The 59979-nt window shown below is 35.7% G+C and overlaps 3 protein-coding genes, 1 long non-coding RNA gene, 1 other non-coding gene and 1 pseudogene across 5 annotated transcripts; 4 read left to right on the top strand and 2 right to left on the bottom strand.

Moving 5' to 3' along the window:
• Nucleotides 1-13628: 13628 nt before the first annotated feature.
• Nucleotides 13629-14045, bottom strand: LOC130981056 (uncharacterized). Its single transcript, XM_057904695.1, has one exon. The coding sequence runs from the start codon at nt 14043-14045 to the stop codon at nt 13629-13631; it is 417 nt and encodes a 138-aa protein (XP_057760678.1).
• A 7376-nt stretch (nt 14046-21421) lies between these two features.
• On the top strand, nt 21422-21529 carry LOC130984345 (small nucleolar RNA R71). Its single transcript, XR_009088286.1, has one exon. It is a non-coding gene; the product is annotated as a small nucleolar RNA R71 (small nucleolar RNA).
• A 24796-nt stretch (nt 21530-46325) lies between these two features.
• Nucleotides 46326-48941, top strand: LOC130979421 (soyasapogenol B glucuronide galactosyltransferase-like). The gene is made up of 2 exons (XM_057902865.1): nt 46326-47898; nt 48751-48941. The coding sequence occupies exon 1, from the start codon at nt 46368-46370 to the stop codon at nt 47868-47870; it is 1503 nt and encodes a 500-aa protein (XP_057758848.1). The 5' UTR covers nt 46326-46367; the 3' UTR covers nt 47871-47898; nt 48751-48941.
• A 198-nt stretch (nt 48942-49139) lies between these two features.
• On the top strand, nt 49140-52063 carry LOC130979420 (soyasapogenol B glucuronide galactosyltransferase-like). The gene is made up of 2 exons (XM_057902863.1): nt 49140-49918; nt 50631-52063. Exons 1-2 carry the CDS (start codon nt 49439-49441, stop codon nt 51654-51656), a joined length of 1506 nt encoding a protein of 501 aa, XP_057758846.1. The 5' UTR covers nt 49140-49438; the 3' UTR covers nt 51657-52063.
• Nucleotides 52064-53751: 1688 nt separating this feature from the next.
• Nucleotides 53752-55885, top strand: LOC130979080 (soyasapogenol B glucuronide galactosyltransferase-like; annotated as a pseudogene).
• On the bottom strand, nt 53983-57081 carry LOC130979081 (uncharacterized). Its single transcript, XR_009086518.1, has 3 exons — nt 56474-57081; nt 56232-56382; nt 53983-54221 (listed from the first exon to the last, which is right to left on the bottom strand). It is a non-coding gene; the product is annotated as an uncharacterized LOC130979081 (long non-coding RNA).
• Nucleotides 57082-59979: the final 2898 nt, after the last annotated feature.

Here is a 59979-nt window from a genome sequence, read left to right as displayed (position 1 = left end):
ATTAAAACATGCTAAATCTACATGAAATTACCCCCAAAAAGCGTATAAAATATCCGCTCATCACAACACCAAACTTAAACTGTTGCTTGTCCCCAAGCAACTAGATAAATAAAATAGGATGAAAGAATTTAAGAAGTAATAATATCTAAGAGTTTTAAATGGAGCTCAATTCTTATTCAGATGAGCGGGGCTTGTAGCTTTTTGTTTCTGACAGTTTTGGCATCTCCCTTTATCCTTTGAAATTCAGAATGATTGGCATCCATAGGAACTCAAATTCAGATAGTATTATGATTCTCCTAGTTTAGTATGTTGATTCTTGAACACAGTTATTTTATGAGTCTTGGCCGTGGCCCTAAGCACTTGTTTTCCAGTATTACCACCGATCATAAATGCCACAGACACATACTGGGTGAACCTTTTCTGATTGTGACTCAGCTTTGCTAGAGTCCCCAGTTAGTGGTGTCCAGAGCTCTTAAGCACACTCTTTTGCTTTGGATCACGACTTTAACCACTCAGTCTCAAGCTTTTCACCTGGACCTTCATGACACAAGCACATGGTTAGGACAGCTTGATTTAGCCGCTTAGGCCTGGATTTAATTTCCTTGGCCCTCCTATCCATTGATGCTCAAAGCCTTGGATCCTTTTTACCTTTGCCTTTTGGTTTTAAGGGCTATTGGCTTTTCTACTGCTCCTTCTCTTTTTTTTTTTGACTTGCTTTTCTTGCTTCAAGAATCATTTCATGATTTTCAGATCATCAATAATATTTTTCGTGTTCCTCATTCTTTCAGAGCCAATATTCATAAAATTCAAGATAAAAATTATGCACTGTTCAGCATTCATTCAGAAAATAAAAAGTATTGCCACCACATGTAATTAATTATAATTTTTATTATTAAGACTCGAAAAATATAGATTACTTCTTTATTCTAAAAAAAAATCTACTACTTTATTCATGCCTGATGATGATGAGAAAATAATTATAGCTTAATTGGAAATAAAATCGAAATAGATATACTATTACTACTACATATATCTCCTAAGGTAAATTTCTATAATAACACTATCACTAAGTTAAAGCAGAAAAATTGGAACTCAACAACCTGTTGTTTTGAGGAGTAGATGTTCCTCTAATCTGTAGGGTGTGTTTCAAGGATTAATTTTTGGCGCTTCAGCTCCCTTAGATCACGCCCTTGCTCTTCCTGTTCCTTAAGCAATTTGCAAAGCATGCTACTTTGATTGTTCTGTTCTTCCTTTAATTGGTCCATAGCTTCTTGCAATTTGGAAATAGAAGCCTCAAGATGTCCCCAATATTCGAATTGAGGCAGTTCTGGGAGAGCTTCCTGTGCTCTCCTCTTGGCTGAATCATCTTGTTGCTATTGTCTGACCATTGATATTCCAGTGATTGGCCTCTCAACTGGATATACTCTGTTATTCCCTTTCACTTCGGCATCTTTGCAGAGCATAGAAATTAAGCTTGGATAGGCCAATCTGGCGTCCTTGGAATTCCTGTTTGCTATTTGTATAGCTCACATAGATCAGTTGATGGACTTCTACTTTTTTTCCCACATGATGCAGTGAATCATTACTGCTCTTTTAATAGTAACTTCAGAACGGTTTGGGGGCAATATAGAACGCCCAATGAAATCCAGCCAGCCTCTGGCTACTGGTTTTAGATCTTCTCTTTTGAGTTGAATTGGGGTGCCAGTGGTGCTGGTGTCCCCTGGCTCAGGGATGCATATATCCTCTAGAATTTGTCTAGACCTTTATTTACCCTCATCATTCTCCTATTAAAGGAGTCTGGGTCATCTTTCAGTTGAGGAAGCTTAAATATCTCCCTGATCCTTGTCAGGATGGGTATGAACAATCTTTCCTCTGACTAAGGTCCGATGGTCATAGAGCAGCTCCAATTATTCTTTGCCTGTCTGTCTGCCATAGATTAGCATAGAACTCCTGAACCATGTTCCTTCCCACTTTCGTTTCAGGATTGGCCAGAATTTCCCAGTTCCTGTTTCGAATTTGCTCTTGGATCTCCGGATATTCATCTTCTTTCAGATCAAATTGACTTCCGGGATCACTGATCTGTGACTCATTTTTGTATAATGGTCTGAATGTTCTTTAGTTAAGAACTTCCCTTGATTCCAAGTGGCTTTGGAGTATTCTCTTTCTGCCTCTTGGGGTGGTTTTTTCCTTTAGGAGCCATGATCTTAATGAGTTCTTTAGTTAAGAACTTTCCTTGATTCCAAAGTGGCTTTGGAGTATTCTCTTTCTTGCCTCTTGGGGTGGGTTGTTTTCCTTTAGGAGCCATGATCTAATGAGTATGTTTTTGTGATCACGGATAAACACACCAAACTTAGAGTTTTGCTTGTCCTCAAGCAAAGAGAAGAAAGAAGAGGGATAGGAGAGAGCAAGTGTGGCATGGTGAAGATGAGAGGGCCCGAATTTAATATATGGGAGGGGGTGGGAAATTTTCGAAATAAGAAAAAAGATAAGATAGAAGATATGATTTATAAAAGATAGATATGATAAGAAAAGATATAGTTTAAAAAGAGAAAGATATGAATAATAATAGAAGATAGATTTGAATTTTTAATTTTGAAAAAGATTTTAAAAAGATAATTGAGTTTGAAAACAAACTTTAAAAGAGTTGGATTGGATTGAAAAATAATTTGTCTTTATTAAGATATATTGAAATTTTTGAAAAAGGGATTTTAGAATTAGGGTTCTTAGAAAACTAATTTGATTTGAAAGATGACATTTTGAAACATGTTGATGCAAGAAATTATAATTGAAACATAAAAATGTAGAAAATTTGTAAAGAAAAATGTTTTAACCTCCCCCACCATCCTAGCGTTAAACGCCCAACTGCTGCATGGTTTGGGCGTTTGACGCCCAAATGTGCTTCTCCTGGGCGTTCAACGCCCAGCTGATGCATCTTTCTGGCGTTGAACGCCAGGAGTCCTTTGTCACTGGGCGTTTTCTGAACGCCCAGGATGCTGTCAATCTGGCGTTAAACGCCCAAAATGCTTCTTTCTGGCGTTTAACGCCCAGAAGATGCTCCTTTCTGGCGTTTAACGCCCAGATGGCTACCCTTACTGGCGTTGAACGCCCAGTGGGTGCTTCTTTTGGGCGTTCAACGCCCAAAATGTTTCTTACTGGCCTTTTTTTTCGCCAGTGAACTTCCAAATTCCCCTGTAACTCTGTGAATTCAATCAATTGCTTTTTTACCTGAAGATATTTGACCTATACCTGTAAAAATCAACAGAAACAAATAAAATTAAATTTGTGATTGGCTGGGTTGCCTCCCAGCAAGCGCTTCTTTAATGTCATTAGCTGGACTATTACTGAGTTTTAATTAAGTCTCAGTCTTGAGCATTCTTTCTCAAAATTGCCTTCAAGATAATTTTTAACTCTTTGTCCATGACAATGAACTTTTGTTAGAGTTATTATCCTGAAGCTCTATGTATCCATATGGTGATACGTTTGTAATGACATATGGACCTCTCCACCGGGATTTTAATTTCCCGGGGAATAATTTGAGCCTAGAATTAAATAGCAGAACTTTCTGCCCCGGCTCAAAGACTCTGGATGACAATTTCTTATCATGCCATCTTTTTGCTTTCTCTTTGTAAATCTTTCCATTCTCGAAAGCATTGAGTCTAAATTCCTCTAGCTCATTTAACTGGAGCAATCGTTTTTCTCCATAACTTGGCATCAAGGTTTAGGAATCTGGTTGCCCAATAGGCCTTGTGTTCCAGTTCCCTGGCAAGTGACATGCCTTTCCATACAAGCTGGTATGGAGAGGTCCCTATAGGAGTCTTGAATGCTGTTCTGTATGCCCATAGAGCATCATCCAAGCTTCTTGCCCAATCCCTTCTACGGTTAATTACAGTCCGTTCCAGGATTCTTTTGAGTTCTCTATTTGAGACTTCAGCTTGCCCGTTAGTCTGTGGGTGATATGGAGTAGCTACCCTGTGACTAACTCCATAACGGACCAAAGCAGAGTAAAGCTATTTATTGCAGAAATGAGTGCCCCCATCACTGATTAATACTCTAGGGGTACCAAATCTGCTGAAGATGTGTTTCTGGAGATATTTTAACACTGTTTTAGTGTCATTAGTGGGTGTTGCAATAGCCTCCACCCATTTGGATACATAATCCACTGCCACCAGAATGTAAGTGTTTGAGTATGATGGTGGGAAAGGTCCCATAAAGTCAATACCCCATACATCAAACAACTCAATCTCCAAGATCCCTTGTTGAGGCATGGCATAACCGTGAGGCAGATTGCCAGATCTTTGGCAACTGTCACAATTAAGTACAAATGCTCAGGAATCTTTATAGAGAGTAGGCCAGTAGAAGCCACATTGGAGGACTCTTGTGGCTGTTCGCTCACTTCCAAAATGTCCTCCATACTGTGATCCATGGCAGTGCCATAGAATCTTCTGCGCTTCTTCCTTAGGCACACATCTACGGATTACTCCGTCTGCACATCTCTTGAAGAGATATGGTTCATCCCAAAGATAGTACTTTGCATTTGTGATCAATTTCTTTGATTGCAGCCTGCTGTACGCTTTGGGTATGAACCTCACTGCCTTGTAGTTTGCAATATCTGCAAACCATGGCACTTCCTGGATGGCAAAGAGTTACTCATCCGGAAAGGTTTCAGAGATCTCAGTGAGAGGGAGGGACGCCCCTTCTACTGGTTCTATTCGGGACAGGTGATCTGCTACTTGGTTTTCTGTCCCTTTTCTGTCTCTTATTTCTATATCAAACTCTTGCAGAAGCAACACCCATCTTATAAGTCTGGGTTTTGAATCCTGCTTTGTGAGTAGATATTTAAGAGCAGCATGATCAGTATACACAATCACTTTTGATCCTACTAAATAGGATCTGAATTTGTCAATGGCGTAAACCACTGCAAGTAGCTCTTTTTCTGTGGTTGTGTAATTCTGTGCGTCATTTAAAACACGGCTGGCATAGTAAATGACGTGCAGAAGCTTGTCATGCCTTTGTCCCAACACTGCACCAATGGCATGGTCACTGGCATCACACATTAATTCAAATGGTAATGTCCAGTCTGGTGCAGAGATGATTGGTGCTGTAACCAATTTAGCTTTCAGAGTCTCAAATGCTTGCAGACACTCTTTATCAAAGATAAATGGCGTGTCAGCAGCTAGCAGGTTGCTCAGAGGTTTGGCGATTTTTGAAAAATCCTTTATAAACCTCCTGTAGAATCCTGCATACCCCAGAAAGCTTCTGATTGCCTTAACATTGGCAGGTGGTGGTAGTTTTTCAATTACCTCTACCTTAGCTTGATCCACCTCTATCCCCTTGTTCGAGATTTTGTGCCCAAGGACAATTCCTTCAGTCACCATAAAGTGACACTTCTCCCAGTTTAAAACCAGGTTAGTCTCTTGGCATCTCTTTAGAACAAGTGCTAAATGGTTAAGGCAGGAGCTGAATGAGTCTCCAACACTGAAAAGTCATCCATGAAGACTTCCAGAAATTTTTTCCACCATATCAGAGAAAATGGAGAGCATGCATCTCTGAAAGGTTGCAGGTGCATTGCACAGGCCAAATGGCATCCTTCTGTATGCAAACACTCCAGATGGGCATGTGAATGCCGTTTTCTCCTGATCCTGGGGATCTACTGCAATTTGATTATAACCTGAATATCCATCCAGGAAGCAGTAGTATTCATGACCTGCTAGTCTTTCTAGCATCTGGTCTATGAATGGTAAAGGAAAATGATCCTTTCTGGTAGCTGTATTGAGCCTTCTGTAATCAATACACATACGCCACCCAGTAACTGTTCTTGTAGGAACCAGTTCATTTTTTTCATTATGAACCACTGTCATGCCACCTTTCTTAGGGACGACTTGGACAGGGCTCACCCAGGGGCTGTCAGAAATAGGATAAATAATCCCAGCCTCTAGTAATTTAGTGACCTCTTTCTGCACTACTTCCTTCATGGCTGGGTTCAGCCGCCTTTGTGGTTGAACCCTGGCTTGGCGTCACCCTCCAGTAAGATCTTGTGCATGCATCTAGCTGGGCTAATGCCCTTAAGATCACTGATGGACCATCCAAGAGCTGTCTTGTGTGTCCTTAGCACTTGAATTAGTGCTTCCTCTTCCTGTGGCTCTAAGGTAGAGCTTATGATTACAGGAAAGGTATCACCTTCTCCCAAGAATGCATATTTTAGGGAAGGTGGTAATGGTTTGAGCTCGGGTTTAGGAGGTTTCTTCTCTTCCTGAGGGATTTTCAGAGGTTCTACTATTCTCTCTGACTCCTCCAGATCAGGCTGAACGTCTTTAAAGATGTCCTCTAGCTCTGATTCGAGACTCTCAGCCATATTGACCTCTCTTACCAGAGAATCAAAAATATCAACACTCATGCAGTCATTTGGGGTGTCTGGATGTTGCACGGCTTTGACAACATTCAGCTTGAACTCCTCCTCATTGACTCTCAAGGTTACTTCCCCTTTTTGGACGTCAATGAGGGTTCGGCCAGTTGCTAGGAAAGGTCTTCCTAGAATGAGAGTTGCACTCTTGTGCTCCTCCATTTCCAGCACCACAAAGTCAGTAGGAAAGGCAAATGGCCCAACCTTTACAATCATGTCCTCAATCACGCCTGATGGGTATTTAATGGAGCCATCAGCAAGTTGAAGACATATCCTGGTTGGTTTGATTTCTTCAGTTAAACCAAGCTTTCTGATAGTAGATGCAGGTATTAGGTTGATACTTGCCCCAAGATCACATAAAGCTTGCTTGGTGCAAGTGCCCTCTAATGTGCATGGTATCATAAAGCTCCCAGGATCTTTAAGCTTCTCAGGTAAGCTTTTCAGAATGACTGCACTGCATTCTTCAGTGAGGTAAACTTTTTCAGTTTCCCTCCAATCCTTCTTATGACTTAAGATCTCTTTCATGAACTTAGCATAAGATGGTATTTGCTCAAGTGCTTCTGCAAACGGAATCTTTATTTCAAGAGTCCTGAGATAGTCTGCAAAGCGGACAAATTGCTTATCCTGTTCCGCTTGGCGGAGTTTTTGAGGATAAGGCATTTTGACTTTGTATTCCTCAACCTTAGTTGCTGCAGGTTTATTACCTACAGAAGTGGGTTGGGAAGCCTTTTTAGAAGGGTTGTCATCAGCACTTGTATGTGACTGATCCCCCACTGGCATTTGAATGCCAGGGGTGGAAGCTGGAGTGGCGTTAGACGCCACCTCCTTGTTTGTTGCTGGCGTTTGAACGCCAGAACCATGCTCTCTTTGGGCGTTCAACGCCGGATTCATGCTTGTTTCTGGCGTTGAACGCCAGAAATGAGCATGGTCTGGGCGTTCAGCGCCAGCTTTATTCCTCTCTGGGCTCTGACTGTCCTCAGAGGGATTTTGAGTAGCCATTTGTTCATTTCTTGGTTTCCTGCTGCTTTGAAGTGAGGTATTTAATGTTTTCCCACTTCTTAATTGACCTGCTTGGCATTCTTCTGCTATTTGTTTTGACAGTTGCTTTTCTGTCTACTTTAATTGTACTTCCATATTCCTGTTAGCCATTCTTGTTTCCTGTAATATTTCCTTGAATTCGGCTAGCTGCTGAGTTAGAAAGTCTAATTGCTGATTGAATTCATTAGCCTGATCCACCGGACTGAGTTCAGCAGTTACTATTTTAGCTTCTTCTTTCATGGAAGATTCACTGCTTAGGTACAGATGTTGATTTCTGGCAACTGTATCAATAAGCTCTTGAGCTTCTTCAATTGTTTTTCTCATATGTATAGATCCACCAGCTGAGTGGTCTAGAGAAATCTGAGCTTTTTCTGTAAGCCCATAGTAGAAGATGTCTAATTGCACCATTCTGAAAACATTTCAGAGGGGCATTTTCTTAGCATCTCTCTGTATCTCTCCCAGGCATCATAAAGAGATTCATTATCTCCTTGTTTGAAGCCTTGGATGCTTAGCCTTAGCTGTGTCATCCGTTTTGGAGGGAAATAGTGATTCAGGAATTTTTCTGACAGCTGCTTCCATATTTTTATGTTGTTCTTAGGCTGGTTATTTAACCATCTCTTAGCTTGATCTTTTACAGCAAATGAAAACAGTAATAATCTGTAGACATCCTGATCCACTTCCTTATCATGTACTATGTCAGCAATTTGCAAAAATTGTGCCAGAAACTCTGTAGGTTCTTCATGTGGAAGACCAGAATACTAACAGTTTTGCTGCATCATGATAATGAGCTGAGGATTCAACTCAAAGCTACTAACTCCAATGGAGGGTATACAGATACTACTCCCATATGAAGCAGTAGTGGGGTTAGCATATGACCCCAGAGTCCTCTTGGACTGTTCATTCCTACTTGCTTCCATGATGGAATACAAGGGATAATTTATATGTTGATATTATTTTTTTTTTGGATTAATTTTTATAAAATAAAATAAAAAAAACGAAATAAATAAAAGAAATTGGAAATATTTTGAAATTGAAATTTGAATTTTTATATAAAATTTTCGAAAAAAAAGTAGTTCAAAATTAGTTAGAGAATATAATTTTTTTGAATTTTGAATTTTATAATGAAAGAGAAAAACACACAAAAGACACAAGACTTAAAATTTTTAGATCTAATGCTCCTTATTTTCGAAAATTTTTTTGGAGGGAAAACACCAAGGAACACCAAACTTGAAAATTTTAAGATCAAGACACAAGAAAAACTCAAGAACACCTTGAAGATTCACAAGAACACCAAACTTAAGATTTTTAGAAAACTTTAATAAAATTTTCGAAAATTATAAAAAGATTAACAAGAAAACACCAAACTTAAAGTTTGGCACAAGATTCAATCAAAGAAAAATTATTTTTGAAAAAGATTCCAAAGCGTAAACCCAATTATCAAGAATATAAACCAATACTCTAGTCAATTGGGAGTAAATGTAACACTTGTTCTGAATATTCCAATTAATGCTTTAAAAAGAACACAAGTGAGACAAGAAAAGACACAAAGCAAGAAAAACTCAAGATCAACAAGAAAGATAAATAAGAACAACTTGAAGATCAAGGAAAAACAAGAACATGCAATTGACACCAAACTTAGAACAAGACACTTGACTCACGAAAAATTGACAAATAATAAATTTTGAAAGGGAATTTTTGAAAAGAAACTATCCTATCAAGATTTAATGACTCTATAACAATAAAAATAGATTATTCCTAATCTAAGAAATAAAATAAGCCTTCAATTGTTCAAACTCGAATAATCCCCAGCAACGGCGCCAAAAACTTGGTGCACGAATTCGTAATCTAACTCTTTGGCAATTTGCACAACTAACCAGCAAGTGCACTGGGTCGTCCAAGTAATACCTTACGTGAGTAAGGGTCGATCCCACGGAGATTATTGGTTTGAACCAAGCGATGTTTATTTTATTATTCTTAGTCAGGATATTAATTAAAATTATCAGTTGGAATTATTAGATTGGAAAAATAAAAGAGAATAAAAGCGTTACTTGTTGTGCAGTAATGAGAAATATGTTGGAGTTCTGGAGATGCTTTGTCCTTTGAATTTCTACTTTTCCTTGAAATCCTCTTTCCACACGCAAGGTCCCTTCCATGGCAAGCTCTATGTAGGGTGTCACCGTTGTCAATGGCTACTTCCCATCCTCTCAGTGAAAACGTTCATATGCTCTGTCACAGCACGGCTAATCATCTGTCGGTTCTCAATCAGGTTGGAATAGAATCCATTGATTCTTTTGCGTCTGTCACTAACGCCCAGCCTTCAGGAGTTTGAAGCTCGTCACAGTCATTCAATCCCAGAATCCTACTCGGAATACCACAGACAAGGTTTAGACTTTCCGGATTCTCATGAATGCCGCCATCAATCCGGCTTATACCACGAAAATTCTGATTAATGAATCTAAGAGATACTCATTCAATCTGATGTAGAACGGAGGTGGTTGTCAGGCACACGTTCATGGATTGAGGAAGGTGATGAGTGTCACGGATCATCACCTTCTCCATAATTAAGCGCGAATGAACATCTTAGATAAGAACAAGCGTGTTTGAATGGAAAACAAAGGAATTGTATTAGTTCATCGAGACGCTGCAGAGCTCCTCACCCCCAACAATGGAGTTTAGAGACTCATGCCGTCAAAAAGTATGTAATTCAGATCTGAAAATGTCATGAGGTACAAAATAATTCTCTAAAAGTTGTTTAAATAGTAAACTAGTAACCTAGGTTTACAGAATATGAGTAAACTGAGATAATTGGTGGAGAAATCCACTTCTGGGGCCCACTTGGTGTGTGCTGAGGCTGAGACTAAAGCTATCCACGAGTAGAGGCTTTTCTTGGAGTTGAACTCCAAGTTATGACGTGTTTTGGGCGTTCAACTCCGGATCATGACGTGTTTCTGGCGTTTAACTCCAGACAGCAGCATGTACTTGGCGTTCAATGCCAAGTTACGTCGTCTATCTTCGCGCAAAGTATGAACTATTATATATTTCTGGAAAGCCCTGGATGTCTACTTTCCAACGCCGTTGAGAGCGCGCCAATTGGACTTCTGTAGCTCCAGAAAATCCATTTCGAGTGCAGGGAGGTCAGGATCCAACAGCATCAGCAGTCCTTTTTCAGCCTAAGTCAGATTTTTGCTCAGCTCCCTCAATTTCAGCCAGAAAATACCTGAAATCACAGAAAAATACACACACTCATAGTAAAGTCCAGAAATATGATTTTTGCCTAAAAACTAATAATATTTAACTAAAAACTAATTAAAACATGCTAAAATCTACATGAAATTACCCCCAAAAAGCGTATAAAATATCCGCTCATCACAGTTTCTTAATCTCTATCTCTATCTCAGTATTTCAAAACAAATATTATCTAAAAGCTTAAACATTCCTTGCTAAATGAAAAGTGTTGTATTTCTTGTTAATTAAATAAATTTTAATTTTTTTATTTATTATATTTTATATCAATAATTTAAATCTAAAATTTATTATTTAAAATTTTGTATTCATAATTTAAAATTTAAAATTTAGAATTTTAATTTTAAAGTTCAAAATTTAAAATTTAAGATTTAAAATTTAAGCTTTAAAGTTCAAAAATTGCTGCACTCACTCTTTTCTTTAGAAAGCATTAACATTTGTCACAATTCAAAATATTTACAGTCTACCCGAAAAACAAAAAAATCACACTATCTCGTGTCTATAAAAAAGGCAAAGATCAAGACCAACAAAAAAAAAAAAAAAACACAAACAAAAATAATATACACACATAGAGAGGGAAAAAAAAGTGTTTTCCCTTCATATATATTTAAAATATAAATAAGATATGTTTCTTACTCTTAATATTTGTGATTTTTTTAAATACTTTTAATATTTAGTTTTATTTATTTTATTTTTAATATTTTTTATTTATTTAATTTTGTTCTTAATATTTATAATTTATGATAAAAGTATTCATGAATATTTTTAATTTTGTCTCTAATATTTTAGATAGAATTAACATTTAAAAATAATTTTGACACAATAAAAAATATCATAAACAAAATTAAATAAAATAAAATATTAAAAATATTTTTTTTTAAAATTCATAAACACTAAAGATAAAAAAATATATTTTATCCTTAAAATATATATACAATGTCCTTTAAAATTGAAATGTAATTTGATACACCGATAAAAAAAGATAGAAAAATAAAAAATTATCCCTCCAAATCGTCAAGATTTATCTGTTAGATTTACCCATAATAAATGTTTTTGTAAAATTTAGTAAATGTAATTTATATAAACAAATAAACATAGATTTAGAGAAAAAAATTTCTTCATGACTTTTTAAAATATGAATTTCATGTCTGCTATCATTTAAAATGTTACACAACTCAATATTTCTTATCACAAAATTTTTGAATTTTTTATGATTAAAATTAAAAAAATATATATATTATAATTTGATTCCGTTTAACGAAATGTATCCATATCAAAAATAAAAAAATCTAGAATTACTATTTATAAAAATATTATTTTATTGGCAAATGATAAAATAACTTTTTTTAGATCATATATTTATCCGGTCTAAATTTCATCGGTATAAATTTTTTATTAATATTCATTGTTCAAATAAACTGTACCAAAATATTTTATTTTACGGTTGAGATCATTTATTATACCAATATCAGTAACACTGGTATATAAAATAACTAATTAGATAAAGTAAAAATTGATGTTCGAATAATTATAGTTTTGGATAATTATATCTTAAAAAATATTTTGAGAGCTAAAATTTTAACTCTTTTTTTATTATGACTCATAATCATTTTCTCTTTCTCTTTATTATTTTCTTTTTATCATCTTGTAAGAACAAGAGAGAAAAAGAGAGAGAAAGTTATGATAATCCAACTTTTGATCTTAATTTATGAAAAATTCAGGACTCTAATTTAAAATTCGTTCCAATTAATCAATTTATTTGATCATTCGATTCTCATTTATACCTGTTTCTGTCTCAGCTTTCGACTCGAAATATAGATCAATGACAACTACTAAAATGCTTGTGGTATTCTTCAGCTGAGGGTCGTGCCACCGGTTTCAGCCTCGTCTGAGCAGTGTGGAGCACTTGCAAAAGAAACTTCGATACTTAAGTCAGTCTCTATACAAGAATGCTAATAATATCTTAATAACTATCACAATAGTGGAGTTCATTCTGCCTTGAGTCTATCTAAGTAGCGCTATTTAAGATGAAGAGGTATGTTAGTGGGTCTGAGATCCTCAGCCCCATATCCGAGTTTAAGCACGGAAACTTACCCTGAAGGCCTGATCTTTGATCTAGTATCTCGCATTTTATTTGTTGGACGTGGTCTTTTATAGATATAACGTCGATTCGGTTTTGTGGGTACAGATCATATCCCCTAAATTTGACTTGCTTTGGTCGAGAGCAAATTAAGGTTAGTGTCGACTATCGTTATACCTTGTTTGACCTATGCCCGAGTCCCAAGCTTAATTTGTTGCCGAATTTTAGTTTAAGAATGTTTAAAAAATAACACTCAGAGAAAGAAAAAAATAAGGAAAATAAAATAAAAAACAAAAAGGTAAAAAAGGAAATGAAGTGATGCATTTATTGTCACTTGGATGTTGAAAGGATGCTTGAAAATAGGTGTTAGTGGTCCTAGATTCGAGGTAATGATGTATTGGTCATGTCAACAGTTTATCAATCTAACGGTCGGGATTGACTGTGAATTTAATCGTGTGACAGTGTTTATTGCATTGGTAAACTTTGTGGTGTGTGGGAAATTTTTTCACTTTACTTCTTTAGGTGAGGATGGCTTCGAAAGGTTAGTGTTCTTTCTTTTGTCGACATACCTTTAGTCTTGGTATGTTTCTACTCTGTTTGGCGGCTTTATGAGCTTATTGTGAAGGATTTCTTTGATTATGTCATCTATTTTGATATTGAACTTGGTGTATGAATCGAATTTCGGAGCTAGCTTAAAAAGTGATTTTTAGAATCTTTATTCTGGGACCTGTAAGGCCTGTCTTCTTCCTTCCTGAATGGTGGTCTCTGATTTCTCCGAGTTTCGCGTAGCTCCTCTATTTCGATTTGTCCAGTCGCTTTGTTTTGGAATTCCTCCAATGTCTTCAGTTTTGCAACGGCGATAGCTTCCTAGAATTTTCCAGGTCGAAGGCCACTCTTGATAGCGTGCAACTGCACTTCTGGATTAAGGTCAGGAATCTCCATGGCTACTGTTGTGAAGCATGTCATGTAGTCTTTCAGGCTTTCGTGCTGTCCTTGCTTAATTGTGCTGGGGTAGTCCGAGTCTCGCACATAGATTTTGGATGCTGCAAAATGATTTATGAACAACTTGGCAAACTCATCAAAATTGGTTATGGATCCTGCAGGTAAATTAGAAAACCATAATAGGGCAGCTCCATCTAAAAAAGTTGGAAAAGATCGGCACAAAATGGGATCGGAGTCACTATTGAAGAACATCATAGACTCAAATTTTGTGACATGAACTTCAAGATCTTCAATCCCCTTATATGGTGCCAAAGTCATGGGAAGTGTAAAATTCTTAGCCATTTTGAAATTCATTATTTCTTCGGAAAAAGGATTGGTTCATCGTTGGTGGACGAAATTGTGATCCATGTTCTAATTATTTTGAGATGAAGGCTTCTAAGGGGCACCAGCTGAATTCACAACTCCGTTCAACTAACCAGCAAGTGTACTGGGTCGTCCAAGTAATAAACCTTACGTGAGTAAGGGTCGATTCCACAGAGATTGTTGGTATGAAGCAAGCTATGGTCACCTTGTAAATCTCAGTTAGGCAGATTAAAAGGTAATTGTGATTATTGGAATAAATAGAAAATAAAAAGGAATAATAAAAGGGATAGAATACTTATGTAGATTCATTGGTAGGAATTTCAGTTAAGTATATGAAGATGCTGTATGACTCAAGGACGCCTGCTTTCCCACTGCTTCTACTCAATCCTTCTTACTCCTTTCCATGGCAAGCTTTGTATAGGGGTTCACCATCAGCGGTGGCTACTTTCAATCCTCTCGGGAAAATATCCTATGCGGCTGTCACTCGCACAGCTAATCATCTGGAGGCATCACCCATGGTTGATGGCTACATCCCATCCTCGCAGTGAAAACTAATGCTCACGCACTCTGTCACAGTACGGCTAATCACTGGTTGGTTCCTGCGCCTACTGGAATAGAATCCCTTGATTCTTTTGCGTCTGTCACTAACGCCCAGCACTTGCAAGTTTGAAGCACGTCACAGTCATTCATTACCGGAATCCTACTCGGAATACCACAGACAAGGTGAGACTTTCCGGATTCCCAGGATCCTACTCGGAATACCACAGACAAGGTGAGACTTTCCGGATCCTTATAAATGCCGCCATCCATCTAGCTTATACCACGAAGATTCTGTTGGGGAATCTAAGAGATACACATTCAAGCTCTGTTGCATGTAGAACGGAAGTGGTTGTCAATCACGCGCGTTCATAAGTGAGAATGATAATGAGGGTTATCTAACTCATCACATTCATCATGTTCTTGGGTACGAATGAATATCTTGGAATAAGAATAAAAGAGGAATTGAATAAAAGAAAATAGAACTTCATTAATACTTGAGGTACAGCAGAGCTCCACACCCTTAATCTATGGTGTGCAGAAACTTGGTGCACGAAATTGTGATCAATACTTTTCAAAACATAAACAATCCCTAGTAATGGCTCCAAAGACTTGGTGCTCAATACCATGGCATAAACACAACTTCGCACAACTAACCAGCAAGTGCACTGGGTCGTCCAAGTAATAAACCTTACGCGAGTAAGGGTCGATCCCACGGAGATTGGTGGTATGAAGCAAGCTATGGTCATCTTGTAAATCTCAGTCAGGCAGACTCAAATGGGTATAGTGATAAACGAATAAAGCAATAAGATAAAGATAGAGATACTTATGTATATCATTGGTGTAAGAGCTTCAGACAAGCGTATGAAGATGCCTTCCCTTCCGTCTCTCTGCTTTCCTACTGCCTTCATCCAATCCTTCTTACTCCTTTCCATGGCAAGCTCGTGTAGGGTTTCACCGTTGTCAATGGCTACCTCCCATCCTCTCAGTGAAAATACGTCCCTGATGCTCTGTCACAGCATAGGCTAATCATCTGTCGGTTCTCGTTCAGGGCCGGAATAATATCCATTGATACTTTTGCGTCTGTCACTAACGCCCTAGCCTGCTAGGAGTTTGAAGCACGTCACAGTCATTCAATCATTGAATCCTACTCAGAATACCACAGACAAGGTTAGACCTTCCGGATTCTCTTGAATGCCGCCATCAGTTCTCGCCTATACCACGAAGACTCTGATCTCACGGAATGGCTGGCTCGTTTGTCAGGCGAGCACTCGGTTGTCAGGCGATCAACCATGCATCGTGCAATCAGAAATCCAAGAGATATTCACTAAGCCTCGAATGCTTGTAGAACAAGAATGGTTGTCAGTCACCTTATTCATAGGTGAGAATGATGATGAGTGTCACGGATCATCACATTCATCAAGTTGAAGAACAAGTGATATCTTGGATAAAGAACAAGCGGAATTGAATAGAAGAACAATAGTAATTGCATTAATACTCGAGGTACAGCAGAGCTCCACACCTTAATCTATGGTGTGTAGAAAATCTACCGTTGAAAAATACATAAGAACAAGGTCTAGGCATGGCCGAATGGCCAGCCTCCCAAATGATCTAAGAACTAGATGTCCAGAGATTCCTAGATGTCAAATACAATAGTAAAAGGTCCTACTTATAGAAAACTAGTAGCCTAGGGTGTACAGAGATGAGTAAATGACATAAAAATCCACTTCCGGGCCCACTTGGTGTGTGCTTGGGCTGAGCAATGAAGCATTTTCGTGTAGAGACTCTCCTTGGAGTTAAACGCCAGCTTTTATGCCAGTTTGGGCGTTTAACTCCCATTTGGGTGCCAGTTCCATCGTTTAACGCTGGGATTTCTTGAGGTGACTTTGAACGCCGGTTTGGGCCATCAAATCTTGGGCAAAGTATGGACTATCATATATTGCTGGAAAGCCCAGGATGTCTACTTTCCAACGCCATTGAGAGCGCGCCAATTGGGCTTCTGTAGCTCCAGAAAATCCACTTCGAGTGCAGGGAGGTCAGAATCCAACAGCATCTGCAGTCCTTTTGAGTCTCTGGATCAGATTTTTGCTCAGGTCCCTCAATTTCAGCCAGAAAATACCTGAAATCACAGAAAAACACACAAACTCATAGTAAAGTCCAGAAAAGTGAATTTTAACTAAAAACTAATAAAAATATACTAAAAACTAACTAAAAGATACTAAAAACATACTAAAAACAATGCCAAAAAGCATACAAATTATCCGCTCATCACAACACCAAACTTAAATTGTTGCTTGTCCCCAAGCAACTGAAGATCAAATAAGATAAAAAGAAGAGAATATGCAATGAACTCCAAAAACATCTATGAATATCAGTATTAATTAGATGAGCGGGGCTTTTAGCTTTTTGCCTCTGAATAGTTTTGGCATCTCACTTTATTCTTTGGAATTCAGAATGATTGGCTTCTTTAGGAACTCAGAATCCAGATAGTGTTATTGATTCTCCTAGTTAAGTATGATGATTCTTGAACACAACTACTTATTGAGTCTTGGCTGTGGCCCAAAGCACTTTGTCTTCCAGTATTACCACCGGATACATACATGCCACAGACACATAATTGGGTGAACCTTTTCAGATTGTGACTCAGCTTTGCTAAAGTCCCCAATTAGAGGTGTCCAGGGTTCTTAAGCACACTCTTATTTGCCTTGGATCACAACTCTTATTCTTTCTTTCTTTTTCTCTTTCTTCCTTTTTTTCGGTTTTTCTCTTTTTTTCGATTTTTTTTTTTTGCTTCTTTTTTTTTGTATTCACTGCTTTTTCTTGCTTCAAGAATCATTTTTATGATTTTTCAGATCCTCAGTAACATGTCTCCTTTTTCATCATTCTTTCAAGAGCCAACATTCATGAACCACAAATTCAAAAGACATATGCACTGTTCAAGCATACATTCAGAGAACAAAAGTGTTGCCACCACATCAAAATAATTAAACTGTTATAAAATTCAAAATTCATGCACTTCTTTCCTTTTTAATTAAGCGCGTTTTTTGTTTAAGAGAGGTGATGGATTCATAGGACATTCATAACTTTAAGGCATAGACACTAAGACACTAATGATCACAAGACACAAACATGGATAAACATAAGCACTAAAATTCGAAAAACAGAAGAATAAAGAACAAGGAAATCAAGGAACGGGTCCACCTTTAGTGATGGCGGCTCTTCCTTCCTCTTGAAGGTCCTATGGAGTGCTTGAGCTCCTCAATGTCTCTTCCTTGTATTTGTTGCTCCTCTCTCATGATTCTTTGGTCTTCTCTAATTTCATGGAGGAGAATGGAGTGTTCTTGGTGCTCCACCCTTAGTTGTCCCATGTTGGAACTCAACTCTCCTAGGGAGGTGTTTAGTTGCTCCCAATAGTCTTGTGGAGGAAAGTGCATCCCTTGAGGCATCTCAGGGATCTCTTGATGAGAGGGGTCTCTTGTATGCTCCATCCTTTTCTTGGTGATGGGCTTGTCCTCATCAATGGGGGTATCTCCTTCTATGTCAACTCCAACTGAATAACAGAGGTGACAAATGAGATGAGGAAAGGCTAGCCTTGCCAAGGTGGAAGACTTGTCTGCCACTTTATAGAGTTCTTGGGCTATAACCTCATGAACTTCCACTTCTTCTCCAATCATGATGCTATGAATCATGATGGCCCGGTCTATGGTAACTTCGGACCGGTTGCTAGTGGGAATGATTGAGCGTTGAATGAACTCCAACCATCCTCTAGCCATGGGCTTGAGGTCATGCCTTCTCAATTGAACCGGCTTGCCTCTTGAATCTCTCTTCCATTGTGCGCCCTCTTCACATATAACTGTGAGGACTTGGTCCAACCTTTGATCAAAGTTGACCCTTCTTGTGTAAGGATGTTCATCTCCTTGCATCATAGGCAAGTTGAACGCTACCCTCACACTTTCCGGACTAAAATCCAAGTATTTCCCCCGAACCATAGTGAGATAATTCTTTGGATCCGGGTTCACACTTTGATCATGGTTCTTGGTGATCCATGCATTGGCATAGAACTCTTGAACTATCAAGATTCCGACTTGTTGAATGGGGTTGGTAAGTACTTCCCAACCTCTTCTTCGGATCTCATGGCGGATCTCCGGATATTCACCCTTTTTGAGTGAAAAGGGGACCTCGGGGATCACCTTCTTCAAGGCCACAACTTTATAGAAGTGGTCTTGATGCACCCTTGAGATGAATCTATCCATCTTCCATGACTCGGAGGTGGAAGCTTTTGCCTTCCCTTTCCTCTTTTTAGAGGTTTCTCCGGCCTTGGATGCCATAAATGGTTATGGAAAACGAAAAAGCAACGCTTTTACCACACCAAACTTAAAAGGTTTGCTCGTCCTCGAGCAAAAGAAGAATGAAGAGAGTAGAAGAAGAAGAAATGAGGAAGAGGGAGTTGGTGGTGTATTCGTCCAAAGATGGGAAATGAGGTTCGGCCATTATGGGTGGGTTTGGGAGGGAAAGTGGTTTGAATTTGAAGGGTGAGGTTGGTGGGGTTTTATGAAGGATGGATGTGAGTGGTGAAGAAGGGTTTATATAGGAGAGAGGGGTTTTTGGGGAAGAGGTGTTGAGGTGATTGGTGAATGGGGGAAGAAGAGAGAGAGTGGTGGTGGGGTCCTGTGGGGTCCACAGATCCTGTGGTGTCAAGGAAAAGTCATCCCTGCACCAAATGGCATCAAAATTCACGTTTTGAGCCATTTCTGGCATTAAACGCCGGGCTGGTGCCCATTCCTGGCGTTTAACGCCAGGTTCTAGCCCTTTTCTGGCGTTTAACGCCAGTCTGGTGCCCCTTTCTGGCGTTAAACGCCCAGAATGGTGCCAGACTGGGTGTTAAACGCACAACTGCTAGGCTTACTGGCGTTTGAACGCCAGCAACATCTTCCTCCAGGGTGTGCTGTTTTTCTTCCTGTTTTCCATTTTGTTTTTGCTTTTTTCATTGATTTTGTAACTTCTTATGATCATCAACCTACAAAAAACATAAAATAACAAAAGAAAATATATAAAATATAATCATTGGGTTGCCTCCCAACAAGCGCTTCTTTAATGTCAATAGCTTGACAGATGGCTCTCATTGAGCCTTACAAATGATCAGAGCAATGTGGGAACCTCCCAACACCAAACTTAGAATTTGAATGTGGGGGTTCAACACCAAACTTAGAGTTTGGTTGTGGCCTCCCAACACCAAACTTAGAGTTTGACTGTGGGGGCTCTGTTTGTCTCTGATTTGAGAGAAGCTCTTCATGCTTCCTCTCCATGGTGACAGAGGGATATCCTTGAGCCTTAAACACAAAGGATTCTTCATTCACTTGAATGATTAGTTCACCTCTATCAACATCAATCACAGCCTTTGCTGTGGCTAGGAAGGGTCTGCCAAGGATGATGGATTCATCCATGCACTTCCCAGTCTCTAGGACTATGAAATCAGTAGGGATGTAATGGTCTTCAACTTTTACCAAAACATTCTCTACAAGTCCATGAGCTTGTTTTCTTGAGTTGTCTGCCATCTCCAATGAGATTCTTGCAGCTTGTACCTCAAAGATCCCTAGCTTCTCCATTACAGAGAGAGGCATGAGGTTCACACTTGACCCTAAGTCACACAAGGCCTTCTTGAAGGTCATGGTGCCTATGGTACAAGGTATTGAAAACTTCCCAGGATCTTGTCTCTTTTGAGGTAATTTCTGCCTAGACAAGTCATCCAGTTCTTTGGTGAGCAAGGGAGATTCATCTTCCCAAGTCTCATTTCCAAATAACTTGTCATTTAGCTTCATGATTGCTCCAAGATATTTAGCAACTTGCTCTTCAGTGACATACTCATCCTCTTCAGAGGAAGAATACTCATCAGAGCTCATGAAAGGCAGAAGTAAATCCAATGGAATCTCTATGGTCTCATTTTGAGCCTCAGATTCCCATGGTTCCTCATTGGGGAACTCAGAGGAGGTTGGTGCACGCCCATTGAGGTCTTCCTCAGTGGCGTCCACCTCCTCTCTTTCCTTTCCATATTCGGCCATGTTTATGGCTTTGCACTCTCCTTTTGGATTTTCTTCTGTATTACTTGGGAGAGTGCTAGGAGGGAGTTCAGTAACTTTCTTGCTCAGCTGACCCACTTGTCCTTCCAAATTTCTGATGGAGGACCTTGTTTCATTCATGAAACTTTGAGTGGTTTTGATTAGATCAGAGACCATGGTTGCTAAGTCAGAGGTATTCTGCTTAGAACTCTCTGTCTGTTGCTGAGAAGATGATGGAAAAGACTTGTTATTGCCAAGCCTGTTTCTTCCACCATTATTGTTATTGAAACCTTGTTGAGGTCTCTCTTGATTCTTCCATGAGAAATTTGGGTGATTTCTCCATGAAGAATTATAGGTGTTTCCATAGGGTTCTCCTAGGTAATTCACCTCTTCCATTGAAGGGTTCTCAGGATCATAAGCTTCTTCCTCAGATGAAGCTTCCTTAGTACTGCCAGGTGCATTTTGCATTCCAGACAGACTTTGAGAAATTAAATTGACTTGTTGAGTCAATATCTTGTTCTGAGCCAGTATGGCATTCAGAGTGTCAATCTCAAGAACTCCTTTCTTCTGATTAGTCCCATTATTCACAGGATTCCTTTCAGAAGTGTACATGAATTGGTTATTTGCAACCATTTCAATTAGCTCTTGAGCTTCTGTAGGCGTCTTCTTCAGATGAAGAGATCCTCCAGTAGAGCTATCCAAAGACATCTTGGATAGTTCAGAGAGACCATCATAGAAAATACCTATGATGCTCCATTCAGAAAGCATGTCAGAGGGACACTTTCTGATTAATTGTTTGTATCTTTCCCAAGCTTCATAGAGGGATTCTCCATCCTTCTGTCTGAAGGTTTGGACTTCCACTCTAAGCTTACTCCATCTTTGTGGTGGAAAGAACTTTGCCAAGAAGGCATTGACTAGCTTTTCCCAAGAGTCCAGGCTTTCTTTAGGTTGAGAGTCCAACCATATTCTAGCTCTGTCTCTTACAGCAAAAGGGAATAGCATCAGTCTATAGACCTCAGGGTCTACCCCATTAGTCTTGACTGTGTCACAGATTTGCAAGAATTCAGCTAAGAACTGATGAGGATCTTCCATTGGAAGTCCATGGAACTTGCAATTCTGTTGCATTAGAGAAACTAATTGAGGCTTAAGCTCAAAGTTGTTTGCTCCAATGGCAGGGATAGAGATGCTTCTCCCATAGAAGTCGGGAGTAGGTGCAGTAAAGTCACCCAGCACCTTCCTTGCATTGTTGGCATTGTTGTTGTTCTCGGCTGCCATGTCTTCTTCTTCCTTGAAGAGTTCGGTCAGGTCCTCTAAAGAGAGTTGTGCTTTGGCTTCTCTTAGCTTTCTCTTCAAGGTCCTTTCGGGTTCAGGGTCAGCTTCAACAAGAATGCCTTTGTCTTTGTTCCTGCTCATATGAAAGAGAAGAGAACAAGAAACCGTGGAATCCTCTATGTCACAGTATAGAGATTCCTTGAGGTGTCAGAGGAAAAAGAAAAATAGAAAGAAGAAGGAGAAGAAGAATTCGAACTTTAATTAGATAAGGTTCGAATTGTGCGTTGAGAAGGAGTGGTACTCTATACATAGAAGGATGTGGGAGGAGAGGAAGAAGATTTTCGAAAATTCAATTAAAAAGATTTTGAAAACATTTTGAAAAACATTTAATTGATTTTCGAAAATAGAAGTAAGAAAGAAATCAAGTGATTTTTGAAAAAGGAATTGAAATTAGAAATCAAAAAGATTTGATTGAAAACTATTTTGAAAAAGATGAGGTTAAGAAGATATGATTAGTTTTAAAGAGATGTGATTGAGAAGATATGATTTGAAAACAATTTTAAAAGATATGTTTTGAAAACAATTTTAAAAGATTTGATTTTGAAAATTAGTGACTTGCCTAACAAGAAAAGATATGATTCAAACATTAAACCTTTCTCAACAGAAAAGGCAACAAATCTGAGATGTTCAATCAAATCATTAATTGTTAGTAAGTATCTTTGAAAAAGGAAAGAAATTGATTTTGAAAACATTTGATTGAAAAGATATGATTTGAAAAAGATTTGATTTTGAAAAACTTTGAAAATTTGAAAAAAATTGATTTGAAAACAAAATTCTCCCCCTAGCACCATCCTGGCGTTAAACGCCCAGAATGGTATACATTCTGGCGTTTAACGCCCAAAATGCACCCTTTTTGGGCGTTAAACGCCCAACCAGGTACCCTGGCTGGCGTTTAAACGCCAGTCTGTCCTTCTTCACTGGGCGTTTTGAACGCCCAGCTTTTTCTGTATAATTCCTCTGCAGCCTGTTCTGAATCTTCAATTCTTTGTATTATTGACTTGAAAAGATACAAATTAGAAAATATTTTTGGATTTTTTTTTTTAATAATCAAAATGCAACAAGAATCAAATAACAATGCATGCAAGACACCAAACTTAGCAGTTTGTATACCACTGACACTAACAATATGAGAATGCATATGAGACACACAAAATACTTCAAGTCAATAGAATTCAAAGATTAGAACACAAAAATCATCAAGAATTACTTGAGGATCCTTAAGACACATGAATGAATGCATGTAATTGACACCAAACTTAAGATGAGACACTAGACTTAAGCAAGAAACATCAAATATTTTTGGTTTTTATGATTTTGTAATTTTTTTTGTATTTTTCGAAAATTAAGTGGAAAAAGATATCAAAATTCTTAATGAGAATTCCAGGAATCAGTGCAATGCTAGTCTAAGACTCCGGTCCAGGAATTAGACATGGCTTCACAGCCAGCCAAGCTTTCAAAGAAAGCTTCGATCCAAAACACTAGACATGGCCAATGGCCAGCCAAGCCTTAGCAGATCATTGCTCCAATAGCAAGATTGATAGAGATCAACAAGCTATTGTGATGATCAGTTGAAACCTCGGTCCAATAAGATTAGACATGGCTTTTCAGCCAGCCAGATTTCAACAAATCATCATGAAACTCTAGAATTCATCTTCAAGAATTTCGAAAAAAAATAAATGCCTAATCTAAGCAACAAGATGAACCGTCAGTTGTCCATACACAAGAACAATCCCCGGCAACGGCGCCAAAAATTTGGTGCACGAAATTGTGATCAATACTTTTCAAAACATAAACAATCCCTAGTAATGGCTCCAAAGACTTGGTGCTCAATACCATGGCATAAACACAACTTCGCACAACTAACCAGCAAGTGCACTGGGTCGTCCAAGTAATAAACCTTACGCGAGTAAGGGTCGATCCCACGGAGATTGGTGGTATGAAGCAAGCTATGGTCATCTTGTAAATCTCAGTCAGGCAGACTCAAATGGGTATAGTGATAAACGAATAAAGCAATAAGATAAAGATAGAGATACTTATGTATATCATTGGTGTAAGAGCTTCAGACAAGCGTATGAAGATGCCTTCCCTTCCGTCTCTCTGCTTTCCTACTGCCTTCATCCAATCCTTCTTACTCCTTTCCATGGCAAGCTCGTGTAGGGTTTCACCGTTGTCAATGGCTACCTCCCATCCTCTCAGTGAAAATACGTCCCTGATGCTCTGTCACAGCATAGGCTAATCATCTGTCGGTTCTCGTTCAGGCCGGAATAATATCCATTGATACTTTTGCGTCTGTCACTAACGCCCTAGCCTGCTAGGAGTTTGAAGCACGTCACAGTCATTCAATCATTGAATCCTACTCAGAATACCACAGACAAGGTTAGACCTTCCGGATTCTCTTGAATGCCGCCATCAGTTCTCGCCTATACCACAAAGACTCTGATCTCACGGAATGGCTGGCTCGTTTGTCAGGCGAGCACTCGGTTGTCAGGCGATCAACCATGCATCGTGCAATCAGAAATCCAAGAGATATTCACTAAGCCTCGAATGCTTGTAGAACAAGAATGGTTGTCAGTCACCTTATTCATAGGTGAGAATGATGATGAGTGTCACGGATCATCACATTCATCAAGTTGAAGAACAAGTGATATCTTGGATAAAGAACAAGCGGAATTGAATAGAAGAACAATAGTAATTGCATTAATACTCGAGGTACAGCAGAGCTCCACACCTTAATCTATGGTGTGTAGAAACTCCACCGTTGAAAAATACATAAGAACAAGGTCTAGGCATGGCCGAATGGCCAGGCTCCCAAATGATCTAAGAACTAGATGTCCAGAGATTCCTAGATGTCAAATACAATAGTAAAAGGTCCTACTTATAGAAAACTAGTAGCCTAGGGTGTACAGAGATGAGTAAATGACATAAAAATCCACTTCCGGACCCACTTGGTGTGTGCTTGGGCTGAGCAATGAAGCATTTTCGTGTAGAGACTCTCCTTGGAGTTAAACGCCAGCTTTTATGCCAGTTTGGGCGTTTAACTCCCATTTGGGTGCCAGTTCCAGCGTTTAACGCTGGGATTTCTTGAGGTGACTTTGAACACCGGTTTGGGCCATCAAATCTTGGGCAAAGTATGGACTATCATATATTGCTGGAAAGCCCAGGATGTCTACTTTCCAACGCCATTGAGAGCGCGCCAATTGGGCTTCTGTAGCTCCAGAAAATCCACTTCGAGTGCAGGGAGGTCAGAATCCAACAGCATCTGCAGTCCTTTTGAGTCTCTGGATCAGATTTTTGCTCAGGTCCCTCAATTTCAGCCAGAAAATACCTGAAATCACAGAAAAACACACAAACTCATAGTAAAGTCCAGAAAAGTGAATTTTAACTAAAAACTAATAAAAATATACTAAAAACTAACTAAAAGATACTAAAAACATACTAAAAACAATGCCAAAAAGCATACAAATTATCCGCTCATCAAAACTCCACCGTTGAAAATACATAAGCAAAAGAGGTTCAGGCATGGCCGAATGGCCAGCCCTCTCCATGATCAAGTGACCGAATATTCAAAGACTTAAAGTGGTCAAAAGATGTCTAATACAATAGATAAATGTCCTATATATACTGGACTAGCTACTAGGGTTTACATGAGTAAGTAATTGATGCATAAATCCACTTCCGGGGCCCACTTGGTGTGTGCTTGGGCTGAGCTTGATCTATCCACGAGCTGAGGCTTCTCTTGGAGTTGAACTTCGAGTTATGACATGTTTTGGGCGTTCAACTCCGGATCATGACGTTTTTCTGGTGTTTAACTCCAGACAGCAACATGTACTTGGCGTTCAATGCCAAGTTACGTCGTCATTCTTCGAATAAAGTATGGACTATTATATATTGCTGGAAAGTCCTGGATGTCTACTTTCCAACGCCGTTGAGAGCGCGCCAATTGGAGTTCTGTAGCTCCAGAAAATCCATTTCGAGTGCAGGGAGGTCAGAATCCAACAGCATCAGCAGTCCTTTTGTCAGCCTTTTTCAGAGTTTTGCTCAAATCCCTCAATTTCAGTCAGAATTTACCTGAAATTACAGAAAAACACACAAACTCATAGTAAAGTCCAGAAATGTGAATTTAACATCAAAACTAGTGAAAACATCCCTAAAAGTAGCTTGAACTTACTAAAAACTACCTAAAAACAATGCCAAAAAGCGTATAAATTATCCGCTCATCACAACACCAAACTTAAATTGTTGCTTGTCCCCAAGCAACTGAAAATCAATTAGGATAAAAGAAGAGAATATACTATAAATTCCAGAATATCAATGAATATATATATTAGATGAGCGGGACTTGTAGCTTTTTGCTTCTGAACAGTTTTTGGCATCTCACTTTTTCCTTTGAAGTTTATGAATGATTGGCTTCTCTAGGAACTTAGAATTTCGGATAGTGTTATTGACTTTCCTAGTTAAGCATGTTGATTCTTGAACACAGCTACTTATGAGTCTTGGCCGTGGCCCTAAGCACTTTGTTTTCCAGTATTACCACCAGATACATAAATGCCACAGACACATAACTGGGTGAACCTTTTCAGATTGTGACTCAGCTTTGCTAGAGTCCCCAGTTAGTGGTGTCCAGAGCTCTTAAGCACACTCTTTTGCTTTGGATCACGACTTTAACCACTCAGTCTCAAGCTTTTCACTTGGACCTTCATGACACAAGCACATGGTTAGGGACAGCTTGATTTAGCCGCTTAGGCCTGGATTTAATTTCCTTGGGCCCTCCTATCCATTGATGCTCAAAGCCTTGGATCCTTTTTACCCTTGCCTTTTGGTTTTAAGGGCTATTGGCTTTTTCTGCTTGCTTTTTCTTTTTCTTTCTATTTTTTCGCCATTTTTTTTTTCGCAAGCTTTCTTTTTCACTGCTTTTTCTTGCTTCAAGAATCAATTTCATGATTTTTCAGATCCTCAATAACATTTCTCTTTGTTCATCATTCTTTCAAGAGCCAACAATTTTAACATTCATAAACAACAAGATCAAAAGACATATGCACTGTTCAAGCATTCATTCAGAAAACAAAAAGTATTGTCACCACATCAATATAATTAAACTAAATTCAATAGCTATTTTCGAAATTTATGTACTTCTTGTTCTTTTGAATTAAAACATTTTTCTTTTAAGAGAGGTGAAGGACTAATGGATTTTATTCATAGCTTTAAGGCATGGTTACATACTAATGATCATGAAATAAAGACACAAAACATAGATAAACACAATAATTAAAAATCGAAAACAGAAAGAAATAAAGAACAAGGAATGAATCCACCTTTAGTGGCGTCTTCTTCTTGAAGGACCAATGATGTTCTTCAACTCTTCTATGTCCCTTCCTTGCCTTTGTTGCTCCTCCCTCATTGCTCTTTGATCTTCTCTTATTTCTTGGAGAATGATGGAGTGCTCATGATGTTCCACCCTTAGTTGCTTCCAATATTTGTGTGGAGGACAACTTATCCCCTGAGGTATCTCAGGGATCTCTTGATTTGCAGCCACATGTTCTACCCAACTGAGCTATTCCAGCTTATATGAGTCTTTCCATCTCCCATGACTCAGAGGTGGGAGCTTTTGTCTTCCCTTTGAGGTTTCTCTGGCCTTAGGTGCCATTAATGGTAATGGAAAAGCAAAAAGCTATGCTTTTACCACACCAAACTTAAAATATTGCTCGCCCTCGAGCAAGAGAAGAAAGAAGAGAAGAAGAAGAAGAAGAAGAAAAATGGAGGTGAGTGAGGGGAGATGGATTCGGCTATATGGGTGGGATTGGGTGGGAAAGAGAAGTTGAATTGTAAAGGTAGGTGGGGTGTATGGGGAAGAGTGGATAGATGTAGGTGGTGAAGAATGTTGGGAATTGTGACATGGGGAATAGTCATCACAAAAACTAGGATTAGGAGGTAAGGTGGGAATATGGTAGGTGGGGATCCTGTGGGGTCCACAGATCCTGAGGTGATCCTGTGGGGTCCACAGATCCTGAGGTGTCAAGGAATTCCATCCCTGCACCAAATAGGCATGTAAAATGCCTTCGTGCATTATTCTGGCGTTCAAACGCCCATTGATGCACGTTCTGGGCGTTCAACGCCCATGTAATGCATGTTTCTGGCGTTGAACGCCAGTTTCATGCTTGTTTCTGGCGTTCAGCGCCAGTTTGTCCTCTCTGTGCACCATCCTGGCGTTTAACGCCAGGTTGTTGCTTGTTTTGGGCGTTCAGCGCCAGAATGGTGCTCTGTTCTGGCGTTGAACGCCGGCCAGATGCACCTTACTGGCGTTGAACGCCAGTCTGCGCTGCCTCTAGGGTGAAAAAATTTTTTTCTTCTGTTTTTGACTCTGTTTTTAATTTTTTTGATTTTTTTTGTGACTCCTCATGATCATGTACCTAATTAAACACAAAAATAACAAGGAAACAAAATAAAATAAAATTAGATAATAAAATTGGGTTGCCTCCCAACAAGCGCTTTTTTAATGTCAATAGCTTGACAGTGGCTCTCATGGAGCCACATGGTGATCAGGTCAATTTAGTGTGTAGTTCCAACACCAAACTTAGAGTTTGGATATGGGGTTTGAACACCAAACTTAGAGTTTGGTTGTGGCCTCACAACACCAAACTTAGAGTTTGACTGTGTGGGCTCTTCTTGACTCTGAACTGAGAGAAGCTCTTCATGCTTACTCTCTTTTATCACAGAGGGATGGCCATGTGCCTGAAACACAAGGTAGTCCCCATTCAATTGAAGGACTAACTCACCTCTGTTGACATCTATCACAGCTCCTGCTGTGGCTAGGAAAGGTCTTCCTAGGATGATGCATTCATCATCTTCCTTCCTAGTGTCTAGGATTATGAAGTCAGTGGGGATGTAAAGGCCTTCAACCTTTACTAGCACGTCCTCCACTATTCCATAAGCTTGTCTTATGGACTTATCTGCTAATTATAATGAGAACAAGGCAGGTTGTACCTCAATGATCCCCAGCTTCTCCATTACAGAGAGTGGCATAAGATTTATCCCTGACCCAAGGTCACATAGAGCTTTTTCAAAGCTCATGGTGCCAATGGTGCAAGGTATTAAGAATTTGCTAGGATCTTGTTTCTTTTGAGGTAGAGTTCTCTGAATCCAAGTATCTAGTTCACTAATGAGCAAGGGAGGTTCACTTTCCCAAGTCTCATTACCAAACAGCTTGGCATTCAGCTTCATGATAGCTCCTAAGTAGTGAGCAACTTGCTCTCCAGTCACATCTTCATTCTCTTCAGAGGATGAATATTCTTCAGAGCTCATGAATGGCAGAAGGAGATTTAAAGGAATCTCTATGGTCTCTAGATGAGCCTCAGATTCCTCAGGATCCTTAATAGGAAACTCCTTCTTGCTTGAGGAACGTCCCAGGAGGTCTTCCTCACTAGGATTTTCGTCCTCCTCCTCCCTTGTGCATTCGGCCATATTGACTATGTCAATGGCCTTGCATTCTCCTTTTGGATTTTCTTCTGTATTGCTTGGGAGAATACTGGGAGGAGTTTCAATAACTTTCTTACTCAGCTGGCCCACTTGTGCCTCCAGATTTCTAATGGAGGATCTTGTTTCATTCATGAAACTGAAAGTGGCCTTTGACAGATCAGAGACTATATTGGCTAAATTAGAATTGTTTTGTTCAGAGTTCTCTGTCTGTTGCTGAGAAGATGATGGATATGGCTTGCTATTGTTCAGCCTATTGCGTCCACCATTGTTAAAACCTTGTTGAGGTTTTTGTTGATCCTTCCATGAGAAATTTGGATGATTTCTCCATGATGAGTTATAGGTGTTTCCATAAGGTTCACCCATGTAATTAACCTCTGCCATGGCAGGGTTCTCAGGATCATAAGCTTCTTCAGAAGCTGCCTCTCTAGTACTGTTGGATGCATGTTGCAATCCATTCAGATTTTGAGAGATCATGTTGACCTGTTGAGTCAACACTTTGTTCTGAGCCAATATGGCATTCAGAGCATCAATTTCAAGAACTCCTTTCTTCTGAGGTATCCCATTGTTCACAGAATTCCTCTCAGAAGTGTACATGAACTGGTTATTTGCAACCATGTCAATGAGCTCTTGAGCCTCTTCAGGCGTTTTCTTCAGGTGAATAGATCCACCTGCAGAGTGATCCAATGACATTTTCGAAAATTCAGAGAGACCATAATAGAATATATCTAATATGGTCCATTCTGAGAACATGTCAGATGGACATCTCTTGGTCAGCTGCTTGTATCTTTCCCAAGCTTCATAGAGGGATTCACCATCTTTTTGTTTGAAGGTTTGAACATCCACTCTCAGCTTGCTCAGCTTTTGAGGAGGAAAGAATTTATCCAAGAAGGCAGTGACCAGCTTATCCTATGAGTCCAGGCTATCCTTGGGTTGTGAATCCAACCATATTCTAGCTCTGTCTCTTACAGCAAAAGGGAAAAGCATGAGTCTGTAGACTTCAGGATCAACTCCATTCGTCTTTACAGTCTCACAGATCTGCAAGAATTCAGTTAAAAACTGATAAGGATCTTCAGATGGAAGTCCATAAAACTTGCAGTTTTGTTGCATTAAAGCAACTAGTTGAGGCTTAAGCTCAAAGTTATTGGCTCCAATGGCAGGAATGGAGATGCTTCTTCCATCAAACTTGGACGTTGGCTTAGTGAAGTCACCTAGCATTCTCCTTGCATTATTATCATTATTTTCAGCTGCCATCTCTTTCTCTTGTTCGAAAATTTCTAGAAGGTTTCTTCTGGATTGTTGTAATTTAACTTCTCTTAATTTTCTCTTCAGAGTCCTTTCAGGTTCTGGATCAATTTCAACAAGAGTGCCTTTATCCCTGTTCCTGCTCATATGAAAGAGAAGAAACAAGAAAAGAAAGAGGAATCCTCTATGTCACAGTATAGAGATTCCTTTATGTTAGTAGAAAAAGAAAGGGGGTAGAGGAATGAGGAAGGAGGTTCGGATTTTTGGATGAAGAGAGGTGAAGAGAAGTGTTAGTAGTTAAATAATTAAATAGAAGAAGAAAAGAAGAGGGAGAATTCGAAAATAATTTTGAAAAAGAGTTAGTGATTTTCGAAAATCAAAGACAAAATATAATTAAAATTAAAATTTAAAACAAAAAGAATTTTTGAAAAAGAGAGGGAGGATTTTCGAAAATTAGAGAGGGATAGGTAGTTAGTTGGTTTTGAAAAAGATAAGAAACAAACAACAAGTTAGTTAGTTGATTGAAAAAGATTTGAAATCAAATTTTGAAAAAGATAAACTTTTGAGAAGGATAAGATAAAAAGATAAGATAAAAATTTTAAGAAAAAGATATTTTGAAAAAGATTTAATTTTTAAAAAGACTTAACTAACAAGAAACTACAAGATAAGATTCTAGAATTTAAAGATTGAACCTTTCTTAACAAGAAAGTAACAAACTTCAAATTTTTGAATCAATCACATTAATTGTTAGTGTAATTTCGAAAATTAGATGTAAAGATAAGAAAAAGATTTTGAAAATATTTGAAAAAGATTTTTTTTTTTAAATTTTCGAAAAGATAGAAAAAAAATGAAAAAGATGTGATTTTTGAAAAAGATTTTAGAAAGATAAGATTTTTAAAATTGAAATTTTGACTTGACTTGTAAGAAACAACTAATTTTAAAAATTTTTGACCAAGTCAACTCAAATTTTCGAAAATTTGGAGGGAAATAAGGAAAAGATATTTTTTTATTTTTGAATTTTTTTAATTATGAGAGAGAAAAACAACAAAAATACCCAATGCATGAAATTTTTAGATCAAAACAATGAATGCATGCAAGAATGCTATGAATGTCAAGATGAACACCAAGAACACTTTGAAGATCATGATGAACATCAAGAACATTATTTTGAAAAATTTTTTGATGCAAAGAAAACATGCAAGACACCAAACTTAGAAATCTTTAATGCATGGAAAATATGAATGCAAAAATGCACATGAAAAACAACAAAAGACGTAAAACAAGAAATCATCAAGATCAAACAAGAGGACTTATCAAGAACAACTTGAAGATCATGAAGAACACTATGAATGCATGGAATTTTCGAAAAAATGCAAGAAAAATTTTCAAAGCATGCAATTGACACCAAACTTAAAAATTGACTCAAGACTCAAACAAGAAACACAAAATATTTTTGATTTTTATGATTTTCTAATTTTTTTTGGATTTTCATTAATTTTTTTTTTCGAAAAACATTTTTGGAAAAATGCAAAATAAAAGAAAAATTTTGAAAAAGATTTTTGAAAAGAAAATTACCTAATCTGAGCAACAAGACGAACCGTCAGTTGTCCATACTCGAACAATCCCCGGCAACGGCGCCAAAAACTTGGTGGACGAAATTGTGATCCATGTTCTAATTATTTTGAGATGAAGGCTTCTACGGGGCACCAGCTGAATTCACAACTCCGTTCAACTAACCAGCAAGTGTACTGGGTCGTCCAAGTAATAAACCTTACGTGAGTAAGGGTCGATCCCACAGAGATTGTTGGTATGAAGCAAGCTATGGTCACCTTGTAAATCTCAGTTAGGCAGATTAAAGGGTAATTGTGATTATTGGAATAAATAGAAAATAAAAAGGAATAATAAAAGGGATAGAATACTTATGTAGATTCATTGGTAGGAATTTCAGTTAAGTATATGAAGATGCTGTATGACTCAAGGACGCCTGCTTTCCCACTGCTTCTACTCAATCCTTCTTACTCCTTTCCATGGCAAGCTTTGTATAGGGGTTCACCATCAGTGGTGGCTACTTTCAATCCTCTCGGGAAAATATCCTATGCGGCTGTCACTCGCACAGCTAATCATCTGGAGGCATCACCCATGGTTGATGGCTACATCCCATCCTCGCAGTGAAAACTAATGCTCACGCACTCTGTCACAGTACGGCTAATCACTGGTTGGTTCCTGCGCCTACTGAATAGAATCCCTTGATTCTTTTGCGTCTGTCACTAACGCCCAGCACTTGCAAGTTTGAAGCACGTCACAGTCATTCATTACCGGAATCCTACTCGGAATACCACAGACAAGGTGAGACTTTCCGGATTCTCAGGATCCTACTCGGAATACCACAGACAAGGTGAGACTTTCCGGATCCTCATAAATGCCGCCATCCATCTAGCTTATACCACGAAGATTCTGTTGGGGAATCTAAGAGATACACATTCAAGCTCTGTTGCATGTAGAACGGAAGTGGTTGTCAATCACGCGCGTTCATAAGTGAGAATGATAATGAGGGTTATCTAACTCATCACATTCATCATGTTCTTGGGTACGAATGAATATCTTGGAATAAGAATAAAAGAGGAATTGAATAAAAGAAAATAGAACTTCATTAATACTTGAGGTACAGCAGAGCTCCACACCCTTAATCTATGGTGTGCAGAAACTCCACCGTTGAAAATACATAAGCAAAAGAGGTTCAGGCATGGCCGAATGGCCAGCCCTCTCCATGATCAAGTGACCGAATATTCAAAGACTTAAAGTGGTCAAAAGATGTCTAATACAATAGATAAATGTCCTATATATACTGGACTAGCTACTAGGGTTTACATGAGTAAGTAATTGATGCATAAATCCACTTCCGGGGCCCACTTGGTGTGTGCTTGGGCTGAGCTTGATCTATCCACGAGCTGAGGCTTCTCTTGGAGTTGAACTTCGAGTTATGACGTGTTTTGGGCGTTCAACTCCGGATCATGACGTTTTTCTGGCGTTTAACTCCAGACAGCAACATGTACTTGGCGTTCAACGCCAAGTTACGTCGTCATTCTTCGAATAAAGTATGGACTATTATATATTGCTGGAAAGCCCTGGATGTCTACTTTCCAACGCCGTTGAGAGCGCGCCAATTGGAGTTCTGTAGCTCCAGAAAATCCATTTTGAGTGCAGGGAGGTCAGAATCCAACAGCATCAGCAGTCCTTTTGTCAGCCTTTTTCAGAGTTTTGCTCAAATCCCTCAATTTCAGTCAGAATTTACCTGAAATTACAGAAAAACACACAAACTCATAGTAAAGTCCAGAAATGTGAATTTAACATAAAAACTAGTGAAAACATCCCTAAAAGTAGCTTGAACTTACTAAAAACTACCTAAAAACAATGCCAAAAAGCGTATAAATTATCCGCTCATCAATCGTCTTCCTGTTTTGGGGGTGTTTCCCCTGTCTTTGCATTAGACTCTGACTGATGCTCTGTGTTGATTGGCATTCGGCTTCTTGTTGTCATTCTTTCTTTCTCCATTGTTCTGCATTGTTACTAACAGCTCGGCCATCTGTTGATTTTCTGCTAAAAGGACGGCATTAGTGGCCATAAGGTCGGCATTGGTTCGAGGAAGTTGCTGAGTCTCTCAAAGATCTGTCATGCTTCAGTTTCTGCAAAGAAAAAATTGGTACAAGGCGCATACAGAGGTGTTATAAAAATTAAAAAATGAGGCGAGGGCCCCACGGTAGGCGCCAAATGTTCCTGTCTCAGCTCTCGACTCGAGGTATAGGTCGGTGACAACTACTAGAATGCTTGTGGTATTCTTCAGTTAAGGGTTGTGCAACCGGTTCGAGTCTTGTCCGAACAGTGTGGAACACCTGTAAAAGGGACTCCGATGCTTAAGTCAGTCTCTACACAGGAATGCTAACAATATCTTAATAACTATCACAATAGTAGAGTTCGTTTCGCCTTGAGTCTATCTGAGTATAGCACTATTTAAGATGAAGAGGTACGTTAATGGGTTCGAGATTCTCGGTCCCGTATCCGAGCTTAAGCACAGAAATTTATCCTAAAACTAACTAGCTTAATCTTTGACCTAGTATCTCACATTCTGTTTGTTGAACGTGATCTTTTAGAAGTATAACGTCGGACCAATTTTGTGGGTACGAATCAATACCGATTTTATTAAGGTTAGTAAAAAAACATCCTCTCATTTTTCTCTCAATAATTTTTTATCATATGCCTAAAGAGAAGGGTAGGTGAATCATTTTTTATATATATTTTTTTGTTTAGGAATCACATGTCCTAGTACTTCCAAGAAGCAAGAATACGAAGCTTTCAAACTCCAAAGATAATAAAATGTCTCTCTTTTTTCTCACGATGAATTCGGGCATCATGACTTTATGAATGATCATTGTAGTATTTTTTATTAAAATTATGTGTTTAGGTGTTCTAAGGACCATTACAAAGTGATAAAAAATTTTAATTTGAAGTAATAATTAAGTTAGAATATTTTTTTCTAATGTATCATGAAAGTCTTAATTGTGAATTGATGATTAATAAATGTAATTAATTGCTTGAATGTGTATTTAATGACATTTGAATGTTAAATGAATTATGCATGAATTTAAATGATTTTAAAAGCTTTAAATTTACGTTTATGATACTTGTAGACAAATTATAATTATGAAAAGTTTTATTAAGATAGATAAATGTGAAATGTTGAGAGAAAACTTTTTAAGAATGGGTTCTAAAGTAAATAAAAAAGAGAGAGAGAGAGAGAAAGATTAAAAATTATAAAAAAAGTGTTTAAAATTCTTTATTAAAATATAATCTAAGAGTCAAATTGTAATTTAAGAAAGTTTAAAGAAGTTAGAAGAGAATTTTACTAATCGTGTCCTAAAACTTGTATTAGTAAAAGTAAAGAAAAAGAAGGTATAAGAATTAACCAGGCAACAAATAAATATATTAATAGCAAAGAGGACAAAAGTGTAATAAAGTACTAAGATAAAAATTGTAAATATAAGGAGTTAAAGGGATAAAAACATAAATAATTGGAGGTTAGAAGTAAAATATAATTTCATAAAAGTTTCGAGACAAAATATAAATTAAAGAAAACATAGGAATGAATTAGTAATTATAATAAAGCTTTAGGACAAAATAGTTTTATGATAAATTTAAGGACAAAATAGTAATTATATTAAAAAGACTAGAGATAAAATAGTAATTATTAAAAAGTTCAAAGATAAAAAATAATATTAAAACTTGAGGACATGAAAACCATTAAGATAAAGATTAATAGTAAAAATCTAATTATGAGATTAAAGAGCAAAATGGTTTTTAAGAAAAAGAGAAAGTACGAGAAATCAATAATTTTTATGAACAATATATACAATAGGCCTAAAAAAATATATTTTAAAAATTAAAATTAAAGTTTTAATAATTATTTAAATTTAAATTTTGTGATGAGTTTGGAAAACTCTAAACTAAATTGATGATGATCAAACATTATTAACAGCAAAGTTATTAAGTTAATCTTGATTAATGTGTTAATTAAAATAATTTTGTTGTGCAGGTTTAATATTGGGCCGAAAACAATTTTCTGGTGCAAGCCCAAAATACATTCAGCCTTTGGTTTTGATAATATATGATGAATATGGCTGATTTGATGTTACTTGGGCCCAAATGATTTTGATTGCTCTAAGCCCAAGTGTGTTACATGCTTTCCATTTGCTTTGTGCATGTTCCAAATTTCATCAGGAAAGCAAATGTTACTATTGGGCCAGAAATTTAAATATTGTCACAAGCCCAATTTGTTTAGCATGCATGGTCCGAAAGAAAAAAATGGGATTGGGGCACATTGATGAAAAACCCAACTCTTTGAATTTGGTTGCTTGCCTCCAACGGATTCTATTTCTCACTTTGGATGGAATTCAAATTTAATTTAATGCATTGAAAACATAAGAAAGAGAGAGAAGATTGATTTGATGGCTATTATGACTATGCACGTCACTCTAAGGGAAGTAAAAGCAAGCTACTTTCAATTAATTAGTTTAACCACTTTGAATTGCTTTTCTTCAGATTCTCTTTTCTCTCTCATCTCTTTCTTCTTCTTTCTTCGGTCCTTGTCCAGAGAACCATGGAAGCAATGCTCATCAACAAAGAAAAAGAAGAAGTTGCATGCATCAAGACCATCAAGCTAATGATGGCAAGAAAACATAATAAAATAAAAATGAGCTGTGGCTGAGATTTTCACCAAATGTGGTTAGATTTGGTGAGGTAATCTCGAGCTCTTCATGCTCAGAAAAGGAAGATGAAGATTCGGCCAGCAAGGGAGATTCTTGAAGCATGGCTTGTCTTTGATTCTGCTCAACCACCACAGGGAGTAGCTAGAGTGGCGAAGTGATGGTTGAAGGCAGAGATTAAAGCAGATGAAGTCATTATCATCATGAAGCATCAAGGGCCAGAAATCCATCTTGGAGAGCAAGCCAAGGATGGAGAGCTCGGATTGATGAAGGGTGATGATCAAGAAAGGACTAGAGGTAATTGCATGTTGGGTTTTACATGGTTATCTCTTCTCTCTCTATGTGGCCGAACCGGTTTGTTGAAGGAGGAAGAAGTTGGTTCGGTTTTGGCTTCAATAAGTGGAGGCTCCCTTCTTCTATAATAAGGGTGGACAACCACTGTTTGGAGCAAGGAGAAAATTTGAGAGTGCAAGGCACAGAGTTCTCAGAGCTACTTGAGCTAACAGTTTTTCTCTTCTCCTTCAATGTTCTCTGTTTTGTAATTTTTCTGTTTAATTTTGTCATGTCTTGAGTCTCATGGAAAAAGACAAACAAGTGAGGTTTGTATGAAAAAGCCATAGAGCGGAAAAAGGCAGAGAGAGCAAAATTAAAAGAAAAAGCCATAAATGTCTTAGAGGTCCTTTGTTCATCTATGTTGTGTTTCATGATTCTGTGGGAATCCCCTTGTAAGTTGGGTTAGCACTTTACAAGTTGTAATCAGATTGATTATAGTGAAATTCCATCATGTTTGTGATGGAGACTGGATGTAGGCTGTACTGCACTTAGCAGCCGAACCAGGATATATCTGGGTGTAATCTTCTTCTCCTTTCTACTTCATTTCTGTTTTCAAATACACAAGAGCAAAAACCAGAAGTTTCTCGTACCAAGTGACGAGACAAAAAGAAAAATCTCGTGGTTAGGGACGAGATAAAAAGAAAAGTCTCATGGTTTGGGACGAGAAAATAAGAAAAGTCTCGTGTGCAGTAAGGAGACAAAAAGACTAAAAGTTTCTAGAATTAATCTCACAAGTCAGCAAGTGTTTTCAAGCGAAAAGGGGGCTAAGATTCAACCCCCCTTCTCTTAGCCACTGAAACCATCATTTTGAAATTAAAAAAATTAAGTTTAGTAGTTAAATTCATTCCCACTACGTATGATAACTCTAATCTCATATTAATTGCTGGATATTTCCTCCCTCTCGTGCCTCACCCTTGCCATTCCACCCCTTCACGCCGACCGTGCCGCCGCCGTCGGAGGAGAATGCCGACAACACCGAAGCCAGCCTCGTTCACGTGTTCATCCGTAGCGGGAACGGATCCATCCGCAACCACACCGGTACCTCCCTCTTGCCGCTGCAACACCCACTAAAATTCCACTTGATGTGATATGGATGGACGATGATCATATAGGTGGGAAGAAGGACTTCACGCTGAACCCAGTGAACTACCCTCATCTAAAGCTTCTAGAGTTCTTGGACAAGATACACATCATTGGAATGAAGTACATTGTGATCGTTGATTCCAGAATTGCTGTTAATGCAAGCTATGCCGTATACCAAAGAGGAATGGCCAATGATGTTTTCATCAAGCACGATGGAGATTCTTCTTGGGTCAAGTATGGCCAGGTGTAGTGTACTTTTCCAGATGTCCTGAATCTAAAAATAGTTTCATGGTGGAGTGAGGTAAAGATATGTGGCGGGAAGGCTGGTGTATTGGATTCAAGATATTAAGAAGGCGAGTGCTTTGTTTTATGATGTGCGGAGATTTTCGGCTAACTTGACTTTTTTGGATTTCGCTTCACTTACGTTTTCAAGGTATATACATCAACGGACGAATTTAGATGCTGGATGTTTAATTTACTAGATATGGAGATGGTTATTTTATTTCTTAATTGGATGGTTATTTTGTTTGATTAATTTAAGTATATACAATTAACAAATGATGTGTGGTCATTTCACTAAGTAATCGAATGATTATTTTAATAACTACGTGAATGGTTGTCTGATAGCCGATGAGAAAGCTTCTAATGCTAGAGAGGTAGGATAATTGATGAGGATGGGGTAGCAGAGATTGGGGGAGGATGTTTGGGTAAATTTCATTGGTAAATTAGGGTTGAAATGGTTAATTTTTTGAAATAATTGTTTGGATTTTCTTTTTTGTATTGGGCCAAATTTAAAACCTATTGTACGTATGGTCAAGATTACTCATTGACTCTCTAGCGGAGTTCTAAAAAAAATTTAAGAATAATAAGGTAAGTTTTAAGCTTAAAGAATATAAAAGTCATTTAATAAAAGATTAAAAATAAAATGATAATTTTGATGTCTAAAAAATACAAAAATTATTTTATAAAAAGTTGAGAGCAAAATGATAATTATAAACTCTAAAAAACAAAAAAGTTACTTTTATAAAAGATTAAAGACAAAATGATAATTTAAAACAAAAAATAACTAAATAATTTTTTTTTGCTAAGATAAAGATAAAAGGGTTTCTTATAAAAAAAACTAAAGAATTTCAAATAAGATATATATACATATATTGTTTTTCATTGTACGTATATTATGACATCAGATTTTGTAATGATTGTCAAATATCATGTTAGAGTTATAATTTTATCCATCCTGATACGCATACTTAAAGAATACAAATAAAAAGTTATATTTAGACTTGGTCTTAGTAATGTTGAATTGTAAGTAGTCGTTGACATGTGAGTTTATAGCTTATTTAGGAGGTTTAGGACAGACATACATTATATTCCTTGTTGCATAATCTTTGTTAGTGTTGGATGATTGTATTTTGTTATTTATCTATGTTTAGCTATTGTGGCTATTTGAATGCTATAGAACTAAAGTTCTAGACATAGGAGGATTGAGACTGTAGTCCTAGAGTCAAATTAGTATATGTGTAGGTGAATTCTATGATATAAAAAGAAAGATTTTTATTTATATGTGTATGTTTGTATTGTTAAAAGGGTAGTATGATAAGTATTTAGAAAGAGAATAATTGAAAAGACAAAATTTGATATATTTATTGCACAGGTAAATATAGTGCATTTTATCTTATATAACATGTGAATGATGTATTGATTAAATAGGTTAATTATATTTATGTTAATTAGTTATTAATGATAATATTAGGTTGGTATAATTTTTTTTGGACTTTTTGAATGTACACACTCTCTCTCCATATCAGAGTAACAACTGAAAAAAATTTTTTGAATCAATAAATCTAAGCTAAAGTTAATATAAAAAGAAATCTAAGTTAATAATTTTTCTTCCAACTCATGTTACTTGAAAAAGAAAATTCATTCAATTACTTTTATTTAAATAATAAATACCATTTGAAAAATTAATTTTTACACACAAAAATTTATTAATATTTATTTTAAATTAAATTAATGAATGTATAATATATATTAGAAAAATTATCATCTTTCTTTAACACACTTCTATCGTCTCAAATAGAAACTAATCATATAATTTTGTTAAATCTATTTAGACATACTTTTTTCGTTTAATAAAATAACAAATATTAAATATTCACTCAATAACATAGTTTATTTATTGTAAAAAAATAATAATTAATTATAAATAATAGGTTGCATCTAAAATGTTCCAATAATAACTTGAAGTATTTAACTTTTTTTTAGACAAATTTTTTTAAATATCAATTATTAAAAGATTTTTCTTTTTTTTTAGTGTTTAAAATTTTATTTTAATTATTTTTTATAAATAAGTGTAAATAGATATTTTAATGCAAACAAAATAACAAAATAGCGTCTACATAATACCGAAAAAATAACCATGTTTTTTTATATTTTTCTTTGTGTCTATCATGTTTTCCTATATGCTTGGTATTATATAAATTTTGGGTGCACATATTTTTAGTGAGTTTAATTTTGATGTATTGACAGTATAAAATGTGTTTTACACAGTCATGTAATTATATTTGGTCTTTTCAATGACAATTCACACTGTTAATATAAAAAATAATTATTTTTGTTAATGTAGTGTTACGTCATTAGATGTAAATATAAAATTATTTTATACTAACACTACATTAATTTAAATTTATTTTTAACTTTTCTTTATAACAAAAAGCAAAGTCTCTTGTTACAATTTTCATTTTAAAAAAAATCAACTCTCCTAAAGTATATATTCTCTCTTTTTACACTATAAAAATGACAGTATTACAAATGTTATTTTGACATTAATATTTTATAAATAATTAAATATAAATTTTTTTGTTTTATTAATTAAAAAATAATTTAAATATATAAATAATTAATAACAAACTATTTTTATAAGATGTCAAGAATATGTGGTGTTTGAATAATATTTTTTTTATAAATATCTATATGTATCCAGAGCAATATTGACAAATATATTAATATAATATTTAAATTAAATATATATAAATATTACCGTTAATTTAAATGTATGTAAATATGTAAAGTTTTATATTTTTTTGTTGGTTAAAATATGTAGATACATTTTTATATTTGTGAAGCTCAATATATCTAAGTCATCAAAAAAGAAGAAAAGATATATATTAAAAATAAATAAATATTAATAAATTTTTGTGTATAAAGTTAATATTTTTGAAGAGAGAAAGCGTACATTCAAAAAGTTCAAAAATAAAAAAATCATACAAGACTCAATATTATCTTTAATAATTAATTAACATAAATATAATTAACCTATTTAATCAATACATCATTTACATGTTACATAAAATAAAATATATTATATTTTACTTATAACATATCAAATTTTATTTATTCAATTACTCTCTTTTTAAATATTTATCACATTACTCTTTTAACAATACAAATATACATATATAAAATAATCTATTTTTTTACATTATAAAATTCACCATATGTCTGAATGTCCTAACTCCTAATTCCTAACGCAAATGATTATCCTAAAAAAAATCTAAGGGCCAGCAATTTTATTACATTTTAGTTAGCATGTAACCAGCAGAAAAAAGTAAGTTATTGGATAAAATTTCACACCAATTTTACACCATCAAATCATCATTAATGACTAATTGATAACTACCAATCACAAATATTATTGACCCTAAACATTACTCTTATCCTAAAATCGTTTCATTAGTATGACCTGGACCATTGAAGTACATTCATCTTAGATAAAGTCTGAGTTCGTATGTATACATTAAAAACAGAGTCAAACTGATTTATAAATAAGAGGAGGCATTTGTTCCCATAAAAATTTTGAAAAAAATACTAATGATTATATATAAATCAGATGTATATATTTGTTCATTTATTATATTATCTTTACTCCTAAAATAAAATTTAAATTATTTTTTTGTATTTTATGTTAAAAAATATTTTGTTAAACGTAATATACAATAATTATCTTGTTAAATTTGATTTAATATAAAATTTTAAAATAAATAAATAAATCAACTTATAAAAATAGTGATAATTAACTTTATGAGACCAACTATTTAATTTAGTTGATAATTAAATTAAAATTTAGTTTTTTAATTAAACACAACTTAAATTATTATTATTGATTTTTTTTAAAAGTTATTTAAGATAAAAAATAGTATCTATATATTAATATACTTATATATTGTATTAATATTCTTTCTTAAAATGGACTTCGTTCTAGTAATTATTTTAGTTAAAAAAATTATTTATACCATAAATACTATAATAAATAAATTTTACAATTGAATAAGAGATAATAAACAGATAAATAATTGTTTAAAAACATATAAAAAATAAATTATTTTTTATTATTTTAAATATTATAATATGTGTGTGAAATTATCTTTTTATCATTTTAAATATTATAATAAATAAGTATGTGTGCAGATATTTTTTGGTGACTGAATATAATACAAAAAAAAAAAGACCTAAAAAAAAGAGTAGTACTCTTCTCTAATAATAATGTCTAAATTATTAGGAGGCAGTAACCACTCTAAATATACCTGCTTCTTTAAAACAGCAGTTTTAGCCAATAAATAAGTATATGTGCAGACATTTGCGTGTATAGTTCTATTTTTTTAAACATATAGACCATTTTAATTTAAAATTTTTAATATATCTAAATTAATTTGAATTGGCAGAATGATTTGCTTAGTTATCTACTAAAATAAATGTTGAGAGTTCGAATTCTAGTGTATATAATAATTTATTGGTCAACGACAATCTCTTAAATAAAATTTAAATCCACGATGAACTAGTCATTAATTTTTTGGGTAGAATGAAAAATAAAAAAATATCTATACCTAAATTTTATTTTATATATTTTTGCTCCATTAATAAGTTTTTATGGGTTCGTCATTACTCACATGAAAGACTTTTCTCCTTTCTACCCCTTATCCTTTTCTTTGCCTCAGATCCACAGTATGCGCTTTTTCACGTTGCTTGTACTCTAAAGTTCTTTAACGTTCAATCCCGCCTCGACCGGGGTTTCCACCATGGCTTCGACCAAGAGTTCTAGCCAATTCCAACCCTATATGTTAAAGTTGGTGGACTAGTTCAAGCCTTTGAGAGACACAACCAATCATATTTGATTAGAGTGATGTAGAAGCAGAGGACTACCAAACTATCACCTAGAAATAAAGACAAAGATCCATTGAAAATTTGATGACATCCGATAGGACACAATGTTAAGAGGCAAGAGTCTTTTTTCCTCTCCATTAGTCTTTTATTGAGGGATAAAATTTTACTACTGTCATAATTAGTCTGAATACTAAACTAAAAACTTCATACATCAGGACTCAAAGGTGTCATATGTAATATGTTCATGTATGCGTGTGTGAGAGAGAGATATGATTTATATGATTATATGTAGGTGTAGTTTATATAGTGCTCACAAATTTTGGTGGCTATGGTGACTATAGACTTTATAAATAATCAGATGTTAAAATTTTTAACCATATAAAATAAAAAATTGAAGCACGTTTTATTTACAGTTCTATTAATAAATAATGACATGTTTATAGGACTGTAAATAAAAGAAAAAAATTAGACAATTTATCATATTTCTTGATAAAAAAATGGTCTATCATTTTCTCTCGTTATTAGAAAGGGAAAAGCTCTGCTCCACGTACGACGCGCTACATCCCTTCTTCTTCTCCTTCTTTTTCGATCGTTCTTTTCTCCTCATTTTTCACTGGTTTGTTCTTCGTCGTTGACGTTATTTCCTCCACATACTGTTACGGCACGTTTTCATTGCATCTTCTTCTTCTTGCTGCACGTTCTTCTTCCTCTTCCTCTTCTTCTTCTTCTTCTTTTCTTTTGTTTCTTGCCTTCTCTTTCTCCTTCTTCATTTACGTGCTTTTCTCTCTGTTTTCTTTCTTCGTTATTCTCGATTTCTATTGTTTTTTGACATCAAGCTCTGAAATCGTTTTTGAAGAAGAAGAAGTAGCAGAAGATGAGGAGGAGAAAGAGAAAGAGTTCTGAATTATGCATGATTTTGGGTGTATTTCTTTAAATCCTTTGGGTGTATTTTCTGTAATCTTTTGGGTGTATTTTTATAATCGTTTGGGTGAATTCCTGTAACCGTTTGGGTGTATTTCTGTAATCTCTTGGGTGTATTTTATGTAATCGTTTGGGCGTATTTCTGTAATCTCTTGGGTGTATTTTATGTAATCGTTTGGGTGTATTTCTGTAATGCTTGCCATTTTTTCTAAAATGAAAAATACACCCATAAATATCAGTAAGATACACCATAGATATGAGTCAGATACACCCATAGATATCAGTCAGATATCACTCAAATACACCCAAAGGGTTACAGAAAATACACCCAAAGGATTTAAGAAAATACACCCAAAATTCGTTGAAGTACATCTTATGCATAATTCAGAACTCTTTCTCTTTCTCCTCCTCATCTTCTGTTGCTTCTTTTTCTTCAAAAACGATTTTACCATGAAAAATCGAAAAAAAAAACGAGAAAATAGAGAGAAAAGACGTAAATGAAGAATAAGAAGAATAAGAGGAAAACGAGGAAGAAGAACGTGCAGAAACGAAAGAAAAGGAGATGAAGAAGAGTAAGAGGAAGAAGAACGTGCAGCAAGAAGAAGAAGAAGAATTTCAGAAACCATGAAAATCGAAAAAAAAAACGAAGAAGAAGAAGAAGAAGAAGAAGAAGAAGAAGAGGAAGAGGAAGAGGAAGAGGAAGAGGAAGAGGAAGAGGAAGAAGAAGAAGAAGACGAAGACGAAGAAGAAGAAGAAGACGAAGAGGAACCGTTTGAGTGGGGCGCGTGTAGTTACGCTCCATTCAAAATGAGTTAATGCGCGTGTTAATAAAGTTTGGGCTGATAACTTGTAAAACTTGTACGGCCTTTTTACTTGTATGTGTAGCAAGCCCCTATTAGAAATGAAGTTTTTACTAATGTCCAAAATTAAAAAAAAAATTGTAGTATCTAAAAATAATAAAATACTTATATTTATATTGCATTAATTTTTTTCTCACGTTAATAAGTAATTATTTATATCTTTTATTTTTAATTAAAATAATTATTTTATTCTGTAATAAAAAATTTAAAGTCTAAAGTTACTGTTATTAATTAAATTTTAATATTATATTAGTCTAGTGAAATTTAAAATTATTAATTACAAAAAAGAAAAATATAAGTAGACAATAAAAATATTAAACAATGTGAACAATAAATATATAGGATGTTCAATTTATTAGGTGTGCAGATAATTATTCTAATATTAAGATTTAAGTGAGTTATTTGAAGTATAATATATTAGAATAATTTGAAGTATAATATATTAGAATATATTAGAATAATTTGAAGTATAATAAAAAATTAAATAAATAAAAATTCTATATTTAATAAAAATATAATTTTGTAATTTTAAAATATTAAAAATATATTTTAAAAATAAACCAATCAATACAAAATATTTTTATTATTTTTATATTTAAAAATAAAATATTTTTTCACAAATCAATCACATTTTTAAAATAAAAAAATAAAAAATAAAAATAAAAATAAAAATATTTTTACAAATAAATCCATCCCTAGTATTTTTATATTTTTAGAGTAATACTACATGTATATTAAAATCAGACACTAATATAAAATTTATATTAAAATATAAATATATATTAAAAATAAATTAAATTATACATATATTTATATATAAATATATTACTAATTAATTTTAGTATATAAATAATATTTTTATTTTTTTAATATTCAGAGATAAGATTATAAAATTGTAGCACGAGTGTCCCGCTTTGGGCGCGTTTTGCGTGTATAGATTGGATTCCTTCCACGTGGGCTTATAAGGCAGTGTTTAAAACTACTTAAAGTAAAGCAATACTTTATTCCCATACCAAAAGAAGAAAGCCAATATTTTATTCACAATCTATGACTATGGAAAAGGAAAATCATGACCTAAGAGCAATTTTTGTTCCTTTCCTCTCAACAAGTCACATCATCCCCCTCGTTGATATGGCCAGGCTCTTCGCCATGCACGGCGTCGACGTCACCATTCTCACCACCTCACACAACGCCACCATCTTCCAGAAATCCATTGACCTTGACTCCGCTCGTGGAAGACCCATTAGAACTCACTGCTTAAAGTTCCCTGCTTCCATGGTGGGCCTCCCCGCCGGCGTCGAAGCCTTCAACGTCGACACCCGTAAGGACATGCTCCCCAAGATCTTCATGGGCCTCGCCATCCTCCAACCGGAGATGGAGAGCCTCTTCCAGCAACTCAATGCTGATTTCATTGTCACCGACATGTTCTACCCTTGGAGTGTTGATGCCGCCGCAAAGCTTGGGATTCCCAGGATCATGTTTCATGGAGCTAGTTACCTTGCTAGATCTGCACTTCACTCTGTTCAACACTATAAACCCTACCTCAAGGTTGATTCGGACTCTGAAAAGTTTGTGCTACCTGGTTTGCCGCATGAATTAGAGATGACGCGTTTGCAGATACCAGAATGGGTTAGAACACCGAATCTCTACACGGAGTTGATGAGGACTATCGCAGAGTCAGAGAAGAGAAGCTATGGCTCCCTCTTCAACAGCTTCTACGAGCTCGAAAGCGATTACTATGTGCATTACAAGAAGGTGATGGGCACCAAGAGTTGGGGGTTAGGCCCTGTTTCATTGTGGGCCAACCAAGATGCTTCGGATAAAGCAGCAAGAGGTCAAACAAAACCAGAATCTCAAGAACAAGAAGAAGAAGGGTGGCTCAAATGGCTGAACACGAAGCCAGAGAATTCAGTTCTGTACGTAAGTTTTGGGAGCATGAATAAGTTCCCTAACTCTCAGCTCGTTGAGATTGGGCATGCATTGGAAGGTTCGGGGCATAACTTCATCTGGGTGGTTAGAAAGAACGAAGAAGAAGGAGGTGGTAGTTTTCTTGAAGAGTTTGAGAAGAGAGTGAGGAAAAGCGGGAAAGGGTATCTGATATGGGGTTGGGCACCGCAGCTTCTGATATTGGAGAATGCGGCGATCGGAGGGTTGGTGACACACTGCGGGTGGAACACGGTGGTGGAGAGCGTGAACGCGGGGCTGCCGATGGTGACGTGGCCGCTGTTTGCGGAGCATTTCTTCAATGAGAAGCTGGTGGTGGATGTGCTGAGGATTGGGGTTCCGGTGGGTGCGAAAGAGTGGAGGAACTGGAATGAGTTTGGGAGCGAAGTTGTGAGTAGGGAAGACATTGGAAAAGCCATAGCTTCTTTGATGGGTGGCAGAGAAGAAGATTCAGAGATGAGGAAAAGAGCGAAAAAGCTGAGTGTTGAAGCGAAGAAGGCTATTAAGGTTGGTGGTTCTTCACACAACAACATTCTTGAATTGATTCAGGAGCTCCACTCTCTCAAACTCTCCAAGGCTCAACCACACAACAACGCTTTTTATTGACAACAACAAAAAGAAGAAAAAGAAAAAGGTATATGTCACTACTCGTTTTCCTCGTTCCACTGTTTTTTCCAACCATAAAAGTATAAAACTGCTTATATAATGCACTACTTAGACACGCTAAGCATTTATATAAGATTTTTATCTTTGACCCCATTAAGTGGTAATGTTATGGGGTCTTGCCACCTTAAATTATGATTGTTTTTGGTTAATTATTTTTAAAAAGCAATTTTCTAGTAGCATAAGGATGCCTTAATTAAGATGCAATAAACAAAGCCAATACTGCAAGTGATGTACTAGACTCAGTATTATGAATGTGTAAACTTAAGATTTGAATTAGGATCCAACTGCAAATGTTGCATCGTTTGACGAGTTATATGAAAGAGAAAAGACAAATTGAGTTGGATGAGATACTCATTCTTTGCCTTCTTTTAGACATTTGTAAATCTAGAATTGGATTTTATTGTTAGCTTAAACTCTGGCAAATTCTATTTTCTTCTCCTTTAAATACATCTTATTAAAGGGTAAAGTTATAATAGTAACATGCTAATTATTGAATATTGTTATTTTTTAATCTAAATTTGTGACTTGCTTAAAAATAATAAATTTGTGTTTGTGTGTTTTTCTAAGATCTATTTTTTATTTTTAAATTTGTTACTTTTTTATTTCTTTAAATTTATTTTTAGATTTACATTATATTTCTTATAAGTTGACAAGAAAAAGTGAAGCTTACAAAATAGTACTCTCTGTGTACTCAAAAAAAAATAAAAAATAAATATTTACTTTAAACTATGATCTAATAATTTTTTTTCAAATTTATACATACTAATGTTGTGTAAAAATTTTATAATTATCTGTCTAAGATAATATTTATCTGTTACAGGTAATTTGAAGATAAAGCAGATGACATTATAAAATAATAGTCTTCTTGTAATTCTTCATCAATAAAATGCACAATTAACATTAAAAATAAGCCTCATTTAGAATTCTAATTTTTTTTTATCATTTATACATTTTGAAAATGTATGTTATTCAGCTCAAGACAAAAGGCACTACAGATATTTATTGATAATAATACAATTTTATGATTTTTTCAACTCCAGATTTATTTGTGGTACAGACAATATTTTATTTTTTTATTTCAGTTTAAATATAATACTCAAACAAATTGTATATCCATCAAAACGAAAATGTCGTCAGCAAATTATAAGATGAGATGTATGAAAGAAATTAAATTGTATAAGATAATAAATATTTATATACTAAGATGAGATGCATGATAGAGTTGGGTGTCTTAGTTAATTATTTAAAATCTTAAATACAACAAACGTGTTCATATTGGTATTTGTATTTTAATATTGTCCCTTAAAGATTCACAGACAATATTATTATTACATCGCGCAGCTCGTGGTACAACTTTGTTAATTTTATTTGAACTTTAATGTGGGAAAATAAAGAGAGTAAACATGTTTAGTATAATATAAAGACATTGGAGTTGAGTTTAGCAGCAGAGTACTCTGTCTCTTAAAATCTATTTTTGTAGAAGTTAACTTTAATTTATACTGGTTCCCATGGAATCTGCAAAAGAAGAAGTTGATACTAAGATAAAAGTTATGTTCTTACCATTCGCATCAACAAGCCACATCATACCAATGGTAGACATAGCCAGACTCTTCGCTATGCACGGAGTCGATGTTACCATAATAGCCACCCCAGTAGCCGCCTCATTGTTCCAGAGCTCTGTCGGCCGCGACTCCTCACTCGGCCGTTCAATCAGAACTCACGTCGTTAAGTTCCCGGCGGCAGAAGTCGGTCTTCCGGTTGGTGTAGAAACATTCAACGCTGATACGGCACCGGACATGCTTCCCAAAATTGCAAAGGGACTGAATCTGCTGGAAAAGGAGATTGAGAAGTTGTTTGAGGAACTGGAGGCAGATTGCATTGTCACTGACATGTTCTACCCTTGGACTGTAGATGCTGCAGCCAGGTTGGGGATTCCTAGGTTGATCTTACTTGCTGGAAGCTGCTTCGCTCATTCGGCACAACACTCAGTTAAGCAATTGCGTATTTGATTATTAAGAAATTACTAATGTCAAAATAACATCTATTATAAAGAGGGTAGACATAGCAACATTGATAATCCACTATCAAAAATCGTAGACAGATAAGCCAAAGAATATATCAATTGAAAAAGTAGCATTTGACTAATTTGAAATATAAATGGATCCCTTTGGTTGTTGATGGCTATGCCGGAGATGACTTGGGGATTGTATTCGTGTTGTTTGTAGTTATGTTGGTTATTGTTGACTAGCTCTGTTTGCTCCACTTTGTTGTGTTGAGCTCTTGCTTTCAAAAAAAAAAAGTGGATAAATTTATAAAATTTTTAAATTATAAATTACAAGGAGAGTTAATTTTCTATTGAAATAAGTTCCATTTTTACTGTATTGAGTTCTTTCCTTCAAAAAAAGAAAGAAAGAGATTACAATGAGAGTTAAAAAAGAGAGAGATAAAATCTGACTTTAATGCAAACTAGATGAGATGGGGATGAAATCTTGAACATTTTTTCTATGTATATATCCACTTTCTGAAATCTTTATAAGACTAAAAAAATTGTTAATCCGATTCATTTACTATTTTGCTTCGAAATGAACATTTTCTCTTGCTTGTTGATGCAAATTATTTTCCAAAACAAACATTGCACTCTTAAACTTGAAGAGTGTGAGACCAATAAAACTTTCACTAATGTTTGTGAAACATATATAGGTCAAGACTTATGCTCCTCATAAGGACATAAAATCCGACAGCACTGATGACAAGTTTTCATTGCCTGGTTTGCCGCACCACCTGGAGATGACGCCTTTGCAGCTTCCGGATTGGCTTAGAGAACCCAACGGCTACACCTATTTGATGGAGATGATTAGGGACTCTGAGAGAAGAAGCTACGGATCCGTGTTTGATAGCTTCTACGAGCTCGAAGGTGAGTACCTGGATCATTACAAGAAAGCCATGGGAACCAAGAGTTGGAGCTTGGGACCTGTTTCCATGTGGACGAACCAAGATGCTGCTGATAAAGCCAGAAGAGGACAAGCCAAACTTGAACAAAAAGGAAAAGAAGAAGAAGAAGATTCTGGGTGTCTTAAATGGCTTCATTCCAAGCCTGAGAATTCTGTTCTGTATGTGAGCTTTGGGAGTATGAGCAAGTTCCCTTCTTCGCAGCTTGTTGAGATAGCTCAAGCTCTTGAAGATTCTGGGCACGATTTCATGTGGGTTGTTAAGAAAAAAGATGGTGAAGATGGTAGTTTTCTTGAGGAATTTGAGAAGAGAGTGAAGGCAAGCAATAAAGGTTACTTGATAAGGGGTTGGGCACCACAGTTGCTGATACTGGAGAATCCAGCCATTGGAGGAATTGTAACTCACTGTGGCTGGAACACAGTGATGGAAAGCGTGAACGCGGGTTTGGCCATGGCCACATGGCCTATGTTTGCTGAACAGTTTTTCAATGAGAAGCTTTTGGTTGATGTGTTGAAGATTGGGGTGGCGGTTGGAGCGAAAGAATGGGGAAAGTGGCAGGAGTTTGGTGAAGAGGTTGTGAAGAAGGATAAGATTGCAAAGGCCATAGCTTTGTTGATGGGTAATGGAGATGAGAGTGTTGAAATGAGGAGAAGAGCAAAAGAGCTTAGTGATTCTGCTAAAAGAGCAATACAGGTTGGTGGCTCTTCTCACACCAATCTTCTTCAATTAATTCAGGAGCTTAAGTCTCTGAAACTTGATGGGGTTAATGGAAAGTGAAATGGCAGTGTCATGAATCACTCAAATAACAGTCTTTTTTAGTTTTATTTTACTTTTGAATTAGTTACAGATTTTTAATAAGAACCCTTTTAAATGCATGTTAAATGCATGTTTCAGGGGGTTTTATTTATTGAATTTAGATCCTCTAAATTTTGAATTTTTTTATAGAAGATAAAATGTGATTTCTCACCTTTAAATGATTTTTCTCTCATATTTTCTCTTGATTCCACTTATAAAATAAATAGTGAGAGATCATACTTTGCACTCTAAAATAAAATTCAAAATTTAGAGAATCTAAATTTTTATTTATTGTTTAAAACTTCTGGCACAACAATTGGTCTGTCTGTAATCTGAATTTATGCTTTTGATTCAACTTGCAGAAAATAAAATGCAGTTTTTTTCCTCAACCCTTAGGAAACTGTATTTTCTTTGAGCTTTTTAATTGAAAAACAATGAAAATGCACACTATGCAAGAGAGAACCTTAGAGTATCAAACATACACATGAATTTTTAAGTCTTTGATAACATATGCTCTAAAAACAGATTTTAAAAGTATTATAAAAAAAACATTTTGTTAGTTTTTTTTATATATTTTCAATATATTAATTTATTTAAAATTTATAATTTTTTATTATTAAAATGTACCCTTAAACTAAATCCTAATTTCAGCTATGCTTCAGTGTACACCGTACAAGTATTGCCCACCTTATTAAGGCTGAACTGGGCTTACAAATCCCCACATATCCTGTTTCTTTATTTGAGTCTGTTACTTGTTATTAAGAGGTTGGCCCAAATTGTAGTAATAAGAAAAACTTCACCAGACTAAAAAAAAAGTACCAGGTTCAAAAATATAAAAAAGAAAGTAAAATAGTGATTTTGAAAATGATAAAAAGAAATCTGTAGTCACATAGCATATAAAAATCAATAAAGTTAATTAAGTTGGGTTGGTTGAGTGATTAGTTCACTCATCTATTTAAACAAGTGTCAGAATTTAAATACTATTTGTACATCTAGCAATCTATTGGTCAGTTAGTCTTTATCTTATAGATACACTAAAAATTAACTATTTATATATCGAAGATATATTATAAGATAAAATGTGAAACAGTATATATATATTGACTAATTTGTTATATCCATAAAATATTTTTTATTTTTAAATTTGTTATTTTTTATTTCTTAAATTTTTTTTTTAGATTTACACTGTTTCTTATAAGTCGACAAAAAAAACTGAGACTTATAAAATAGTACTCTCTGTATTCTCAATAAAAAAAGATAAATACTTATTTTAAACTATAATCTAATATATATATATATATATATATATATATATATATATAGAGAGAGAGATTTATACGTACTAATGTTGTGTAAAAGCTTTATAATTATCTATCGAAAGTAATGTTTACCTGTTGCAGGTAATTAGAGACAATGCAGATGATATTACAAAATAATAGTCTAATTTTTTATAATTTTTCACCAATAAAATGCACAACTAACATTAAAAATAAGTCTCACTTAGGATTCTAATTTTTATTATTTATGCATTTTGAAAATATAGGTTTTCCAGTTCAAGATAAAAAGCACTACAGTTATTTATTCATAATAATATAATGTTATGATCTTCTCATTTTAAATTTAGTTGTGGCACGGAAAATATTTTATTTTTTATTTCAATTTAAATATAATACTCAAACAAATTGTATATCCATCAAAACGATAATGCTGTTATAAGATGAGATGTATGAAAGAAATTAAATTGTATAAGATAATAAATATTTATATACTAAGATGAGATGCATGATAGAGTTGGGTGTCTTAGTTAATTATTTAAAATCTTAAATACAACAAACGTGTTCATATTGGTATTTGTATTTTAATATTGTCCCTTAAAGATTCACAGACAATATTATTATTACATCGCGCAGCTCGTGGTACAACTTTGTTAATTTTATTTGAACTTTAATGTGGGAAAATAAAGAGAGTAAACATGTTTAGTATAATATAAAGACATTGGAGTTGAGTTTAGCAGCAGAGTACTCGGTCTCTTAAAATCTATTTTTGTAGAAGTTAACTTTAATTTATACTGGTTCCCATGGAATCTGCAAAAGAAGAAGTTGATACTAAGATAAAAGTTATGTTCTTACCATTCGCATCAACAAGCCACATCATACCAATGGTAGACATAGCCAGACTCTTCGCTATGCACGGAGTCGATGTTACCATAATAGCCACCCCAGTAGCCGCCTCATTGTTCCAGAGCTCTGTCGGCCGCGACTCCTCACTCGGCCGTTCAATCAGAACTCACGTCGTTAAGTTCCCGGCGGCAGAAGTCGGTCTTCCGGTTGGTGTAGAAACATTCAACGCCGATACGGCACCGGACATGCTTCCCAAAATTGGAAAGGGACTGAATCTGCTGGAAAAGGAGATTGAGAAGTTGTTTGAGGAACTGGAGGCAGATTGCATTGTCACTGACATGTTCTACCCTTGGACTGTAGATGCTGCAGCCAGGTTGGGGATTCCTAGGTTGATCTTACTTGTCGGAGCTGCTTCGCTCATTCGGCACTACACTCAGTTAAGAAATTGAGTATTTGATTATTATGAAAATACTAATGTCAAAATAACATCTATTATAAGGAGTTAAGAAATTATTTATAGACTCAAGAAATTATTGTTAATCCGATTCATTTACTGTTTTGCTTCGAAATGAACATTTTCTCTTGCTTGTTGATGAAAATTATTTTGCAAAACAAACATTGCACTCTTAAACTTGTAGTGTGTGAGACCAATAAAACTTTCATTAATGTTTGTGAAACATATAGGTCAAGACTTATGCTCCTCATAAGGACATAAAATCCGACAACACTGATGACAAGTTTTCATTGCCTGGTTTGCCGCACCGCCTGGAGATGACGCCTTTGCAGCTGCCGGATTGGCTTAGAGAACCCAACGGCTACACCCATTTGATGGAGATGATTAGGGACTCAGAGAGAAGAAGCCTCGGATCCGTGTTTGATAGCTTCTACAAGCTCGAAGGTGAGTACCTGGATCATTACAAGAAAGCCATGGGAACCAAGAGTTGGAGCTTGGGACCTGTTTCCATGTGGGCGAACCAAGATACTGCTGATAAAGCCGGAAGAGGACAAGCCAAACTTGAACAAAAAGGAAAAGAAGAAGAGGAAGAAGATTCTGGGTGTCTTAAATGGCTTCATTCCAAGCCTGAGAATTCTGTTCTGTATGTGAGCTTTGGGAGTATGAGCAAGTTCCCTTCTTCGCAGCTTGTTGAGATAGCTCAAGCTCTTGAAGATTCTGGGCACGATTTCATGTGGGTTGTTAAGAAAAAAGACGGTGAAGATGGTAGTTTTCTTGAGGAATTTGAGAAGAGAGTAAAGGCAAGCAACAAAGGTTACTTGATATGGGGTTGGGCACCACAGTTGCTGATACTGGAGAATCCAGCCATTGGAGGAATTGTAACTCACTGTGGCTGGAACACGGTGATGGAAAGCGTGAACGCGGGTTTGGCCATGGCCACATGGCCTATGTTTGCTGAACAGTTCTTCAATGAGAAGCTTTTGGTTGATGTGTTGAAGATTGGGGTGGCGGTTGGAGTGAAAGCATGGAAAAAGTGGCAGGAGTTTGGCGAAGAGGTTGTTAAGAAGGATAAGATTGCAAAGGCCATAGCTTTGTTGATGGGTAATGGAGAGGAGAGTGTTGAAATGAGGAGAAGAGCAAGAGAGCTTAGTGATGCTGCTAAAAGAGCAATAAAGTTTGGTGGCTCTTCTCACACCAATCTTCTTCAATTAATTCAGGAACTCAAGTCTTTGAAACTTGATAGGATTAATGGAAAGTGAGATGGCAGTGTCATGAACCACTCAAACAAGAGCCTCTTTTGGGTTTATTTTACTTTTGGGTTTATCAAGAATCGAACTAAAGTTTTGATATCATGTCATAAAACCACTTATTCCAAAGGCTTAAGCTGATAAAAAAAAAGACAATATTAATAGTATATCTCTAATAAGACAGTCTCTTTTAAATTAGTTACCAGTTTTTAATAAGAACCCTTTTAAATGCATGTTTCAGGGGGTTCTATTTATTGCTTAGAACTTCTGGCACAACAACTGTTCTGTCTGTAATCTGGATTTATGCCTTTGATTCAACTTGCAGAATAAAATGCAGTTTTTTCCCTCAACCCTTGGGAAACTGTATTTCCTTTGAACTTTTTAATTCCAAAACAATGGAAATGCACACTATGCAAGAGAGAACCTTAAAGTATCAAACATACACATGAAATTTTTAAGTCTTTGGTTATACGCTCTAAAAAGTAAAAACAGATTTTAAAAGTATTATTAAAAAAAAACATTTTGTTAGTTTTTTTTTTATATTTTCAATATATTAATTTATTAAAAATTTAGAATTTTTTATTATTAAAATGTACCCTTAAACTAAATCCTAATTTCAGCTATGCTTCAGTATACACTGTACAAGTATTGCCCACCTTATTAAGGCTGAACTGGGCTTACAATCAGACATAATCAACAAACACAGAATCAGCAGAGATAGAGTGGGGCACATTACCTGGAGAGCACCGCCGGAGGGTTGGTTAAAAGCTAATGTTGACGCAGCATTCAGAGCAAGCACAGGGGAGGCAGCAACCGCGGTTGTGATCAGAGACACAGATGGAAAGCTTCTGTTGAGAGCAGCAGAGATAATTGTTTCATGTTCAGCCCTGGCGGCAGAAGCAAATGTTATAAGAAATTCAATGATCATAATAAGTAATTTAGGACTAAGCAATGTTTTGGTAGAATCAGATTGCTTACTCTTAATTCAAACATTGAAATCGAAAGGTAGTTTGGGGGAAGTGGATCCCATTCTAATGGATATTGCAGAGATGAAGCAGGAAATCTCTGGTGCAGAATTCAGCAGAGATGCTTCGAGGAACACAAGCACAACGCGGAGAAACCAGCAAGCAGCGACGACGATCCTCGGAAGGGGAGGAGCAAAGCAGCGGGCTTGAAGGCGCGGTATCAATGCAACCTTTGGTGGAGGCCGGAGGTGGCAACGGATACGAGGCTGATGGTGGGGGCGACGTGTCTGTTGAGGAAGACGGCGCTGATCGGAGGACAGATTAGCAAACGGCGCTGCTCAAAAAAAGAAGCATCTGACCGTAAATGGAGCGGCTCAGGCTCGGTGGAAGGAGACTTCCGGAATCGTGCTCCCGGCGACGGAGAATGGCAAGGACAAGCTCCATCAGCAAGGACCTCCAGGGGAGAAGAACGCGCAGGTTCACTGTTAATGGAAACCAGAAGCACCGGACATTGCAGCGGTTTATCAGAGTCCTCGGCGGAGTGACATGGCAGAAGTGGCGAGCCTTACTGAATTGGGCATCTGGGGATGAGTGTCTTTCTCAGCAAATGAGTGGGAAACAATTCTGTTGGCTTCGTCGGGTTAGGACTTGGGTAGGGTGGGTGTATCTGGGCATTAATTTGGGCCTGCAAGCCCATGACCAAAAAAATTGATAAAAAGAAATCTATATCTAATTTAATAATCAAATGGTTCACATGACACTCTCTTATTAAAATTATGAGAAAACTAATGTATGTTCTCGTACCTTGTACGGGATAATACATAAAATTATATTAAAAATTTTATTAAAAAATTAAATAATATATATAGTAATTATTATTATAAATATTTTATAAAGTTATAATTAAAATCAAACTCTCAAAATTTTTAATATTAAAATATTAAAAATAATTAGTATTTGTTTTAATCAATTTGAGTTTGTTAAGTGATCATCTCACTCGTCCGCTTAAACAACTATTAGGAGTTAGAATCTCGCCTTGTGTTGGCCAGCGATAAACCCTTAATAAATAGAGTATCAATACGTGGTTAGACTTGGCAGGAGTTTTGAATACGCAGGTACCCGATCCGTCCATACCCGGATGAAAAGGGTAATAACTTGACTCGAGTCGGGGCAGATTTTGCTCAAGACAGGGTATGAACGGGCTTAGAGTGTACCCGCCCCGAATATATACATATAAACACTTTTTAGGAATTAGAATTTGCCTCACATCACACATGATTCATAGCTTCGGTCTATACTTTATAGTCATGCAAGATAAACTCAATTATCCTCACCTAAAATCTTCTTCTTCTCGACTTCTTCACAAAAAAATCACATAACTTTTGTCATGTTGTTGCTGAGTCCATCGTCGCTTACCTATTCACAACTCCCATTTTTCTTCACAGCCAGAGACGGACTCACGTTTAATATAGAGGGGTATTTGCCCCCACAAATTAAAAAAAAAGTAATACTTATATACATATATACCACTTATTATATTATATTTGTCTCAAATTAAAATATAGATAGTTCTTTTGTATTTTATGTTAAAAAATTTTTGTTAAACTTAACACATAATAATTATATTGTTAAATTTGATTTAGTATGAAAATAATAAATACACTAAAAAGTAGTGATAATTAATTATATTATATTAGTTAATTAATTAATAATTAAATTAAAATTTAGTTTTCTAATTAAATACAACTTAAATTATTAGTGATTTCTTAAAAATTGTTTAAGATAAAAAAATATATTATCTATATATTAATATACTGTAATTATTTTGGTTAAAAAATTATTTATACTATAAAAATTATAATAAGTAGATTTGACAATAAGTAAAATAATGTTTAAATATATATATAAAAAAATAATATTTAATCATGTTAAAATTAAAAAAAGTTCTTATAAATATTTTTTGTTATTTTAAATATTATACTATGTGTATGAAATTATATTTTTATTATTTTAAATATTATAATAATAATTGTGTGTATATTTCTAGTTCTTATCAATATGTATTAGATAGTTCTAATTTAAATTTTGAATATATTTAAACCAGTTTAGATTGATCAAGTGATCAACTTAGTCGTCCGCTTAAATAAGTATTGAGGGTTCCAATTCTGTCTCGTATGTATAGCAACTCGTTGCCGACCAATTGTAGATTCTTAAATAGAATTCAAATTCACGACGGATTAGTCCTTAACTTGTTGAATATCGTGGGAAGCAAAAAAATATCTATACCTAAATTTTATTATATTTTTGTCTCCATTACTAAATTTTTCTGGGTCCGTCATTGTTCATAACTTATGTCATCATCGCTGCTCATCCCGTTACCGTCGTTGTTGAGCTCGTCGCCACCATTCTCCTGCCGAGTTTCTTTTCTCTAGGTAAATTTTCCTCTATCTCTCTCTCTCTATCTCTTATTGTGAGTCTGTTAAGTTCTTCTCTTCTTCTTATACAGACTTATCACTTAGTCACCTTCGCTATGTCCGGATATTGCCGTTGCAGTTTTATCTGAGTTTGTCATCGAATAAAATAGAATTTTTATTCAAGTTAAAAATAGGCATGTATGAGATCATTTTTGCATGTAATTTCTAAATTTTCTCATCCAAATTTGATCTATGTGGTTGAGTATTTTAGTATGGGATCGTCGTAGTTTTGTTGTGACACTAATGTGATAAAAGTTTCGGTAATTTCATAACTAATATATGAGATAGACCAGATTATTAAAGTAATAAGAGAAATAATATTCAGATTTACGCGTAAATTTATAAGAGGTTATCTCAGGAAAAAATTTTTAACCCAGTGTTAGGAAATTATTATTTCTTAATATATTTATGGATAATACATATTAATTATAATTGTAAATTAGTAATTTCACATTAAATGACTTATATAACGGTGATCTCATTTATTGTCATAAATGTTAAATTAAATAAGTTATTATTACTTTTGATTTTGGATAAATGAGATTAAAATCATAGATACTATTTTATTTGAGTTTTAGGGTTTAATGAGTGTCACACTCAAATATAAATAATGACTTTAGAATTTTGGTCTCCAACACATCAAACTCGCCTTCATAGCTCTGTTCTCACAGTAAAATTATGATTCAGCCCTATAAAAAATACAGAAGATTTGGTTGACGAAAATCAAAGAACCACAAGAACCAAGCTCTCTGATCTCAATCATACTCTCGAATGAAGAGACGTTTTCGTGCTCTTAGTTATATTTTTTAGTGATTTAACATGGATGATCTTGAGGTTGAGAAATCCTAAAATTTTCAGCTAAAATAAAAATTTTATTCAATCAAATGATAATAAATAATTTTATTGAATTAAATTATATTAATGTGATTATTGGATGATAAAGAATGCATGAAAAATAAATAAATAATATTTTAAGAGTATAGAAATATTAAATTGTCATTTCAATTTACTTTTTTAATCATAATAAATATCTTAAATTAATTAA

Source organism: Arachis stenosperma, chromosome 5 (genome assembly GCF_014773155.1).
Source record: "Arachis stenosperma cultivar V10309 chromosome 5, arast.V10309.gnm1.PFL2, whole genome shotgun sequence".
Classification (NCBI taxonomy): Eukaryota; Viridiplantae; Streptophyta; class Magnoliopsida; order Fabales; family Fabaceae; genus Arachis; species Arachis stenosperma.
This window is presented reverse-complemented; position numbering and strand designations above follow the sequence as displayed.

Coding starts and splice junctions, on each gene's coding strand:
- LOC130981056 (XM_057904695.1), bottom strand. CDS start 14,045: ATGGCTAAGAATTTTACACTTCCCATGACTTTGGCACCATATAAGGGG.
- LOC130979421 (XM_057902865.1), top strand. CDS start 46,368: ATGACTATGGAAAAGGAAAATCATGACCTAAGAGCAATTTTTGTTCCT.
- LOC130979420 (XM_057902863.1), top strand. CDS start 49,439: ATGGAATCTGCAAAAGAAGAAGTTGATACTAAGATAAAAGTTATGTTC. Junction 49,919..50,630: donor CTCATTCGGCACAACACTCA/GTTAAGCAATTG, acceptor AAACATATATAG/GTCAAGACTTATGCTCCTCA.